Genomic DNA, 72,089 nt, shown 5'->3' on the forward strand with positions numbered 1-72,089 from the left:
CCACTGTGAAAGCTGTGTTGTACATGTAGCACAGCATATATGCGGAGCCCAAGGCTTGTCTTGGTCACCAACCTTGCTTCCGAAGTAAAGATGATATGCCTTCTTCACTTGAGAATTGATACTTTTCTTCTGGTTGGCAAATGTCACTTCCCCACAAATATAGCAAAAATTGTCCGCGGTATTAACACACTTTCGAGGCATTACTGTTCTTTATTGTACGTAAATGGATAAAATAATAAGTTTTATGTAACAGTAGCTTGAACTGTCTCGCACAACGTCTAAAATATTTTAAATGCTGAACCTATCTGATTGGGCTTTATATAGTACACTGCTTACGTCAGCTTCAGCAGCCGCCTGGCATTAGTATAATAGGCCTACACATGTATAGTACACTGCTGACGTCAACTTACTTCAGCAGCCGCATGGCATTAGTATTGCATTGCATCAGAAAATGATGCAATCAACTGTGGATGATGTGAGCATGATGGTATTATGCAATGTTACATCATTATTCCGGATGTTGCTGCAGTCCTACTGGAGAAATTTACACAGTGAAACATAGAAAATGAGGTATATGAATATCTTCAAAACGAGAGCCAATACAAATTTTTCACGGTTATATTCGTGTTCGGCACACCAAAATACTACAGATTAGGGCCTTTTCAAGTCAGTAATGATTTCACTGTTGACCAGTGTAATAATAATAATATTGAGGACTTTCTAAAGCGCCTAATCTTTAGAAGCTCTCAGCGCTTTACAACATTAGACATCACCTATAAGATTAAAAAAAACATATAATGATATGATTACAAAAACAAACACCATGAAATTAAAAAACATTAAAAAGAACATGCTGAGAATATTTAAGGTAGAAAACATTATTAGGTCATTAAGTTTGTTCTTGCAGTCGAAATAAGTGGGTTTTGAGAGCCCTCTTGAATGTGATCACTGTGTCTTTGTGTCTAAGTTCAGTGGGCAATTCATTCCACGTTGCTGCTGGGCCCTGGTATGCAAAAGAACGCTGTCCTTTGTTTTCATACTGGGAATAACGAGTATACGATTGTCAGAAGAGGAGCGTAAGTATCTTGCTGGTGTATACACATGGGTGAGGTCGGATAGGTATGTTGGACTAGAGTCCGACAGTGAAACGTAGCACAGAGAACAAATTTTGTGTTTGATTCTGGATCGAACGGATAACTAGTATAGGGTACAGAGTAGCGGGGAGGTGTGCTCTGATCGTGGTACACTAAGTATGATCCGAGCGGCTGTGTTTTGAACTTTTTGAAGTTTGTGGAGCAGATATTGAGATCAACCAGACAGAATTGAGTTACAATAGTCCAGTCTTGAATGTACTAATGAACACACAAGTGTTTTAGTGGCATCAACTGAAAAATATTTGCGAATTGATCTGATGCGTCTCAACTCTAGATATGCAGCCTTGCATATGTTCATGACATTTTGGTGCAATGAGAGAGTACTGTCCAGAGTAACACCTAGATTTCGTACGGATTGTGTGAATTTAATGTTGGTGTTGCTGATATTTATTGTTTGAGGTAAAGGATGTGAATGAGAAAGTTTCTGTCTTGTGATCAGAATGGCCTCGGTTTTATCATCATTCATCTGCGGCTTCTTACATGCCATCCATGAATTCACATCAGAAATGCGCCTCTCTACACCTTGGATGGTAGCATCAACTTCAGTTGGGTGGCTAGGTTTGTATATTTGGGTGTCATCAGCGTACAATTGGTGAGACACTGGATGATGATCTATGACACTTGAGAGCGACTGAGTGTACAAAATGAAGGGAACAGGTCCAAGAACAGACCCCTGTGGAACACCACAACATAGATCAACTGGGCTGGAGTGTATTCCATTTGCATATACAATTTGTGTCATGTTGACCAAGTACGACTTGAACCACAGTAAGGCTGTATTATGAATGCCAAATACATGCTAGAGACGGTGAAGTAATATATCATGGTCTATTGTGTCAAATGCTGCAGATAAATCAAGAAGGGTGAGGATTGTAATCTTTCCGCTATCCAACGCAGAGAGAATGTCATTAACTACTTTTAGAAGATTAGTTTCAGTACTGTAGCAAGGGCGATATGCAGATTGTACATTGCTAAAAAGACTGTTTGAATTTAGATGAGATACAAGCTGGGATAGAACAACCTTTTCTAAGTTTTTTTTTATATGAATGGGAGATTAGAAACTGGGCGGTAGTTTTTTAAATCGTTATGGTCTAGTGTTGGTTTCTTCAGCAGAGACTTTACAATGGCAGTTTAGAAAATGATGGAAATTTTCGGGATGAGAGATAGGTATTAATAACATCAGTTAATGAAGGCAATACTGGATCTAAGCACTAAAGCAGCAGTGATGTTGGAATTGGATCAAGTTCACATGACTTTGGTGCACTCTTCATCACGATTGTACGTACGAAATCTATAGAGACAGGTTCAAATGCTGCTAATGGTTGCCGCTCAAATTCTGTATCCCAACTGCATGGTGACGAAGAGTCAATTGAAATTGTGGTGTCAAGCTTATCTCTAATGGTTTGTGCTTTGTCACGGAAGAAATTTGCAAACATGTCCGGAAGGTCGACTGAAGAGAAGGCAATTGGAAGTGGTGAAGATTTGTTCCTTGACATTAGCTTGTTAGTAATCTCGAAGAGCTCTTTGCAGCTGTAACTTTCCATGATCTTAGTAGTGTAGTGGGCTGATATCGCTGCATGGACTATATTTGTGACATTCTTCTTAGCGGCTTCATAGATTTGCTTATGAATAGCGAGTCTGGTGGAAAGCCAAAGCCTCTCAGCTTTACGGCGGGCTCTTTTAGCAGTGTGAAGCTGGTCCTTAACACTGCTATACCATGGAGAACACTTTTGAATTGATAATCTGCACTCGGTAGCTGGTGCATCTTTGTCAAGCAATGAACGCAGGCAGTTATCGAGTTGTTCTGCGGTTGGATGTAAGCAAGTTGTTAGGTTAGCTTGGATGTCGTGCATTAGTTTGGTTCTATTTATCATACGGAGGTTTCTCTTAGTAGCAGATAAAGGTGGATGATTAGGGACTGATACGTCAAGATTACATATAATGCAGAGGTGATCTGATGCAAGGTCATGAGATACCAGGGTGGACCGTAGAATGTTATCATCAGGTCTATGAAGAATCCAGTCTAAAATGTGACCATGTTTATGGGTGGGTTGTTTAACTGACTGTTTGAGGTTGAAAACATTAATGGAATCTATGAGTTTTGATGTATTTGGGTTTCCGGGACAGTCAAAGTGAAAGTTGAAATCTCCAAGAATAATCAGGTTGCCACCTATTGAATTTCCATAGTCCAAGAGATTCGGAAACTGCTCCAAAAAGATAGAGTCATCCAGCTTGTTTTTTTTTCTACTAGGAGGACGGCGGTATAGGCAGAAAAAAAATGGACTGGGCTTTGCTCCAGTGTGAGTGTGGTTTGGACTAGTTCAAACGATGTGTGGTCGAAATTGAATGTTGTGGTGTGGTTTAGACGTTTTATCATGGAGTTCTCTGTGATGACAGCAATTCCACCTCCGCGAGAATTACGGGGTAACGACATGATGGAATAACCAGTGGGTGTCAGATCCGCACACTTGGGCTCATCGCCTGATTTTATAGCAATGTTTCTGTCAGGAAAAAGATGTCAATATTCTGGTCGTTGATAAAATTAACTATTTCTGTGTGCTTTCCGATGTTCCTACTGACTGGGCATTGAATAATGCAATACGAAGAGGTATCTCCTGGATAGTTGATACAAAGGTTGACGAATTAATAGGGATTTGAATTAGGTTATCTAAATTAACGGTCGAAATTTTTTATTGTTGAGCCGAAATAAGGGAGATAACTGAAATTGTTCTTCCTGTTCTACGCCGGCCAGCTTTGAAACAACGTTTCTTCTTTCGCTTCAGTTTACATTTATGCAATGATGAATGTAGTCCCAGTTCGTATTGTGGAGAGCGAAGGAGTGATCATTTAATGCCATTAATGAGGGTCCATCGTAGCATAAACGGCTTGGCTGGTGAATATCACGTGATGGCGGTTTTTTCCAAAACAGTGTAGCAAGACAGCTGAGAAAAAGTCTAGTTGTTCTCATTTCCAAAACAAAGAGATGAAGAAATACATACGAATTTCACAGCCAATACATAATGAACACAATAACGTAGATGAAAACAGGCAACAAGGACAAACATCGTGAAAGCGTTAGCGGCCATCTTGTATCTTATCCAGTACTTGGAACATTTTCGTTTCTTTCAAATGTCAATATGAAATACTGTAACGAAATGTTGCCATCCGTATCATTTTGTACATCTAATTGCCCCGTTTATTTAAGCAGCTAAATTGCAATTCTTTAGGATGTCTGTGAGGAATAGATGGCCAAACCATATATATATATATATATATATATATATATATATATATATATATATATATATATATATATATATATATATATATATATATATATATATATATATACTTTATGGTGCCAAGCCAGTAGTTGAAACTTAGCACCAAAGGGACAATGTAGAAGAAGGAGATCAAACAGATCAATCCAACAAGGAAGTATTTCCTCCTTGATGTAATCATGTGCATCAAATGAGAGACAACACAAATCATTTGAAAAGTTGGGTACCAAAATTGCCCTGACAATACAGGAAAGAGGATGTTTCAAATGCAAAAAATTAGTAATAGGTACAACAGGAACAATGACATTTAAACGATTAAACTAAGGCGGTGAAATCTGAAAAGAAAAATATGAAAGGGAAATATATCAAATCAGTATGAATTGTCTCAGTTTCTGCAGTGTAAATGAATGATAAAAGTCACGTGATTCTGGTCTGCAACGGATAGTTGAACTATAAGCTCCGGCTCAAAAGCTGTCGTGAAAATGGCGGATCCAGTAGCATTAGCAATAGATTAATTGGGAAATATTTTTGACAATATTTCTAAAACTCTCAAGGCTGAGAGCCATATTTTGTCTGAAAGCTCAAATCACTACACACAAGGATATATTCAGGAAATTATTAATTTTAATGACGAGAATCATTTCAATTTGCAGCACGTTGCTGGCGATCTATAAGGAAGAACCAACATCCTGATAAACTTCAAAAAGACATTTTGCTAGATGAGGACGTAAATTGATCATGATTATTAAAGTTATCATAAATTAATAAACAATTATACAAAGTTGAATGAGTGAATGACGGGAATGACAAGCTTCAAGAAGACACAATGCTAGACGATGACAAAATAACAGAAGCTTTCCATTCTTGCAAAGTCAGGCATACCTACTATTTGTCAGAATTTTAAGTATGGCTTCATTATTTTTACAAACATTTAAAATAACTCTTTTATTGTGTATTTGCATCCGTTAAATTTATATATATATATATATATATATATATATATATATATATATATATATATATATATATATATATATATATATATATTTATTTATTTATTTATTTATTTACGATATAAATTTAACGGATGCAAAAACACAATAAATGAGTTATTTTAAATGTTTGTAAAAATAATGAGGCCATATTTAAAATTATATAAAAATATTTAATTAGACATTATGTGAATTATGATAAATTGAACATTTACGCTGATTATCACATGCAATTTACCACTGATACTAGTGTTGTCATTTTAACATGTTTTATCAAACATATGTTCCGCATATATGCAAATATTATGTTTCACCATTTGGCGCACTAAATTTTGTGAGAAAATAAATACAAGCCTGGACGTCATGTGTTAACTATTATAGTTGTTTTGTTTTGTGCTTTTATAATCTAAACAAGAACTTTTGTGGCGAAGACACCATTTCTTGACACTAAAATACACTGGAGAGATCTTGTGACTGAAAAAGGCGTGAGCTGTCCATCTATTCCATTTTATTTGGCCTGGACCCTTCACATGTTACAATATAAGGGCAAGATATGTTTCCTAACTAGGAAAATAAAGTAGTTCCAATAGTGATATCACCACTGGATCAATAAAAGTCATATAGCTGTATCCATTTTCTCACAGATAATATTAGTTATACTGTCTTTTGACAGGGTGCATGGGATTCTATAATCCTCAGTGCGTCATTCAAAGTAAATAGAAAAGTTACCAGAGCGGTAAAAATCTCATTCACCCTGTAAAACGACATCGTATCGAGTGTAGTATTCCTTAGATCTTCCTTTTTAACCTACCACAACGAAGCAGTAAATAAAAACATTTCCTATACTAAATGGGAGGCAAATCGTTTCGTCATATTGACCACGCAGTATAGTTAATTCCCGTAGACGTAACATCGCTGTTACGAATCCATAGAATAGTTATGCTTGCTTAATTTAGGCTGAACATATTAGAACATACAAATATTTCAAAAAGTATGACTGATAATAATTTTAAAAATCTGAATCTAGAGAATGGATACGGTCCCGTTCTTGGTATTTACATCGTTGATGATATTCGTACACCTCGGGAACATGTCGAGTGAATTTTGTACATCACGTGCTAAATTTTGTTCACCCTCTCAGAAGTGCAAATACCGTATCATATGCATTGGTTATTAACCAACCAAAATATAACTAGAATTTTTCATTCATTTCAGCTTATATAATGAATGTAGTTTCTTGAATTTCTCAACGAGAATTACGCGAGGCCCAACCTGAATTTCAAGATCACGAACATAACATCTGATCAGGAATAGAAGTATTGTAATAATTCATTGAAAATGTTCATGCAGCTATATATAGGAATTAAAAGGACATTGGAGAAGAACTCAGTCTTGAATGCCACACTGAAATTTACTCTAAGATGAGGTATTTCAAGACCAACCCACTATCAAGTAAATTTATAAGATAATTTTAGAAAATCCATGCATCTCGTACAACATCGATTTGCCTTTCGATTCGGAACCTTTTCCCTTGTAGTGATTTACAATTTCGACTGTAAACTACAATACGCCTTTTAAAAAGGTTTACAATGAATGCTATTAAGTAAAATTCCGTTGTTTTTTATTTTTGTTTTTTTTTTTTGTTTTTTTTTTTCTATTTCGCACCTAGAGCCATCTTTGGTTTATTGTATCTGGCTTCTTTTTATTTGTCTTATTATTTTTAAGCACTTCACATCTAAATTAATTTTCACGTAAGTAACATTGTAACTGAGCATGCAACTAACCTTTTTAACATCTCATAAACATGATGTTTTATCTTTAGATATTTCGTTGTAACCTAAATTAAATATAGCGAAGACAAAATTAAAATTGAAATCAATATTACAAAGAAATGAACAAAATTACGTGACAAACGAGAAGAAATCTGCATGGCAGTGAATTTGGTTGACAACTTGGAGAACCTTCGCACTAACTAAAGCATTCAAAGCTTGGCGCTAAAACAAACTTCAGCAGGAGTTTCAATAGTCAAAAGATAATGAAATGATACTACATGATAGCGACGATACAAGTTCAACAGAAATAGTTGTTATTCGAAAAGTGGCGGTGTAGCTGGTTTAGGTATATTGTTCATTGAAAACATTGTATAATATAATCATACAGACTCCATAATCATACAGACTCAATCTTAGTCATTTGACAGTGGACTACCTGATAGCAAACTGAGTTTTAACCAAACAAACCTGTTAGTCAAGATATGTGTTACAACAGTAAATTAGTATTATGGGTCTTACCTTGTGTAAACTCGGACGTACTTGTCAATTGGAATCAGTGTAGAACGAAAAACCCAATAGCCATATGTCATGCATTTGTTATTAATGTTGATTTGTAATGTTTATTCATCATTACGTTACGTTTTATTTATGTAGTCATCTCCGGAGAAGAGGCAGAAGAAGGTGGGTCTATTTGTGTGCTCATCACAGCGAAAATGCAAAATTTTAATCACCGCATTCAAATATGATTATCATGTCAGCATCTCTTTGTTTCTCTTTCTCGGTTACTCCAGCTAACTTAAAATGATAATCTTTTTCAAACATGGTCTATTTCATTAACATCTTGAAATCTTTATTCTTTTTATCAGTACAGTCTGTGCCGTGTGCTAATTCTGTTAAACGAATATCTTAGTCTCTCAAAGACCGTTCTGTTTAAATTCTGTACATTCAGACGATTAAGCTCTTTTCTGGCAAATGATGCCAGTTTTCATTCTGAGTATTTAACTAAGACTTTTAACACTATTGATTTATATTTAGCCATATATATATATATATATATATATATATATATATATATATATATATATATATATATATCCATTTTAACTTTTGACTTTTACTGTTTTGATCAGATTCCTAGTCTAGTGAGTAAAATAATTATGCGGGTGATATATCGTAGCATTTGATAATGTAACACTCAATGAATGGTTGTTATGAGGAATTCAGTATTTTTGTAAGTGGTAAATCGGTCACATAATTTAAACAGCATCATACATCATGGGAGATCAATCTACTTCATCAAGGAAGGTCTTTCAAATGCAGTTATCTCCCAGGAACTTTTGATAGCAATAGAGTAAGAACACGTTAGCGTCATAAAAAAAAAAAAAAAAAAAAAAATTTTCTTCAGAAACTCGCGTTATCATCATGAGGTGAACAACTTTGCTGATGAAATGTAAAAGAATTACATTAAGCATGGTATTATTTGCTTTTATAAATTAGCATAATCGCAAAGGCGAATGTACCACACACACACACACACACACACCTCCAGATTTGGGGGGACTCACAACAGTATAACGGGACAAGCGAAAATTCTAGTCGATAATATACTAGTTGCGGTAGACAAAAATTGATAATTGTATTTGCTTCGACAGTTCTGCCACCTTAACTCTCTCGTCTGCTTTATCCTATCATATTTTCCTTAGACACATTATTGAAATAAATATCTCTTTATGTTCTTAAGTAACACATGCAAACATTAACATGGCTTCATATCTGGTTGAACACTCTAGTGATCTAATTGGTAAAAGCGTTGACCTTGGATGAAGGAGGTCGCTGGCTTGAACCCTGTCCGAATCATACCAAAGGCTTATAAAAATGGCACTAGCAGCTGCCTCGCTTGGCGATCAGCATTAAGAGGTTAGTGTTAGGACACTTGTCGGCCTGTGGTCGGCCTGGTGTCAGGATAATGTGACTATGTGGGAAATAATGCCACATGTCTGCGGCATGATGCACCCGTATCACACACCCACCCATACACCCACACATATACACAGACACATGGTTAACCTGACATGAGCTGTACCGTGGAATGTTTTGCTCTGGGGATTGCTCTCATATAACTTAATTTTCGTTTATATATCTAACAGTATGTAATATTATAAAATTCCCTAGCTTTGTTAATTACTTTTCTTTTCATATTAATAAATATATCAGTAAATGACAAGTTGTGTATTTGAATAAATTGTATAGATTACTTTTTTCTGTTTATTCCTGATGAAAAAATTCTCTCAGGTTAACGTAAAGACCTTTTGGGGACATAACATATATAAAACACACTTCCAGTCGACTCCATCTCTGGCCGATCATACACGGGGCCAGCATTAACGGTCGCATACCGGTGGAACAGGCAAGAAGAGCTGTTATTTGAGTAATATGGCTTTGAATTAGGTCAGATGATGTTTTTTAACATATTCATTTTTAAACGATTTAACAATTTGTAAATATTAAAACATCATTCGGTTCACCTCGGCTATTTCTGCGAGAGAAAATATGCCTCAATTATACGTTCGCGAACGATAATTTGACTGACAGTTCCAATAGCTGTACGTATCAATAAACTTGTTATCCTATATTGCTTCTCGTAATATAATCAAACTATACCACGTGATCTAGGAAGAAAAAGTAGATTTATCTCTGATGTTATTGATTCTTGATATGTACGAAGATGTATACATATTTATTTTAATTAATATCCATCTTGCTACCATTGTGTAAAACTTTAGTACATGCAGTCTGAAGATGGTAGACTCGTATCAAAACATGTACCCACCCATTCTCATGACGACATGTGGCAAAATAGTGTCATATGAAGAGAAATTCAGTTAATTTACTTTTTCACAGAATACCTGGGTACAACCAACATGACGCGGTCCTGTGATAATTTAATTTCAGTCCATATCTTGATTGTCTGATAAGGAAAATCTTAGCAAATTGATACCACATCTTATAATTAAAAGTGATTAATTAATATAGTGATAACAAGTTTTACGGTTTGAATTGTCATTTTGGAAAGGTAAGAAGACACGAAAGCAGTCTTCCTGACCACAAACTGAGCAGATACTTTCATGATTTCGCTAATAAACATTGCGTCTTCCACGACAATTAATAATGAAAATATAAATACCTCTTGCTATGTTTTTATTTTTGTTTTCCGGGGAAAAATCACACATATATAATGAATATAAATGCAGAATTTAAAAGTAAATAGCTACTTATTAAATTTCAAATCGTCTCAGGAAATGTGGAATTCAGGAAGGCAGTACCATCCAGTATATCCTGCCAAAAGACCATGCTAATTAATTGTATTCGCTATCACAAAGACTCGTGTTTGCATGAAGCCATGTACGTCCTTCAGAGCTCTTTAACGTGTCATCGCTGTCATTAAATATGCAGTCTGCAAAACTCGAACCAGAAGATCCTGTCCCTAAAATGAAGGAACACACGTGATTGTTAAATCGTCTATGTCAGTTATTTGTCCTTTTTGAAGAATAACGAAAGTACTTCATTCAAATCGAAAAACAGATTAGACTGCAATTTAGGCCACTTGATGATATATTCCGTTGTAAAGAGAAAATCATGTAGATATCATGAATTGAACTGGTTCAACGCTAAAGACAATACGTGCAATCCATGCCTTTAATTGAAATGCATTGCAAAGATATAGTCAGTCGGTTATATGGATCCGAACAGGTTTGATTGATAATTTATTGCTCAAAGTACCGAATCCTCACTTGTATGATAGTATTACAAATTTCCGTGTTTATGGTTTGTTACATTTTTTCATCATTTTTCTGGCACTTGTCATTACATATAAGTTGAAAAGTTAAATAGTACTTTTAATATTCCTCCAACACAAAATCAGTGCGTTATTTATACAACGTGACACAATGTTCTTTGGGAACACCTTTGATCATATTGTATTTGATACGCTAGTCATTTGCGTTCATATGTATCTTTAAAGATTATCAACTTGTATGATCCTTGATTGTTGGTTTTAACTCTAAATATTAACGTATTTAATCCAGGTTACAATAATTATATATGTGACAAGAGGTGTAACAATCATTCTGCCAATAAATATAAATTAATTTACCTCATGAACGAGGCATATATGCCAAATGACAGACAGACATATGGATGGATATAGACTATTCACTGAATACTTACTCTTTCCTATCGTCATGAATACTGACTACCCCAGTCAGAACGTCTTCAGGTCGAACCGTTACTCGAAGAGTCTGATCCCATTGATTGAGCTGATTTGTGAAGTAGCAGTCGGTTAATTTGTATTCTAGATCGTACAGGAAAAAATGCAAGTCATATATAGCGAAATAAAGGTCTTTGACTGATGAAAGTGGCCTTGCGTGTCAAAGTGATAAATGAAATCTCCTTATGTCATGTTTGATTAGTAATGCACAAAAAGAGTCCATGACTCCACTTCCGTTGTGTATTATTTGTATTAGTAACTCACATTCTTGATAGCAAATGCTGCAGTATTCAGCCAGTCTCTGTCGTTTGTTTCATCTCTGCAGTTGCCATTATTACAACGTTTATGCTAAGATGGGACTAACAGAACTGTAGTTTCTCCAGTCATCGACCTTACAATAGAATTGACATTATGTGGCACGAGACATTCATAATCAAACCCAGTAGCAGCTACTAATAAAATTGTAGAAATAGAGTAAGAAATTCACAAAAATACTGTAAAATCAGAAATATTCGTGGGGAAAGAGTTTTATGACCTAGGAGGCAATGCGCGCTTTCACGGGGATAACGTTTCGTGGGGTCAAAATGGTTACTTATATAGAAAGTACAATATGCCTGTTGTCTTCGTGGATTTAATTTCGTTGATATTTGTTTTGTGGAAAAAATTCCAGTATTTCTGATTTTACGGTAAAAAGATAAAAATAAGAATATAAAAGGTGAAAGCTGGAGAAAATAAACAACCAAACAACATGTTTAAGACGGAGAGGCTTTAAGGAAAACTGGATAATTGTGCATATTGCATGTTTCGGTAACACACATGTCATGGTGCAAAATTTAAAGAGACAATGTTGCTGTTAATTATTGTCGGGGTCAGCATGACATTTAACCATTAAATTTAACGTATGTTTAGACTCGCCATATATTGTTGACTACGAGGGATGGAATCTGTTCTGTCTGGAGCATGAATTGAATTTTAATTATGACTCGCTCTGGTAACGGTTACAACCACATAAGAGTGCAATGTTAACTCAAGGTCAATAGTGGTGACAAACCAGGGAATATTTGAGAAAGCTGTGGGTCATTTTAAACATGTGTCATTAAATTATATTTTTCAGAATAGCTATTAATAACAGCAGCGGTTAAAGAAGTGATCCTGATTGGCAAAGCTACGGGGGAGTCCTAGACGGGATTTGCAAGCTTTTAAAGTAGTCTCCCTTGCGATATTAGTCAGTCCGTGTTTTTTCTGCTGAGAGGAGAAACTGGCTCCGAGATCTGTAGAAAGTACTCTTCGCGTCAAATAAATCGTCCAAGGGACAAAGGAGTCAAATAATTTGGGAGACCCATAGCCGGAGAATAGACAGAGGGTTCCTCTCATGATAAACGAGCGAAGGCTCGGGAAGGCAAACAGGTATTGTCTCGATTGCATATTATATATGTTCTTTAATGTGCGTCTGCAATTAATTGGCCGACAATATTCATTTTAAATTCACACTTCAATTTGTTTTCCTTGAGTTCATATTATATTGCATGCATGCCGTTTGTCTTAAAACGCTAAATGACCCATGTATGATATGAATAAGTTCTGATATTATCTTTTTTATGTAATATAAATCACCGAGTTATATTGGAATAGTCTGACTTTATTGTTACTGACAATTCAGACAATATCAATACAAATTTCATATGGTCTTTTATCCGTACACGAATGTCTAGCTAACGTTTGTGGCAACCATACACACCAATAATCTTACCCTAAATTTGATAACTGAAAAAGATATCCTTCACACACTAACATCACAAGGTTGAATGAGGGTCTGAATAGACGTTTTTACTTCTTAAATAGTTGTAATCGTCGGTGGCGCTCATTTAATAGTATCTCTTCTAACAGGGTAGTTGTACAAAAGAATAGCAAGGCAAAACGAAAAAGAGAGTTGTTGTTGTTGTTGTTGTAGGGTTTAACGCCATTTTTCAGCACACGATAGGCTATACATGGCGGCCAGTAGCAATGGTGAAGGAAGAACCAGGGAAAAAGCCCGGAAAGAACCCCGACCCACGAGAAGCTACTGGGAAGCTGTCTGACATACTCACGAAAAGAGAGATGTATGTATGTATGTATGTATGTGTATGTATGTATGTATGTATGTATGTATGTATGTATGCATGTATGTATGTATGGCTCATTGGATGGATTGATGGATGGATAGGTGCTCTTTTGGTTGGTAAGTTTTGTGATCTGTTTCAATCAAATATAATGACATTTACTTACGATAAGACGAACAACAGTAATAGCTCCATCGTCTGTCCTCGTAATAGTTGTCGTGAACACTCTCGATCCCTTGTATAAAGCCATTTCCACTACATCTGAATACAACAGGTTCGTCGTAGTTATTGACATAACCTGTTTAGAAATTACCTTAAGTTACTATTGTTTCTTCGTCAGATGCATTTTCAAACATAAATAACATTAAAATGTGCCAAATATGAAGTTGGATTTGTTTCCAACGTTAAACTCGCTATCTCTTTTAACGTTAAAGAAACAACGGTCTCGTCGATATAATTTATTTTCTCAAAATAAATATGAATGACGACTTTACATAAAATATCGCTAAAACTACAAATAACAAATAATAATAATAATAATAATAATAATAAATAACGTCCTCATCCACGTAAAGCAAAACTAACATAATAAGAAACGGATATAACATGTAGTCTATTGTATATATTCTTCAGTGATGTCAAGAATATATGAGAATAAAGGTCCATTTATACAAGAGTTTGTTCATGTCAGGGCTATTAGCATGAAAACAGAGGTGTCCCTTTCTATTATATAATCCCTGTACATCTGTACATAAAAGTATTCATATCATTTAGAACTGTGGATCATTGGTTTTTTATTTTTTTTGTTTCTTTGTTTGTTTGTTTTTTTTTTTGTTTTTTTTTTGTTTTTTTGTTTTTTTTGTTTTATGTTGTTTTGGGGTTTTCTTCTTGTGGGGGGGATATATTAAAATCTGTCAACATATCGTGATTATAAAGACCTTTGACTGGACATAAATATCCAAGGTTAATTAAAGGCTACAGGGCCCAAAAATAGAACAGCCAAACACTACTGAAACAGAATAATCGTTTGGTTTGGTGTTTCCTGGCACGTCAGCACATGTACGTTAATGCAATTGGAGTAAAGTGCCGTGCCCAATGATACGACGCCGTAACCGACTTGGGTTGATCTGCACGTAGGATCGCTAGTGTGTTATGTCATTCACTCAGCCACAGCTGCATCTCAGATGGAATAAGAAGTGGCAACGTTTGCGCGTATGAATATCTTATTCAGGTAGCATCCATCCATCCATATATATAACTAAATTAGTTTTCCATGCCATCTTCGCCACCCTTTCAATATTTTATCTTTACTTTACATAACTCCACACGTTATGAGAATAATAAACTTCTGTTCTGTATACCATATGCAGATTACGTTCTGTTGTTTTCGGTTGTACAAAATATGTATTTACAACGAAAGCAATTAATCTGCTGGACAGAAAATTAAGCCAAACACTGAGGTGTAGACAAAACCTGTCATCAGTCATATTATTTGCATAATTTACGCGCTTGCCTGCACAGCTTTGGGCATATAGATATAAAGGTATAAACAGGCATACATACGCCAAGAAAAGTTAGTAATTAATGACGTCATTAAAGAATACAAAAGGTATTAAATTACGCAAAATTCCTAAAACATGATGCTTCATTTTGCCCAATGATCTTACCACTCCAATAACACGTTCGTGGTATGGTGGCAAGAGAAAGGCGGCTGTCATCACATCGAAACTCCCATGTTCTATCCTCGTAATAGTCACTGTGGTCACTCCTCAAATAGGACAGCAGCTTGTAGCCTATGCAGTAAAATCGAAAGTACTCGTCATACGTATAAATCTCCCGCTGATATGGTATGCATATCCCGATCAGGGCCAAAAGAATAACTGCGAAACTTATAGTCTTCATTCCCTGGAAAGATGAGACAGGTTTGACTCTCTCTCTCTCTCTCTCTCTCTATATATATATATATATATATATATATATATATATATATATATATATATATATATATATATATATATATATATATATACACACACACACATGATCAACTCAAGGTAAAATCTATATTAGTTTAATTAATATAAATAATAAAAGAACAATTCAAGCAATTTCTGGATATAAATCTTTCAATTACACTCCTTTCATAAATTAATTTGGCATGATAACCTATGCCAATACACAGGAGCTAAATGAATAAATATGCAGTTTGTTTTATGTTTTGTTTTATTCTTGTTTTGTGTTGTGTTGGCTTTACATGTAAAAAATGTTTGTTTTTCAAGGTTTTTATTTTGTTCATGGTTTTCGTTAAATCATGAGAATATGATTCCTTATGTCAATGGAATAATGTCATGCTGAAATCATGAGAATATGATTCCTTGTGTCAATGGAATAATGTCATGCTGAAGTCATGAGAATATGATTCCTTGTGTCAATGGAATAATGTCATGCTGAAATCATGAGAATATGATTCCTTGTGTCAATGGAATAATGTCATGCTGAAATCATGAGAATATGATTCCTTGTGTCAATGGAATAATGTCATGCTGAAATCATGAGAATATGATTCCTTGTGTCAATGGAATAATGTCATGCTGAAATCATGAGAATATGATTCCTTATGTCAATGGAATAATGTCATGCTGAAATAATAGAGAGGAGATGCAATGTGCACTGTAACATGCTTAATTGTGTAAGTCTGTTTTTTATATTTAGTTTGTTATACTGGGGACCCGTATGATACAGAATAAAAAGTAGTGCCTGTTCACTCTTCGTCTTGTTATTAAAACTAATATCATCAGTGGGTGCAGTAATAAAACCATTCTACATATGTTGCAAAAGTCAGTCTCTCTCTCTCTCTCTCCCTCCCTCCCTCTCCACCAGGAAATAAAAATTACGAATTCTTTGGCATTTCTTTAGACGGTTGCACCAATACATTATGTTTAAGGGTGTTTATCACGGTGGATTAATAGTTGGCTCTAAATTGAAATATGACAGTCGAATTGTGTCACACTTTATACAAAATGAACCATAACAAAAATGTTGTGAGGATTAGTATCTGCAGGAATTTTGACTTAGAGTTATTTTTTTTAAACAGTTTTAAATATTTAACATACAAAGTTTAGACATTTGGGTATATAGCTCCTAGGAAATTGAACTTGAGAATGTGTAATGTGCTTACCATTTCCAGCATCAAACTGTTTCAGTTATTTTCTTTGTGTATCCGTCTTTGATATTTACCCAGATAAGTAATAATTGCATTCACAATTGATAAATTCCACGCGTTACTCAACTACAATTGCCGATAGTAAAGTATCATCATCAGCACGCTGATTTCATTTTATCGATATGAATCAAATTGTGTTTAATGGTAGAACACATTCTGGGAACGAAATGTACCGCTATATTCTTATACAGAAAATGATTTCAGACAATATAAGCTTCAATAAATTCAAAAATATATATAGTTTGCAAAAGAGTCAAACAAATAAAAAGCTTATGGTCTCGTTGCGAAAAGATTCCTCTGGATGTGAAATGATGATTTCTTAACATGAATCGTATCAACTATTTACCTTGAATTGTATGTGATGAAACTTAATCGAGAACTAAATTAATATGATTAAGGACGGGAAAACCTGTTCACCTTTCTACATACCCTATATTTCTGTCTCTAACTATAATTTTAGACAGATTTATTGCTTTGATTTATTGCTTTGACTTATATCATACATCTTCATATGTTTATCTTATCAGATAACAAAGGCTATCGACATTGGCTGGCTGATCAGGAAGATTTTATTCCAAAATACATGTGTGTATGATAGTAACGTTAATGAAGTCAGGGCTTGTTATTTGCATGTAGTAGCAAACATTTTGGATTCTTACTAAAGGAGGCATACAGGTTCTGCACATTAACTTATATTGTAAGTTTTACACATATGAAAACTTGCCTGGCCTGATGTATTAAGCCATATCATCAAAACCAAGCTATTACTTATACAAGGAATCACAATATTTTATAATGGTATAACTTTAAAAATGTCGCAAACTTCTGATCTTCATACACAAAGACGATTCATCAATTATATAATAATCGGATCTCACAAAATTAAAACTGCATATTTCACTTATGCCATTATTAATTTCTACAGGAATAAAGATGCATACAATTTCATTCATTTTAAGAGGATACAAATTATGAATGATTATTGACACTTCTATAAAAAGGCTTTCATCCAGATTGCTCTAGGATAAAAAAGAACATATAGTTTCTGTTTAGACGGTCACATGGTTACAAAGATACATTATAATCGTTGGTAATCAAGAATTAACTAGCACTTAGATCTAACCTGATTATAAATAGGAATGAAACTGCCACATCAGCTTTGCTTCCGATTTTGTACAGCAGGAGATTATGTCATTCAAACCTTTCAATAAATTATAACTTCCCTAGTGAAAAGACACATAACATTTCCTTGAGTAAATAAAGCTGATATAAATCGTGTACTAGATGTAAATGTGTGTCGAGAGCATAATGCGAAGGGACTAGTTATGGTTACTGATAAATTTATTGCCTCTATGTAACTGCTCCAAATGTATTTATATATTTGTACTCAGCGATTACAGCCTTGTTTTCATTCTGTTCAGCATATGACTATCATTTATAGTAAGAGGAGGATTAATTATAATAATGGTTCCTTCACCTAATCATAGTGTAACAATTTTAACTATGCTATACTCAGTATTGTAGGGTTTATACAATATAATTATCTGCTCTTTAAAGCGCCTTCATTTGAGCAAGTGCGTATAAGGCATTATTAATGTAAGTTCTTATAAATGTCTTTCATTATTCAGCATCATCTCTTTGTTGAAATCTTACTTATATTATTGCTAAATTGGACACATGTACATGCACAATTGGACACATTATGTACATGTTAAAGTGGACACACTATGTACATGCTAAATTGGACACATTATATACATGTTAAATTGGACGCATTATGTACAAAATCGGTATAGGCTATTTTGCATATTTGGGAAAATGATTGCATTTAAATGAAAGGACTAAATGTTTAGTATAAATGACCTCTTGTGGACGGTCTGACCTTGGTACGCTAGTTTATGCATTTGCATAGAATGTTAGTCAAACCCTTCATAGCATATGTTTCAACTCTCAAACGTTGATGCTATAAATATATAATGCATGATCGACTCAAGACATGTTAAATTGACAGTAATATTTCATTAGGCCTACATTTTAACCGTGGAATTTGAGGACATCCCCCATACAGACCATAGTTATATATCTAAAAATGAAGGAATGACAATGCAAGATATTGTACATACGAACAGATACCGATATCTAAAGATACACTAAATTGTATTGATGTAATACACTTGATAAACATATTGAGTTTATGTAAGTTGCACACGTTAAAAGAATGATGCACATGATATCTGAACTTAAGTTTATAAACCATGGAATTAGAATGGTAAGTGCATCCAAATATTCACTTATAAATAGTAAAATGGTACTCATGAAAATAGGTGACATGGAAAGCAAGGCAATAAATGACACCTTTAATAAATGGTAACGTTAAGAAATATGAACCTCACTCTATCTTCATTGCGAAAGGATGAACATAAATAAAATATAAAAGATTATAATCTAGTATAGGAAATGTGGAACAAGATAAATGGTTATGCCATAAATATTAATGCAATCATAACGACTTCTCTCGGATTTCTTGCAAAAGTCATAAAACTACAAGATATATGCACCATTCATGGATACCACTTTACCATGTAAACTCAAAATACAATAGTCTTAAAGTTAATAGTGTCTACATTATACAGATGATGAAAAATGTACATCTTTCACATTGTGTATACATGTCGCTTTTGAAGATGCATTATTTGCAGCAGTTTCATTTATCATCTCGTCGTAATTGAAATTAAGCTACCTTTAAAAAATTGGACGAACTGTCATGAAATGCTATAATTGCATGAACTCTGCATCTTTTGCAAGTTAGTGCAGGTATCAATTTTAGGACAGCAATGTCGTGACTGAGATATAAACATCATGGTCATCATACTCAAATGTTAACTTTAGCTGTGCTATTGGTGGAGCTGCATCTCTCTTATTAGTATTAATGAGATTGTTCTGATAATTTAGTAGCATCGTTGGATCCTATGACATGAGACACGGGGAAGGTTTCAAGTGAAATATGATAAGCTAAAGAGCAGACAAAGTCATGTTTTGAAGCAAAATACAAAAATCGATATGAAATAGTCTTTGATACTAATAGTTACAAGAGCTTTATTTCTTACTAACCTCTAATTCCGCTAAATTCTTATTTTTACTTCTAGGATCAAGAACGCAAATAACACATAGTAATGTATAAACAACAAGCATAACACGCTCATTCAGAAAAGAAACACTCTGACCAACATTCATAAATAGCCCACTAATCACATTACCAATAACATCATATAGTGATGATTCAAGCCTTTCTTTGTTTTTTTCAATGAACGTATCATCCTTAAATTCTAACGGCTCAACTCCTCTTTCACCACCACATTCTAAACGTTTTATCAAATTTTCACTTTAAACAGAGCAGCTGTTTTGTTTAAAACAATGCCTAATGATGTGGCAGAAATACAATTGCTACATAATTGTCTTCTCTGCATTCCAGTCAAGTGCGATTATATTAATCCCTTCAATATTTTCTCTAACACATCTTTCTAGTTCTCCTATATGTCCAACTAATTGCGCTCCTTTATTTTCGACATTCTTTAATTGTTCTTGTGATAAAGGGTTTTGTCCTCTCTTTCTTCTATACAGGGGTTCTTTTCTGTTGTACTGAATTGCCGAAGAACGTTTTTGCTCATGTGTTTCATCACGCTGACAAATGTGATCGATCGATCGATAGCAAAAATATATAACATGATATGTCGTAGTAGAAGGAAAAAAAATGGCGTTAGTCTAAACGATGGCTAACGGAGAACCCAGCAGGTGTTTGACAAGTATGAAAGTGACGATGATGTTAATGTGAGGCATAAAGCGCGAAGAATGGTATTATCCCAGACTATTAATAATTGTGGATAGTTTATTATCTTAGTCTTGGTAGCACAAATAAAACAAGCGTGAAACAGATGGATCATCCCTCGTGGTTATGCCAGCGACCATGTCAATAGAGACATGTTGGATAATCTACTAGACAGTTTCGAACTTGTGAACAAATCTGAAAATGGGATATGAGGCCGTGGCGCTGCAAGAATATTTTGCGGCTCGTTCGGTGCCAGCGATAAATATCCAATTTCAAAATCCAAAAAGTTTCCATTCATGTTTCGTTATAAGATTTACTCAGAATCTTTCCAGTCATATAATTGCTTATGTTCTGATAAGTAATATAAGCATATGTTGTGGTATTATTGCTTTTGTTTTGTAATTTAGGTTCTAACCATTTTAAAGCGGATTGTAAAACCACACCGGCTCCTGAAATAATGAGCATGAACGGAATTGCCGTAGCTCGCGTGGATAAAATCCCCGTGTTGGTTCTCGAGATCGCCGATATCGTCATCACAGCCAGCGTCCTTTTATAATATCTGCAAGTTTTCTGAAACACGTACCGTTTGTTACGATAATATTTGTACAGCTGTATGAGTTCCTGTTTGATCTCATGGTAGAGTTGTCGGCTGACAAAGTTAAGGCCTTGATCAGCTTCATCCTCTACTACTACATCGATTAAACTTTAGAATATTACTTCAATTCCAATAAATGTTACGTCAAAAATTGTATTTGCTTCTCTACGCCAAAAGTTCGCCATATAAATTCACTGAGGTTGTCAGGTATGCAACCTGGCATATGATTCGAAAGAAAAGTTAATCCCGTTTTTATTTTAATCATCAGGTAAATTTTGACAAGATCCTCCAATGTATGGGGATTCGCATGAAGGTTGATAAATTCTAAATAATCACAATCTAATTTAGCCTGGCCTGGCCTGGCCTGGCCTGAAATCTGAACATTTATACAGGATTTTACGGAAATATTGGTCGACGTAAAAAAGAACCAGAGGCACAATATTTTGCCTTAAAGATTACTTTTTCGTATGATAATATTTCAGAGTAAATGGTTTCGTGATTTCAGCATGCTTTATAAGCTTAGTTTACATTCTGATGTCGAGTTTTCTTTAATAATATCGAAAACCTCATCCGGTTCATCGTCTTCAGGGATATTATTGGGTTTCATCTTCTTATCGGGTGACGCCATGATTTGCACGATGATGGGTACATCCTGGTAATAAATCCCGGTCTCCTCGCTTGGAGATTCGATTTCTCAGCGATACGATTTTTACAATCCTTTTTCTGATTGTTTCATACATTCGTGCTCATCCTTGTGCTTTTTATCCTTGCATACCACACCGTATTACCTTTTTAGTTGCCGAGATGGCTTCTATGAATGCATGATCTAATTCTGACACGATTAGGTCTAGGATATCCTCGATTTCCCTGGTCAACACGGTTGATTCTCTATCGTTAAAAATGTCGCCTTAGCGCTCCATTTATCAATAGCATCCTGTAATTGTTGCAATCTCATTGCAGCCAAGGACACAAAAAGTTGACAACTTCACTGTCATCAGGATCAATACATTTTCTTGGATTGGTTTTGATGTCCACACGCGTTCCTTATTATTTCCTGTTTTTGTTATAAGCTGTTTTAGCCTTTGCGTCGTCGGCCGCATCAAAGTGCTCAGGCGCAAATAACATCTTACCTGAACCCGAGTGAAAGCAACGATTCCTGTCATCTTGCTATAAACGATGCGGATAAAAGTTTAAATGAGGTCATTCACCGTAAAAAGCTGAAAACAACTAAGTCCCTGGTTAGTGGGTTCTCCCGATGTGGTGTTTAACCCCAAAACACTGTCCTGCAGCGATGCGATGCGCTGATAAGAAAAACGCCTACAGCGTTTATCTGAGTATGACCATACTAGTGCATAATGTTGTTCACATACATTCCGAAATTCTCTCGTGGCGATACTTCAGCTGGTGATCCTGGAAATGTTACAAAAACGTTCCACATATTAAATTTCCAAATGCTGATCTCTGTCGAACATTGAATCTCAATACATCACCCTCATCCCAACCCCACCCGCAACCCGATGTACTGAGTCAAAGTTGCTCATTCGCTAGGCGATGATAACTGAGTAAACGCATAACATGAGGCAAACGATGTAGAATATTTCGACGATGCCTTAGCGATAAATCTGATATAATTGAAGCCTTGGACTTAAGCGATGGTATAACGCCAACATTATGTTTAATTCGACACGCATCCACGGATAATTTGTAAATAACATCGAAAACGTTAGTGACGTAGACCACGAACAATCTTTATTGTATTCCATGTTGAGATTACCTGTCATCAAACCGCTCACCCATGACAGCGTATGATTGGACATTTGCTTGTAACTCAGCGTATAATCATCCTGAAGTACCGATGTGATGTTTAATCCGGTGATTAAATGTCTATTCATGCTGAGGTTACCCGTCATGTGTCACCAATTTTTCAGCGGGTATTCGGTAACAAAGTTGTGACTTGGGACTTGATTGTCGACTCGGACTATCAAATGCCCTTCGATGTCATCTCCAGATTTAGTTAGCATGTAATCTTTGACCTGATTGTAACTCGTCCGCCGATAATACTCAAGGGAAAGAGTTCTAGTATATTTCTGTTTTGCATGTGCGGGATATAAGCCGCGGTGATCGTAGTCTTTTCAGTTTTAAATATTTCACCTGCTTCGAGTATGTTCCATCGAAATCCTTCTGGAGCATTCATGATCTAAATATAAATTAACTTAATCTCACAGTATCCAAGTAACACAACATTTCAAAGTATGACATAAACTACAACTATTACATAATACAAGTTTTCGTTCTTTATTCCTGAATATAATGTTCCCTACACCTTTGGGTCCACCCATCCCCAACCGGACTTGCGAAATTGGTACCGTTGTACCAACTGTGACTGTTTATATTGATTTCTATATCAGGAGTAAATGTACATTAGGTGACAGTTAATGGGTTGCCATACGAGTGTTTCTGTTACAGAGGAATACCTCTACCCACAAAGGAGGGCATGATGGTTGGTGCGTGCAGGTTCTAATATCAGCAGGGGAAGAGTTTCAAATTATCTAACTTGTATCGTCATATTCTTTCTTTATTGATAATTTCACTTGACCTTATGTAAGATAACGGGTTAGCACATTGCGATATGTCTGGTGTATATTTATAACAATCTATATTTATTTTTATATACCTGGATTTATGTCAGGGGACACGGAGTGGCTGCATATTATATGGGAGATCATTAATAGGTCGTCATGCGAGTGTGTCAGCTACGTAAGAATGCCTATACTGACGAAGGAGGGTATGGACTCTGATACCAGAAGATTAAGTTCTTAGTGCAGAACATTTTTCGAATGATGTCAGTATATATATATATATATATATATATATATATATATATATATATATATATATATATATATATGTGTGTGTGTGTGTGTGTGAATGAATGAATTTTGCACGCTAGTGTTAATTTCCTTAAAATTACTCACAACTATCATTATATCCATAAATACAATGTATCATTCAAATCCTTCTAGACGGACGTACATACGCACGGACTCTGACTATTAGTGGGAAAATATATCATCTTAATCTCACTATGTGACAAAGATTTTTAAAAAGTATATTTTAGTACCTTTATTTTTTTTGTACATGTATTATTAAAGATAAACAAGAAAGAAGGAATAGAAAATCATAAACATATAAATGATGTTATGTGCGCGTCAGCAAAGAGTGTTGATCTAGAAGGAAAATAATTTATAGTAGGTTTCAATCACGATTTCTTTGCCATACGGCTTGCTTACCTAAACAAAACACAAAATAGGTTTGTGCCTCTCTGATGCACACTAATAATTTCAGTGTTCCAGCTAGGATTTCAAATGACAGGAGTGCTGACCACGGCATTTTGAATGCATTCGGACAATGTTTCAAGATCAGGGCACTTCATGTGTGAATGGATGTCATATAGTAACAAAAAAAAAGGAGTCAAAATAAGTAACTTCGAATCAACATCATTTACTTCTCAAACTGTAAACTATTTCAAACAATATGTAACTAAACGCTAGGATTCTTCTTTATTATAGGTTATAGGTTTTGGGTCTGTTGCCATTTCATCTGATCTGGTTTCCTTGGTAGGTTCATTTTGAGAGAATCTAAAACAAATACAAATGGTCATTTTACACTTCATGCTCCAATAATATTTATGTATTTCGAAGATTCCAATTTGTGATGAAAATAATAATAAAAACAGCTTCCGATTTCACTTGAGCTTATCCATTTAATCAAATCAGGCCTCTTCTATGGGCTAAAATCTCTTAACCCAAAGTAGCAAAGGCACATACTGATAATCTTTGACCAGTATCTGGCCTATAACTATTCAACAGCTTTACTGTCTGTAGGAGGAGCTAGGAAGGTTTTAAACAAGCCAGAATTTGGCTAAGGATTCCTGTTGCCATACTCAGTGAGGCTGGTAGAAACCAAATTGTGGATAAATGTACTCTTAGCCAAAATTTGGCTAGTGTCTGCAATGCCTCTTAGTATAACTCACATGTGTGGCTGTACAAAACCAAATTCTAGGTAACTATGATTAGCCCAAATTTGGCTATCTGCAACATTGTCCCTTTCCATAATGTACATGTATGACTTTTAGACAGAAACCAAATCTTGGATAAATCTATGCTTGGCCAAAATTTGGCTAGTGTCAGCAACAGCTTTTAGTAAAAGTTGCATGTGTGGCTGTTAGAATTAAAAAGTTTAAAAGCTGTATAATTCGCCTAATGCGAAAGAACACATGTGATCCTTATGTTAGACTACCCATTGTTGCATGCCATTTTAAAATGTATATAATAGATTACAGAACTTAAGTGTAACATTAAAATGTAATGAATGACAAAATACGAAACCATCCCAGTGATTTATATAAGATATTTTTTATACATAAAGTCATGATGTAAATTATTTATTTTACCTCCACCCACCACCATCCCATTCTAATGTGTGCCAACCCTACCATTCATAAATGTGTAATCAGAATACCGTCTAGTGAATACACATTTTCTGAGCTGTAATCCATAGGAAATGAGTAGATTCAAAAAAATAATACCACACTGCTAGTAAATACCCACATTTTTAACAATACTAACATATGGCCTTTAAATATCCTTATTTTAACTGTAAATTTAGAACTTTCTGAAATTGTTTTATTTCAGGAATGCTTTTATAAGTTTTGCTATAAAATGATGTGATGACTTAACCTGTGCACATTTAAAATTCAGTACACTTGACCAGTATGTTCCTGTATATAAATCTTTGTAAGGAATGACTTAATTGGCTTTAACCTTTAGTAAGCCATAAACCTTTGCAGCACTGACATAAAGTACAGTACAGCTAACATGTATAATCTATTCAACCAACAAATTGTCTATGCAATAAGAATGTAAATGAATGAAGGAAAAAACGTTCAACTGATATTATGTCTTTATTTGAATATTTCATAAACAAGGGATAGGCGGCACATATTGGATGATATTATATAGGTCAGATAGAGTAATAAGGAGGAAGCATATTATCAAGTATGTAATCCATTTTATTTTTAAACCTGACATCACATAAGAAATGTGACTCCAGCTTTAAATATAATAGGAAACAAACATAATGATATTTTTGTTTCAAGTTCAAATGTACATGTTCATAATTATGTAAAAATTTTGCTTCTAAATTGTGATATTTTGTAACATACTTAAATCTTAACACAGTTTTATCAGGATATATTCCATATATTATCAGCATTAAAAATTTCTTTTCAAAGATTGCCTGAGGTTCAACTTTTGTGATTTAAAGTCAAGTGGTTAAATACTGAAATTTTTACACACTCTAAAGACATATCTTCTATTACAATTAAAAAATAATTAATGTGACCTAGTGACTATACAGAGATGCTGTTTTACCCATTAATAACGATTCAGTTCTAGAATAATATGTTTCTTCGATAATAATCACCCAATCATGATACTTAGGAGAACTATTACTACCAGTCAAATCCAATGCTCCCAAATTAAAACTCTTTAGCTAAAAGGAGAGAGGATGCAGTAAGGAGGCAGGTCTTACCTAAGAGATCCAACCAATGAAGCTCTTGAGAGTGGTTCAATAATTCATACCTATGTTAAAGTTTTAATGTATATTGCAACTGCTTCCTTTATACGTTAATGTTCTTTTTCCAAAACACATATTTGGTTGTTTGCTACCTCTAGTTCAAACTTGTTTATTAAATAAATTTTGTTGATTTTCTGGATATCTTTCATATTTAATGTTGCTTCTAAACCATCAGCAAATTGAAATTCAAAACTTCCATTCTCAAGTTTCTCAAATGGCTTTTTGTAGTACACGTATGTCCTTTCTTTACCCTCCAGCAGTCCCATGTAAATTGCACCAGCATTGTACTCCACCAGCCCAATAGCTTTTGGAGAGAATAACTACAAAGAAAATCATAATTGACAAATCATTTTGTTCTTTATCGTTGGGACTGGAAAATAAATTATTTACTAACAAATTAACCTTTTGTACATTATGCCTTGTGGATTAATGTTACTTTAAAGATACAACTGTTTTCATAAAAGAAAGTCTATTGACTTTTATGTCCAAATTTCTTAAATATGATGTTGGTACCTGAAATGAATTGTCTTGCGCTGATGACAGTGAAGGAATCAATATAGAGTATAGGATCACATCATGCCATCAGTATTATTCAAGTTTTGTCATACCCGTAGCACTAAATAATCTTTTATTATTGGTATTGGGTATTGATAAACTGTATTTGACATACAACTAGTGATAGAAGAAAAACTCTTATTTTCATTTGCAATTACAGAATGATAAGAAAGCATGTAAATCACAATTAATAAGCACACATGCTTATGAAAACAATTGTGTTGCCAAACGACATTGCATTTTTTAAATGAAGTCAGTCACTTCTAAATCATAATGGTACCTCCACCAGAAAACCCAAGGCAACCAATGTGACGTCTTAAGGCTGCACATACAATATGAATACATTATGACATCTTTGCAGTAAAGCTCTGGACCCATAATCCATGCCAGACAATTATAAGCATGTGAAAATATCATGACAAAGAAAGCATGACAGAAAGTTTTAGCTTGAATGATGCATGCGCTGTTTTGTTTGCTACCATTTTCAAATATTAGAGGAATACAAATTTATTTTGAGAAATGTTATATATAACTGTTTTTTCTCATCACAATATTTACTCAGTTTTATGCCATAGCCTATAACAAACTTCAACACAAAAGCTAGAACTTAAAGTTAATAAAATGAGTTATATCATCCAGACATGTAAAGGTAAATTCAGTCATAAATGAATTTCCCTTACAAAACAAAATCAAAAACAGATTAGCCATACACTGCTTCTCTGCATAATGAGTTTACCTCTCTTAAGCAGGATCTTATAAGACACAGGGCATTTTTGTTTCCTTGTAATTGTGGATGCAGCAAATTAACTATTAGACTATAGTGGTGAGGATCAGATGGTTAGTACACTGGACTCAGGTACCAGAGGATGCAGACATGAACTGCCATGAGCATCACAGGAAGAGACCATGATAATGGTGTACAGTCAGTTCATTTGAGATGTCAAATGGTGGTCTTCAGTTTAGGAACTGTTAAATCCAATGAAAGTCAAAAGTTCCCCAAGCCTTCCATTGGTATTTGAAAATGGGAGCTACTTATATGGCTGACCATGGAAAATCCCAGTGCTTTTATATGACATTACTGAAACCTCCTGACCCCTACCTTATAGGACTATGACCAGTGAGTTCTAACTTGTAGTGTGTTAAATACTAAAATATGTCATTGTAAATGAAATATTTGTATATTATAACTTTGATCCCCTCCTAAGGTAGGTCCCCAATAATAGGACAGTCTCAAAGACCATCATGGTTATTCAACATGTGGGTAGTGGTCACTCAGTACATACACTGGCGCATTAACTTCACTTAGGTTTGCAGGTTTATTAGTACAGACATGATCAATGATAGTTGCACTTTTATCTGTTACTCTAGTTGGGGTGTTAATTAATTGATTAAAGTCGTAGGTGTCAAAGTTACTTATCCAACTTCAAAGGTAACCAAGCTCACACAGTATTTGGAGGGTGTGTTTGACTATCATTATAGGTGTCACAAACTAAGACTGTTATAACCTGATTCTTTGGGAACTGTACCTGAAGTTACAGTCAGCAAGTTAATGGCAACTTGATTCTGTAGTAAAGAGTGGTGCAATTGATATCATAGAATTGGCTTCTCAGTCAAGATATTTGCTTGCTACTCACCCTGAATAAATTTGCATGCTGAATTTTTCTGGCTTACAAATTTGCATATTAACATAAAAATGTATGATATATGAGATTTGGTCAAAACTTAATATGATTTGAAAATGTTTTCAGCAGATATTAGAACAGCTGCAGATGTAATTTGTCAATAAAGCACATAATATAATTCTGTCATTATTGCATGTAAGGATACACATTGCCATTTTGAATATTTTCTGCCAAGGTAAAATGTAATCCCTATTCCAGTATATCTGAATTTTTAACTGCAATACATATCCATAGAAAAACATATTTTGTTCTACAAAAGTCATCACCTTTGCACAACATTTTGCTATCTCCCTAACTAGAATCTGGAGAAGAAAAAAACACTAGTTGATAAGACTGTCTGGTCAAATATAAAAATATACTTACATTTCACTTTTACATAGGTATCAATATCTATGCCATCAAGATTTATGCAAATCTTTTCTTTCCACTGAGTCAAAGACCATCTGTTGAGGAGAGAAATTCCTTACCCTACAAAAATTATAAATGTTTCAGCATCTATTAATAACAGCTTTAGCAATGTTCCTTTCTCTTTACAACACAATTATTATTATTATCATTATTATTATTATTATTATTATTAAGAAATAAAGAAAAAACAAACTTAATACATAACCCTGTCATTTCCATGGAAGAAACCTTCTAATTTTGCTAACATAGTGTGGATCTAGTGTCAGTTAGAAATGTATTTATGGAGCTGAAATGGCCCTCTACAGTGCACAAAAATCTGGTAGGTTGTCTGATTATTGTGTTGTTACATTATGTATCTATCATGGAATAATGGTTCTCATTTGCAGACAATTAAACTTTTCACTGAAATTGCAAAATGAAAGGTCACAAGTTCTTTAATTTGCATGTTTATTTGACACATAAGTATATATACAAATTATTTCAAAATTGTTTCAAGTAGAAATATAGAAATTAGTTTAGTAATTTCCATTTTCTATGTAAAGGGTTTAATCATAAAGTGTTTCACTTGATTCATTTTGAGCAATTCTACTGCCTATAGCATTCATTTAAACAATATAAATTGTACTTACTGTCTCCTGTCACACCAGCCACTACTGTCTCATAATCATTCTCCATTTCATCTTCTTCATGAAAAGCATAAACCGATAACATTCTTAAACTGTATTTCTTCCTGGCTCAAGTGTGAATTACTAAGCTGGCGTTTGCTAGATGGGCATACAATATTCAACCTCTCAAAGCCAATGTGCCTTAGTCCAATAAAAGTCTGTACAGTCCTATAGAACTTCTGACCTTTTGATCTTGGAGTTGGATCACATGGCCTATTACTCTGGCTTTTGATACTAATGGTGATGATGTGGAGCTGTTGAAACTATGCTGATTGGATAATCAGTGTTGATTTGTTGGATGATGCATAGCTTGTTACAATATACTGAGTATTATAAAATAAATTATATAATACTGAAGTTCCCAAGGTCAAAGTGCTGATCTCACAATGTGCAGGCATTATAACCACATACAAATCATTTCTAAATTGTTAGCTTTCCTTTTCTTAGTTTAAGAGCCAATTTTTCCACCCCATCCCCCTTAATTATTTATTGCCCCCTCCCTTACAACCCATTAGTTCCCTCTCTAGTTAGTCACCCCTCCCTTCAACTCATTAGTTTCTTTTCATAATGGACTCTTTGGTAATAAGCTAACTGCCACATGTAAAATATATCTGTAATGAATCAATTAACAAATAGAGAAGGGGGAAGAGTCAGCTATCTCATTCTTTTCCACCTTCAACCAAATAATTTCTTTTCATTAATGGGTCCTTTGGTAATACACTTAAGGCATACAAGTGAAATATCAAAATATAATGGTTCCCTTAACAAATGGGGGCAGGCAGAATCAGCTAGCTGATTCTTTCCCCACTACTACCAGTTAGTTCCGTATTAGGAATTGTCTCTTTGGTATTAAACATAAGGAAATACCATACATGTAACAGGTCATAAAATAAATTCGGGGTACAGTGACAGAATCAGCTAGCTGATTATTTCTCCTTACAGCAATGTGTCTTTTTTATGACTGGACTCTTTCCTAATCTGCTTAATGCCCACATTTGAAATATAATGCAGGTAGTGGTTCATTTTACATAATCTCACATATGGTTTATTTCAAATGAACCTTTACAATTAATAGAGGTTACAATTTTGAACTAATAAAATTTTCAAAAGTCGACACTTACATGGTATAACTGGGTTCATATGGTCTTTGACAGTTTGTGAAAAATGAGGCAGCATTTTCAAGGCCTTGAAAGTTTGACAAAAGTTAGCAGATGACCCTAAGGTCTTTAAAAATATTTGAAAATTGAAATAAACCCAAGCATTTTAATTACTTTCCATAATCACATATAAAATTGTCTAAGGTTGTTAGATTCAAATGTAGTAAAGTAAAATGATAACCCATTCAGTTTCATTTCATCATTAAACAATATTGTAGTATTTTGTATTCATTATGTTCTCATATAACTTGTATACAAAATGTTAGCAGAAATAGGTCTTGGAAATCTATGTTTATGGTCTTTGAAAATCTTTGAATTTATCATTCAGAATTCTGTATAAACCCTGGCATAAGACACAACTTTTAAATAATCTTCCTGGTTCTTCTCAGCAAGCTAACACTACATTAAAAATGGGGACCACTCCAATGGCCTAAGTGGTTAGAGTATTGTTATGCGTTATACTCGAATAAACAGTAACACAGAAAGAGTGAAAACAACAAGCTTTTTAAAATTTAACAAATAATTTATTTTCCTGGAAAAATTCTGTAAAAATGAAAAAAGGAGAAGAACTTATGGTTTCAAGAATCAAATCCAAAAATAATCTAAGAATAATCCACAAATTAAATTGCAAAAGTCCTAGTAACAAATGTTCTAATAATTTCAAGTTCGAATCCTGATGGAAAATCCAAGATGGATGATGATGATGTATGCTGTAGTCAGTAATATGCTTATCTACAGTTCCTTGTAAAAATACAAATAATGGCACTCCAGTGTTGGAAATCCAAATTAAATTTGTAAGAAATGTCTTTCCAAAATGTCTGTGTGAGCACTCCTCAAAATATTTCCGGAATAAAAAGAATTAATCTTTTTGAAATCTAAATAATTTGAAAAAATTATAACTTAAAATCTGGCTACAGCAAAATAACTTGACATCAGTATAAAAAGCCGAAAACTGAAAAATCTCTCTCAAAGCATCTCTATTAAAACTAACAAATATGCGTAATGGAAAAACCGGAATTGTGAAATCAAAAAGGGGGGGGTCACGTGACCGTGTTTGTGCCACGTACACTAAAAATGATCCTGATGACAACCAATCATTTTACTCCAAGAATTAAAAAATAAAAAATTGTTTACATCTTAAATCATGTAGTCCCATCATGACCTTGGAAACAACCAATCCTTTTAAAGGAAAATAGAACTTGTTTATGAAAGTAGATACAAGTTCTCAAACAAGGTCAGAATTTAGATCACCACCTGGTCAAGGTCAAACAATTTTCTGAAAAAGTATCATCTCTAGGGAATAAATTTACATTATAATAGCCTATAATAGAATAAAAAAATTTAATACTGAGAAACAATTAAATTAAAATAAATAGGAATTAAATCAGATATACATAACAGTATCCACCTGTGATGTGAGAGGTTGTGAGTCGAACCCCAGGCTGAGTCTTAGCAAAAAATTATAAAAATGGTGCTAGCATCTGCCTCTGCGTGGGTTCGAGTCTCGGATTCAGCCAATATGGGTATGTGAGAAAGCGTGCCAGTAGCTTCTCGTGGGTCGATGGTTCTTTCCGGGTCTTTTCCCGGGTTCTTCCTCCACCATTAATACTGGCCGCCGTGTATAACCTATCATGTGCTGAAAAAGTCAGAGATAGAGACAGGGAAGGAAAGACAGCAGAAGAGAGAGACAGAGAGAGAAGAGAGTGAAAGACAGATTATTTAACTTTACACACGATAAAAATAATTTGGTACAATCATATTTCTTCCAAGTGAGAACTTAGAATAGTTATATTTCCTCATTTTATATTCTAATTATATATAAAAAATTCCAAGCAAAGTAAAAAAAAAAAAAACAACATATAAGCCCACTTGATGACAAATGGGCATTAATATTTTATTTGGTTAATATGGTGTTTCTAACATTAATATTTAATTTAATATGGCTGGTTTTGAAAACAAATATATTCATTTGCAAGGGGGAATAAGTTATGTGTATGTAATCAATATGATGTGTCCTGTTAGTCTGCTTCATTGTCATTCACTTGATATTAGGGAAAAATTTGTTGCTATTGGCTTACCAACAGATACGCCTAGTCAACCTCCATTGAATGTATTAAGACTGGTTTTTGTTTTACATGTTGTACATCATAGAAGTGGATTTTATGTGCTCTCCAATCAAGAAGTAAGACTTTAAATGATTTTGATTTATAAAAGCAGGCTGGTTTTATATTGTTTTTGTAAGTAAGTGACCTAGAACTCAAGATGTACAAAGTAATTATTGCTAAAAATAGGTATGTTGGGGAGATCCTGTATATTTTTGCATGGTTAACAAGCATTATCTCGTTCTCACTAGAATGAAAGATTAATGGTAAATACATTATTTTACAAACAATTTAAAAGTTAAATATCAACACTTCTATATATGACTTTTTATTTAAAAAACTTACTACAATAGTTTCTATAGAAAAAATCCTTGAAACGTCAGCTTATTTAAAAGATTTTGCAAACTAAATATTTTATTGAAAGAATTAACATTTTTATTAGATATTGTTTATGCTAAATAAGGAAGTAAATAATCACCTTTATAATTGCTAATTAAACATTAATTTGGTTGAAAATGAGAGAAAGGATTTAAACAATGTCTTTTGACAGTAAAATTCTTTTGTAAAGTAATTCTAAGTTAATAATTATTCATTAATAAGTGTGCTTATCATCATATATAATTCAGTTATGTGATATTCTCAGAAAAATGTACGAGAATATGTGAACGAAAAAATATATGAATGAAGGTGAACATATGAAAACTCTTATTTTAGTTGGTGTGTTTTGGTAAGGACCAAATAATATAAATAAGAATCTTTTTAACACAATTGGATGAAATAATTCAAACAACAAAAATCTGAAATAAATAACTGATGAAATTAAGAATATATCATGAATGAATTAATTGTACAAAATTACACAGGAAAAGTTCACAAGTAAAACAACAATGAAACTTTATGGCAATCAATTTGCCAAATACTATTTTTTAAGGGATGCGTTGTGAATCTAAATGCTTATGGAAATATTTACAGTAAATGTACCTTTATAGGTTACATAGTACAGAGTGCTGGGTGACCAGTATCATAATGGAAAAAATGTCATGTGATATACACCTTGCTGCACCCATTAAAGCCATAAAGTAAAGGCTTATACTGCTCTACTTACTATAGATTACGATGCATTAAGACAGCATGGTCTCATCCCGGTAGACACTGTAAAGTCTAAACATTAAAAGTAGACTACTTAGTTGTAATATGGCTGTAGACACAAAGCGTTTAACAACAGATGTTGAAAAGACAAATGTCAGCAAACTTTTGAAGATACAAATTTCATTCACACTTGAAAACGAAGCCGTAGTGACCTGTTTTCATATGACAGAATTACTCGGGGCCCCGAGTGGCCGAGTGGTCTAAAGCGCTCTTCGTTACGGATCACCTCTGTCTGCGGCGGTTCGAGTCTAAGATTCAGCCAATGTGGGTATGTGAGAAAGCTTGCCAGTAGCTTCTCGTGGGTCGGTGGTTCTTTCTGGGGTTTTCCCGGGTTCTTCCTCCACCATTAATACTGGCCGCCATGTATAGCCTATCGTGTGCTGAAAAATGGCGTTAAACCCCACAACAACCACAACCACAACAACAGAATTACTCACTCTGTGATATACCCATATTTTGAATTTCATAAATGTTACAGTTCATAAATGGGGCCCCGAGTGGCCGAGTGGTCTAAAGCGCTCACCATTCCGGATCACTGTCATCTCATCTCTGTCTGCGTGGGTTCGAGCCCAAGGCTCGGCTAGCGTGGGTACGTGGGAAAGCCTGCCAGTAGCTTCTCGTGGGTCGGTGGTTCTTCCCTGGGTTTTCCAGGGTTCTTCCTCCACCAGTTATACTGGCCGCCATGTATAGCCTATCTTGTGCTGAAAAATGGCGTTAAACCCTAGAACAACAACAACAACAGTTGATAATTATATCAAGTGTGACACAAATGTAGAGTTCAAAATACTCTGATGTGTGAAAGTTACAAAGACCTATCCTTTGTGTGGTTGAGTAACTCTCCCTGAGATGCATATATATATGCTACTTTTCAGGAGTATAGGTAAAGTAAGGCCTAACATATTCACCAGATAGAAAGACAAACAATTCCAAAGCATGCAAAGTGTGGAGTTATCATCTGTATTACTGATGCTCATGACAATGTGTGAGTGCAGGTGCAATAGGGTCCATGGCATTGAAGGTGTAATAAACAGATAGCTGAAAATCCATATCTCTGAAGTATTAAATTTGGGTCAAACTGATTAACTTTTTAGACAACACTGAAACATTTTCATTGTGGTATATCCATATGCCATAACAATTCTATAAACAACTCACATACCAAATTTCATGAGTGAGTGTGAAATAGAGTTTAACATAGCAAGGGTGTAATAATCACACAGCTGAAGCAACTAATGACATTAAATCATGCAAATTAAGTCACACTGACCTAATTTTAACTTTGGAATTGCTGAACTGCTTGGATTCTCCCTCGGATGCCTCAATATACCAATTCTCATGAGACTAGATGATAATGGGTCAAAGATATTGAGGGCATAATGAACCAATAACAAGAAATCACTTGTTGAGTTATTTCAATATTTTACTTCCCACGATTTGCTAAAGACAGAATTCAGACTCACATAATTTCATTAATTGTACTTAAATGCACCAAAATCCACTTGGTAAATCAGCTGTATTCTGCATGTGAGACATTAAACTTATTTTGATTTAATCTCCCCACCTGCCTACCTATCTATCTTTGAAATAAGTAAAGAATGAAGGTTATGATGTATATTTTAACAGTACAATACACCACCATTTATTACCTAAATTTTAATCCACCGTGGCTCTTCAATAACTATTTTGAAGAGACTCTAAAAGCTCTTGGAACACAACAAATTGATAGAAGAAATATATATAATGCACTCTATTGGAACATGGTGGAGGGTAAAATTTTACTGTTACTCAGTTCAAGTTACATTTTCATGTTCTTCCTTTCATATAGCCCAATGGTAACAGTTTGACATCTAACAATGGTCATCCTGATTAGCACCATCTCTAAAATTTCACAGCCTACTTCCCTTGGGAGAACATGGTTAATTACACATTTGTGTAATCTAATCATGACGGCAAGACTTTATAGCCAACCAGGCCTTGATGATGCCCTATGGGCTATTTGTTTGCTACTAACAGTCTTTTACCAATGGTATGGTTCCTGGATGATTAGGATTTTGTTCAGCTGAAAATTTATAGAATTTTTTTTATGTAACTTTATATGCATGTCACAACAAACTCGAGATGTTATTAAATAGGATTTCATATATCAATATGATCAGACAAAGCAGTACAATGACATAATCTTTAAATAGTCATTAGATTGGAGCACAAGGGAAAATATTACATTATGTTGTTTGTAGCACAGTTCTGTGTGCACATAAAATTCACTATAATTTTCACTGGCTAATTTTTTGGTCATACTGAATGAGTAATTAAACAAACTAATTGAATCTTGACTGAACAATATTTAAAAGGACTGTTAAATTATTTTAATAACAATGTAAATTTAAAATGGGTCTGACAAAGCTATGATCTATATTTTAATAATCTACTTAATAAATGCATCATAGACTAAATCTAAAATTTACATCATAACAAATGAAAGTATCCTGTAGGCTAATTAGGCATTATGAAATTAAAAGTAGAAGCATGTGTAGCTTTTGGAGAAATTGGTTTAAGGAATACTTGAAAAGCATGCACAATCTGTATGTTATCTTCACCATCTGTTAGAGAAATACATATTATTATGTTTACACCCATGGTTGAATATCCATTGCACTACTCTCTTCCAAGGCAATCTGCTGATAAATGTTGGTTGCAGATAAATTATAAAATGAATTACTTTCATGAATACATCTGTGACTTTATTTTTTCTCAACTGCACCTGGTATCACAATGCGAACACCAAAATTTATGTTGAGAAATAATTTGGTTGAACTGTTCATATCATATAAGCACCAGAACTTTATTACAGTGCACCTTACAAGTATATAAACAATACAAAGCCCAAAGCTTCTTCGCATCTGGGAAGATATGCTGATTTCCCTCCAGGTCAAAGTTCACAATTTAATAACATAATTAAAAAGTACTTTTAAACAGTCAAGAGAGACATATACTTGTATCTGCTTTGCAACTGAAAAAAGGAAAGACAGTGTTTTGAAAATACAGCTGAAAGATATCACATTGCTTACCACATTCACTCTATGAATGGTAAATAGTATAAACTCTATACACCTGATTGAACAGATATTAACCAGTGTGCAAAACACTCCAACTAGCAGTCAAAAATACCCACTTGTTAAGATCAACCTCCTCCCTCATTCATGCAGTAATTGCCATATTTGAAAGTATGCGTAATACCCTACTGAAAGTCACTTTGAGGTATACAAACGGTATTCATTTTGGGTTTTTTTACCCACAAATAGAACCATAATTTTGCATTTATGTTAAGTTAATTGCTTATGAATGTGTTGAATTACTGTAGGGCTGCTGTTCTATATAGAGGGTTTCACAGTTTCAACAGAGTTACTGATTGTAGCACTTAAAATTACCTCCCTTAGCTCCAATGCGCATCCCCACAAAATAAAAATCCAATTTGGATAGTTCAGAATTTTGTACCGTTTTACGCTTGGTTAGTGAAACATAAAGTCAACAATACGGAATCTTAGGTGTACTAAAGATCATTATGGTCAATCCACTGAATAAATTATGTCTAACATCTTTTGTTCATACTAGGACAATAATTATAGACATTACATCAGATAATTAGATTCGGTGTCCATTTTTACATTTTATCAGATAATTAAATAATATGTACTGTCCATACTTAAATGATATCAAAAGATGTAATTAAATACAATGTCCATATTTATTTAATACCAGCTAGATTCATCCATAATTTCAGATACATTTGTAGGAACATTTCACTTTGCTCTCCGATTTTAAACATTTATTGCACATTCTTGGCTGCATAACTTTAACGAAAACCATCTCAACAATTTGCATTTTTCATACATTGTTATATCCTTCTTTCTCAATATTTTCTCAAGGCTACCTGTTCATTTATAACACGAGTTAAGATAGTTATAAAACGAGTTTGTTACGAAAATTATAACACGAGTTCGACATGTCAGCTGATATGTCAGCTGATCTATAATGCAGTAACATTCAACATGATTTTTCTTTGCTTATGGTGCTCTCTGTCACCAATCACTGCCATCTCACCTCTGTCTGCGTGGGTTCGAGTCTCGGGCTCTGCCAATGTGGATGTGTGAGAAAGCTTGCTGGCAGCTTCTCGTGGGTTGGTGGTTCTTTCTGGGGTTTTCCCTGGTTCTTCCTCCACCATTAATACTGGGCGCCATGTATAGCTTATCTTGTGCTGAAAAATGGCGTTAAACCCTATAACAGCAACAACAATTCTTTGCTTATCTGACACATTGTAATAAATCTCAAATTTGCTGGGGTCTTAAGTCAACATCTCTGAGGGGCCCCGAGTGTCCGAATGGTTTAAAGCGCTTTCCGTCACGGATCACTGCCATCTCACCTCTATCTGCGTGGGTTCGAGTCTCGGGCTCGGTCAATGTGGATAAGTGAGAAAGCTTGACAGTAGCTTCTCGTGGGTCGGTGGTTCTTTCCAGGGTTTTCCCGGGTTCTTCCTCCTCCATTAATACTGGCCGCCATGTACAGCCTATCTTGGGCTGAAAAATGGCGTTAAACCCTACAACAACAACATCTCTGATTGCCACCAGCAAATTATTGTGGAACAACCTTCGTAAAATTAATTTAATTCTGTTTTACATTCCTTGCATTGAATATGTAAGTTTAAAAGATCCAATTATTTCACAGATTCCCTCCTATTACTTTGGTTTGCCCTTTAAATCAATATTGATCCACTTTTGACTTGATGTAAAATTGCAGACAGTATGATTTAAAACAGAGACCGTTTGTAAGAACATGCTTTTCAAGTCAATAATAAATGGATACTCACAAATATTTATATTTGTTATCTTTATCTATCAGTCACTCTTTCTATCTTAACACCATTATAAACTCCTTTTTAACCGGAAGTATGTTTGTGTAATATACATATGCCAACACATTCATTCAAGCATATACATACCTAGTAGTGAGACAACAGACAGACACTGAATGCCACAAATGTTCTATACATGCATAGTGATCTCCACATTGTATACTTTAAAAATTCCAACTGTTCATGGAATTTTTTTTTAAAAATGATCAAGGAGACGTACGTGTGCTTGTCAGTTTAGGCATGGGTGACATTTGTGCATTTTTAAAAGATATATCATTCCTTGATATAACTGAAGTCATTTCATGAAAAATATAAAGAACATTAATAGAAATGCAACAGTCAAAATCAATAATAGAAGACCCTTAAAAAGTTATAGCTTTTCTCGTTGTCGTCCAACCTCCACTAGCTGAAATGATTAAAGCTGTACAAATATTTTCATTATTCTTCCAGCAAGATAAATTGCAGTAACAATATTTTTATGCAGTGATACAATTTCACACAATCAAATAATAGAAACTAGAGCATGAGGTAGTACATGTAAAGATAATGAAGTTCTGAACAGAGAACATTTATTTTAAAACTGGGAACACCACAAGTTAGTGGAAGAAAATAAAATGTGTAAAAACAATTGATCAAATATTGATAGAATTTCTTTTTAAGATATTGATCTTGCTTGCGGAATGTGAGCGGTCTGTCACATTTTCTTGATCTACGTCGGTCATTATTTACTGAATGAACTATCGGTGAGTTGCACCAAGATGCCCTCTAGTGTTTTCAAGGGGAGATAATATTCATGATATGGTCTATAGGACTGCAGACACTAATTCAACTCCCATATTAAACCCATGCAAGCACCATATTAAAAATTTAATAACTTTAAATTTCTGAATGTATATCAGCACAAATGCATCATTAGTTCCAGCTTATATGTCGAGAAAAACCATACAGGTTTAAAGCATTTTATGCCTCGAAATGTGCTTGAAATGTGTTTTCAATTCAACACCAGTTAGTCAGGAGCTTCAGAAAGGAGTTTTCCAGTCACTTTCATCTGTAAAAGAATTGAAATTCAATCAGTTAAATATTGTCTACTTTTTCAGTTACAACTAAGATAACCACTCAGAAGATTCCTTTGACTTAGTTTACTTTATCAGACAATCATGGCCAGCCAAAATCATGAATACTATAAAGTACATGTTTTGTTAATTAATTCCTAGACTGGTTCCAATTCTTATATATCAAAAGTACATCGAGTCATGATACTTACTATAATGGAAGAATGGGAACCAATTTAAAAATGGATGAAGATTACATAGGGTATATTAGTCTGGCCAGGATTGGTTGATAATAAAAATATTTTTTTAAAAAAAGAATTGTTTGGAAGCTTATCCTATTTGTAGCAGAAAAAAGAGACTGTCTGTTGCTAATGGAATTTCAGTCCATTAAATATTTGACTTTAGAAAATTCATTACTGAAATTAGCACCCAATTATTTAGTGCAGAATTGCGTTTCAAAATCATGTAGATCCAAAATATGCTGTGAGTAATTTGGTTTTCTCAACACATAAGCTGGAATTAAGGCTATGTCTATATTGATTGATTTGATCATGAGCATTCAGATAGTTATACAATTTTTTTTTTTTTTTTTTTTTTGTATTATAGTGCTTCCATAGGTTTACTATGGGACCTGGATTAGTACTGTGAGTCCAGCAACATTTTTATTAAGACCACTATCATGGTGTAAATCTTCCTTCTGTCCAGTGATCACTTCATTGGCCTAGTGGCTAGTGTCCACCTCTGATGCGGGAGGTTGTGGGTTTGAACCGTGGCCAAGTCATACCAAAAACTTATGAAAATGGTACTAACAGCTGCCTTACTAGGCACTCAGCATTAAGAGGTTAGTGTTAGGACTGGTTGGCCTGTTGTCAGGATAATGGAACTGGGTGGGACATGATCAACATGTCTGCGGCACGATGCCCCAGCGCTAGATTATCACTATAAACTGACATGCTGCAGATATCATAGTGATACGACAGCAAAATTGTTTAAAATCCAAACCAGTCACACACACACACATCCTTCTGTCCAGCAATACCAGGGTCAATACAGCCCATTACACATGCTCAGTGTTAGGCTAATTTTAGCTCATGTTTGCAAGCCACTTTCATCATCCGTAAGACTGCTTTTGGGAAACATAAGTATAATGTGGGCATGGTGGATTTTATTCTGAGAGGCATAGACCATTAGAGATATATCAACGTATGTTGCAACATTGTGTTGCAGTTTTTGCCTACTCTTTACATGATCCAAAGAATGACCATTTTCTTTCCTGATCTAGAAAGCCATTATACCAGATATGAATAACCTTCATAACCATATACTGCTTTCTTACAAAAGGACCTATAATGCCACTTCAACAGTGGAATTTTATTCCTTTCACTGTCTTAGAACTGTGTTTTGTAATCATTAATTAAAGATGGAATTTTCATATATTCAAGTTATAGCTTGTTAATTGTTTCCTCTGTTGTGTATATTTAATATATATTGGTGTTTGATCTTTTGTCTATGACTTAGAGTTTAGGCATACATGTCTTTTCTCATAGTTTAACAAAACAGTTTACTTTGATTTGAGTTTAATACCTGGGGTTTTCCATGGGAAACTCTGCTGTGTCTTGGGTCAAATGAAATAGTATATATAGGTTTTGCAAACAAAGTTCTTGGTCCTGATTTTATATCAGTCTTAGGGAATCTATGATCAGAGTTTATAGTTGTGTTCAAACATCATTTGGATGGAATTATTTGTTGGAAATACAAAGTGCCTAGTGACTTTTTAGACTTTGGATTATTGAGAATTTATGAGAAAGACATTAAAAATATTGGTACATTTGCACATTGAAAATTATTTGAATTAATTGGGAACATTCTCTGTGTTTGCACTTGTGATAAAATGTTTAGGATTATTGGAGATTTAATTCGTAATACTTAAAGTTCTTCTTAAATTTTCACTTTGTAGCTTAGAGAAATACATTCCCTCATTTAAGACCACAGAGTCATGACATTTCATAAGATACCAAACAATGCTAATTTTGCATACAGGTATGATGCTGATTTGTGTGAAATGATATATGATACAGACTATGTTGTTTAAAGGGCTCATCAAATAGAACTTTACAAATCTGGAAGTCATTGTAGTGATGAAATATATATCTAAAGAATTTAGACAACAACTGAGCCAATCATGTCTCTATAATTCTCGTAAAATAATTTCCATCACAATTTTGTTCTTGTCATATATCAAATAATTAGATTAAGGAGCTTTACACATTCGTCTATGGCTTTGACAGGTCCATCCTTATTTTTATTGAGATATAGAGACTTCAGAAAATAGTATGCAAAGAAAACCTGTTGAATATTGATATTATTTAACAACCTGACAAATAATTCAATCCAATCTACATTCATATAGAATATGAAGTCAGTATAATGGTACCATATTTTACATATATGGATGATAAAAGATTGGTAAATGATATAATGATAAACTACAAAATAAATAATTTGCCCATTATCCCAGTTGCATCAATCTGTGGTGTGAATGAGTGAATGAAGTTTTTTTTTGCACAAAGCATGTGACATCTTGATCAAAAGTTTTCATTTCAAAATATATATTCTAATGACCATAGTTTTATATCAATGTTACTTCTTAGATACATTTAGTCACATACGGTATTACCATTTATTGATCATGCACTTTTAATATACTAAAAAAACAATATCATGCCTTAAGTATGTCTTTGTTTGTATGCTTTTGACCAAGAAATGACCAACATATGACAAAATAAAACAATATGTACCATGTTAATTTTTTAATTTGAGGATGCATACAAAACATAGGGTTTAATATTTGGAGAGGATTCTGTTGTTCATTGATCTTAAACTAAGTCAGCATTGAATAGTTAGACATTACTGTGATATAAAACTGTGTGTGCGTGTGTGTGTGTCTATATATATATATATATATATATATATATATATATATATATATATATATATATATATATATATATATATATATTGTATAAATAATGAGCTAATCATGTTGCAAAGTACTGAATACAAATAATACAGTATTTTTACTACTTCTTTATTCTGAAATTATTATGTCACCGTACTACATTTTCTGAAAACTGACTCTATATACTTTTGCAAACTGTTCAGTCCTTGTTGTTGGAGTGATTGTCAAAAACATCACAACAACAGTCATTGAGTCTCATTTGGTACACAGTATAGAGCTACAATGTAGTAAACCCAATACAGTATAGAAATCCAAAAGGCTATCTTGCATACACAGGGAACTCAAATAAAGGCTTTATAGCTGGACAGTTAGATGGGGGGTCTAAAAGCAATTAAATTTGACTGGGCTGAAAATCCCACTTACTGATAACAAGACTGACAGATCAAACAGACATTGGCAGTCAAGAGGCAGAATCAGAGATACAGAGCTGTGGCTAGTCCTAGGAGAAGAATGGCATAAACCAAGGCTATACAAATCCCATTTAACAGTTTGTATGGAACGCCAGAGCTGTCTTAAGATGAGAATATTTATTATATGATGTGCTTTTGTACTTATGTGATGTGCAAACTTCTTTATATGCTGTGCTTTTGTACTTATATGATGTGCAAACTTCTTTATATGCTGTGCTTTTGTACTTATATGATGTGCAAACTTCATTATATGCTGTGCTTTTGTACTTATATGATGTGCAAACTTCATTATATGCTGTGCATTTGTACTTATATGATGTGCAAACTTCATTATATGCTGTGCATTTGTACTTATATGATGTGCAAACTTCTTTATATGCTGTGCAAACTTCATTATATGCTGTGCTTTTGTACTTGTATAATTTTTTCAAACTTCTTTATATGCTTTGCTTTCTTCCTTATATGACTTGCAAACTTATTTATACGAAACTTCATTATAATGAGATGGCCGATAGCTGCCGCCAGAATACAACATCAAAGAAACGCGAATCTGTCATCAACTTGTTACACTGGACAACAAATTTTTACAAAAGTCATGTTACTGAAATAAAATTAGTCAATTCTTATCAATTTTTATGTGCTGAACACGAATATGACAGTCAAATTGCAAAATTGGCTCTAGTTTTTTTGTAATCTGCAAGAAATTAATGTTTACATAACGAAATGCATTCCAATAGTAAAAGGTCAACTGTAATAGCCTACCTATAAAAAATCAAGTCATTGACTACATCTTAGATTTCTTCGCCTGTCTCTTGTACAGCTGTTCGGGAGCATCTCTGAGGAGTGTCCAGCAGTAGTCAGCCAGCATTGTAGTGGACCATTTTCCCTGGTATCTTTGTTCCATTGTTGCGATATCTTGATGAAAACGTTCGCCGTGTTCATCACTAATAATACCACAGTTGCTAGGAAAGAAATCCAAATGGGAATGAAGGAAGTGAATCTTTAGAGACATATTGCAGCCAAGTTTCTTATACTTCATCAACATGTCTTCTACTAGTTCCTTATAGTTTTCTGCCCTAACATTTCCGATTAAGTTTGTAGAAACTAGGCGAAAAGCATTCCATGCTTGTTTCGCGTCACCTTCCAGCAAGTTGTTGAACCGGTCATCTTTGAAAAGCTCTCGAATCTGAGGACCCACAAAAACCCCTCTTTAATCTTTGCTTCGCTGAGTCGAGGGAATTTTTCATGCAGGTATCGGAATGCTGGCAAAGTCCGGTCAATGGCTTTCACGAAGTTCTTCATCAAACCTAGTTTGATGTGAAGGGGTGGTAGCAAGATTTTCTGAGCCTCAACCAGAGCTGGGTGTTGGATATTCTTCTCTCCAATGGCTACATTCTGCCTGTGAGTCCATTCCTTCCTCATGTAGTGCATTTCCTTTGCTCGGCTATCCCACTCGCATAAGAAACACATGTATTTTGTATATCCTTGCTGCAGTCCCATTAAAAGGGCAACTACCTTCAAATCGTATGTCTCTTTCATGTGGACAGCATACGCTACTGGAATAGATGGAAGAATGTTTCCATTGTGCAAAAGCACAGCCTTGAGACTCAGTTTCGAAGAGTCCACAAATAGTCTCCATTCTTGTGGGTCATGAGTGATTTTTAAAGCATTCATGAGGCCCTCAATATCGGAACAGAATATCAGATTACTTTCCTTTCTGAAGAAAGGCTCCAATTGCTGGTGGCGCTTTCGATATGCAGTAATTGTGACATCTTCTTCTAGAAGATTCCATTGTTGGAGTCTTGATCCTAGCAATTCTGCCTTGTTCTTTGATAAGTCCAAATCACGAATCAGGTCATTTAGTTCTTCCTGTGTTATTCTGTGTGGGGTTGATGATGCACCACAGTGAAAATCTGGATCACTGCATGCTGATGGACCAGGAGAAGAACAGGTCGACTCACCTTTGTCTTCGTCAGATGAATCAAGAGAATATTCTGCTGGAGGTTCTGGAATAGGAAGTCCCTCACCATGTGGAACTGGTCTCAATGCAGACGGAATGTTTGGGTAGACTATTCTCGACTTCTTTCGCTTCGTTATTCCGCCGGAAAGAGGAGGAACCAAGCAGAAGTAACAGTCATTTAGGTGGTTGCTTAACTCTCTCCACACCATTGGGACTGCAAACGGCATTGATGACCTTTTGCAATTCAACCACTGTGAAAGCTGTGTTGTACATGTAGCACAGCATATATGCGGAGCCCAAGGCTTGTCTTGGTCACCAACCTTGCATCCGAAGTAAAGATGATATGCCTTCTTCACTTGAGAATTGATACTTTTCTTCTGGTTGGCAAATGTCACTTCCCCACAAATATAGCAAAAATTGTCCGCGGTATTAACACACTTTCGAGGCATTACTGTTCTTTATTGTACGTAAATGGATAAAATAATAAGTTTTATGTAACAGTAGCTTGAACTGTCTCGCACAACGTCTAAAATATTTTAAATGCTGAACCTATCTGATTGGGCTTTATATAGTACACTGCTTACGTCAGCTTCAGCAGCCGCCTGGCATTAGTATAATAGGCCTACACATGTATAGTACACTGCTGACGTCAACTTACTTCAGCAGCCGCATGGCATTAGTATTGCATTGCATCAGAAAATGATGCAATCAACTGTGGATGATGTGAGCATGATGGTATTATGCAATGTTACATCATTATTCCGGATGTTGCTGCAGTCCTACTGGAGAAATTTACACAGTGAAACATAGAAAATGAGGTATATGAATATCTTCAAAACGAGAGCCAATACAAATTTTTCACGGTTATATTCGTGTTCGGCACACCAAAATACTACAGATTAGGGCCTTTTCAAGTCAGTAATGATTTCACTGTTGACCAGTGTTATTAGCAAGTGTGAATTTCATTCATGTCAAAATTAATTGCTTTTAGACTCCCAGCTAACTGTCCAGCTAGAATGCCCGTATTTCAGTTCCCTGTGTTTGAAAGCTAGCTTTAAATATGGGATTTAATAATAATAATAATAATAATAATAATAAACTATCTTTAACGAGGATAACACAGTTGGTCATGGCTGACCCATCTGCCATTTGGTCCTCAGTTTTTGTAATAAAATAATAAAAATAGAAGTTCATGCACATAACCATGTATCGTCGCACACTCATTCGTACATATTTGACATGAATGACTGTGTGACTATACTCGGAAACATACAAATATATATCAATTATGGATATGATTTTAAAGTTTTCTATTCAGAGCTTTTAATATATCATTCCAGCTGGTCTAGAAAGAATTTCTTTAATGATAATTTAAAAGAAGCAAGGGATGTTGAATTACGTATCATCATTGGTAAGGAATTCCATACAGTAGGTGCTGATACAAAAAGTGAGCTTTTTTAATGATTGGTTTTCGACCAAGGAATCTGGAGATCTTTGTTTGTCGTCGATCGGAGATTACGCTCAGTATTTCATGATCTTAGTTCAATTATGTTAGAGATATAATCTGGAGAAAGACCGTTTAAAGACTTGTATGTAATGATTCCTTTAAAATAAAGAATACGTTTTTTTATAGGTAGCCGTTTCAGACGTGGAAACAAAACATTTGAGGGAGTCATAACAGGAAGTTTCAGTATTATTCGGGCTGCCCTTTTCTGGAGTCTAACAATTCTGGACAGGTTATAATTTGATGTGTTTCCCCATATGGTACAGCCGCAATCTATCAGTGGTAGTATATAACCCGAAAAATAAATTTCAAATGATTGTGGAGGTAGAAATTTTGAAAGCAATTTTAATAGAGTTATTCTTTTGACTACCATTGCACATAAGTGATCGATATGCGCATTCCAGCGGAGGTGTTGATCAATGTAGATACCAAGAAGTTTTTGATTTTTGACAATAGATACGTCTAAGCCGTTTCGAGTTAGAAGTAAATCCATGTTAGTAGACAGACGCTGCCTTGTTCCAATTGTCATACATTTCGTTTTAGAGATGTTAATATGCATTTTGTTTTGATGACACCAAACTGATATATTGTTGAGGTCGGTTTGAAGTTTATTTTTAATGGAGTCTAGAGATTTATCAGATAAATGCAATGTCGAATCGTCAGAGAAAAGATCTGTGTTAGCGTGCGCGGGATACAAGGCTAAGTCATTGATAAATAGTAGAAAAAGAAGAGGCCTTAATATTAATATAGATCTTTGAGGAACACCACTTAAGATATGACTTGGTTCGGATATATGTTTACCCGTGCAAACAACCTGGTGTCTGTTTGTGAGATACGACGTGAACCAGGTAACTGAGTTTGGAGAAAACTTGTAGGCTGGAAGTTTTTTAATGAGCACCGAATGGTCAACCAAATCGAATGCTTTTTAAAATCAATGAAGATTGCACCAGTACGTTCACCTGATTCTACTGCTAGTAGCCATTGGTCTATCAGTTTTGTCACTGCAGTCTGACATGAATGATTCTTTCGAAAACCTGATTGTGATCTATGGAGGAGTCGATAATAGTCAAGATATCTGAAAATATGCTTGCTGACATGTTTTTCCATAATTTCTTGAAAGTACTGATAGAACAGATATGGGTTGATAGTTGGATGGGTCATTCTTTTCATTTCTTTTATAAATTGCGAATACTTTGCTAACTTCAATGACTGCGGGAATTTATTGGAAGTGATACTACAGTTAATTATTTCTTTCAACGACTCTGAGATTGATAAAGCCGACATTTTCAGAGTTTTGGGGTGAATTCCATCTAGACCAGCTGATTTGTTTGTGTCAAGTTTATTTAAAATATCAAAAGTGTCATTTATTGTTATTAAGGGAATGTTGAAACTAACATGATCGGGTACCCTTTCATTCACGAATTTAGTAAGTTTGTCTAAATTAGGCTCTGTATTCTTAGACCTTTCAAGCGTTTGGGTGATATTAGTAAGATAAAATCGTTCAGCTGGTTTGCAATATCGAGCTCTTCAGTATATTTAGTGCCATCGACTATAATTTCACATGGAACTAGAGGCACAGGTTTCGTTGAAGTTAGATTTCGTAAGTGATTCCAGATGGATCTGTTATCGGACTTTGATGTGATGACTTCTTTGAAAACGGAGCGTTTGTGTTTTACAATGATTGATTTGACTTTGTTTCGCCATAAACGATAGTTTGTGAAGTGTTTATGTTTATGGTAGTAGTTTCGTTTGCGTTGTGCCTGTGCGATTTCATTAGAATACCATTCTGCTTGTTTTGATCCTATGGTGGCATGCTTATTTAGGATAGTAAGAAAACAGTGATTCCAGTTAGACAAGTCATAATTTGGGTCTTTGTTAGGGAAATATATTGCGTTAATGTTTTGTGATAGTTCGGAGAGAAATTTATTTTCAGAAAAGTTTTGGAAACATCTGTATTGCATGTAGGAGTGTAAGTTGTTTTTCTTTGCGCTCTGTTGCTTACGAGTTGCACATATAGGATAGTGATCACTAATAGGGAAACATGGTACGTTTATCTCGTAGAGATTGGTTGGATGGGTAGTATAGATGTGGTCAATCAGAGTAGAAATACAGGCTGTTACTCTTGTTGGAGCATATATTACCTGTGTAAGGTCGTGCAGTTGTATTATATGTAACCATTTAGTGTTAGTATCAGAGATGAGGTCAATATTAAAGTCTCCCATGATAATTACTTCATTGTTGGAAAATAAAGCAGCCTCTAACTCGTGTTCAAATTGGTCAGTCCATGAGGAGAGGGAGTTTGGGGTCGGTATGCTGAGCAGATATAGAGTGATTTGCTATGGAGGAAACTTACCTCGATCCATATTGATTCGATAGTAGAATTTTCAAAATCTGTTCTTCTCTTGTATGTTATTTCTATATTGTATTGTGCATAATATATTGTAGGTGATATTTTCTACCAAAATAAGATTAGCTGACTGTTATTGTGATGTGTTTGATTGACATGCACTCCAAATACATTGTCTAAATAGTGTTGTGATTTTTTTTTACAAGAATACTTAGCTTTATCTTCAAGACACGGAGAATGTGATATAATCAAGAATTCCAAGAGGAAGAAATGATAAGAATTCTATATTATTTGTATTCAGCATTTTGTAATATCACATATTCAGTGTATCACATACCTACACATACTAATGTGAGCCTCAGTTTGATATATAAGTAGTGAAGTGGGACGGTCTAGCGACAATGGGAATTAGCATTACAAACCCCCCTGGGACGATCTGGCGACAATGGGAAATTTAACATGACGAAAACCCCTGGGACTGTTTAGCGACAGTGGGAAAATAACATGGGAAATAAATCGTGGGCCTGTTTAGCAATGAAAGTCAATATCTTTTCGAGACCTATGAAGTGGCCCTGAAATGGGCCTTTGGTTTTATGTTAATATACCCTTAATATTAACATAAAGGGCATCTGTGAGATCTTCTTCTTCTCAAGCTGCGCCTGACTGCAGGGCCATATACTAAGACTCTCTTTAGGCATCCTTGCCTATCCACATAGATTCTTCTTATCCACAGGCTGGTGTCTGTCCTGTGGACAACTGTCCACTTGGATCGGACATTCATCGGTATGTCCGTCCGGAACATCATGGAAGATACAAGAGTTGATGATTCGACTGTGGTCCATATGTTGGGGGTGCCGATAACAGGTGAAGGAATGCAGCAAACGTCGCTTATATATAGGGAAAGGAAGGATTGAAACAGATTGAGTTGGTTAACCAATCCAAACACGAGTTACAAAATTCAGTCAGCCCACGTCCAGTCAGAAGAGAGCAGTCCGTAACGTCACATGTCTTATATAGATTCGTTAGCGCTGTGCTCAGTCAATCCATGCGGCAGTTTTTCAACATGACGGAAACTCAGAAAACGATAAATTGGGGTGCACCAGCCGTGGAGACTACCCAAGGGAACCCGGACTTACTTTCAGAAGAGGTGAATTGGGATTTTGTGGATTTTCTTACTTCGCAAGAATTTGTTCCGGAAGCTTTGTCACCTTCTCCTTCTTTACCACACGTGGAAAATTTTAGACAGAGACAGAAAGAAGAATTGGAGAAATTTATACAACAGCAAAAGGAAGCGGAACAAGCTTTTCTCCTACAGCAGCAAGAAGACCAGGTAAAAAAAAAACAACAAGAAGAAGAATCAGCAGCAAAGAAACAAGGGTGTGAAAGTCAAACGGTCACGGTACTGTTAGACATTTTAGCGGAGTTAAGAAGTCTGAAACAAATGTATCAGACTTCTTTATTACGACCGAAGAGAATACGATCTTCCCGAGCTAAACACTCCAACTCTGTGACTAAGCCTACCGTACCACCCTTAGTGATTTCAACCAAATCATCATCAACAGTACGCAGTCCAGAAGTAGGCCTTGGCAGTGGCAAAGGCTTAAGGCAGTTAAAGTTGATTGTTTAAACTCACCCCCTACCCCAAAGGCCCTTTTCAGGGCCACCCATGTCTCTCGAAAAGAGATAGACTTTCAATTGCCAATAACTCAACAAAAAAAAACATTTTACCCCTATAGTACGTGTCTGTGTATGAGTGCGTGAGTATAGCTTCTTATTTTAAAATCAAAACCCAAAGACACTTACCTTTATATCTAATTTATTCTTTGATAAATATTTACAATTCTATTCACAATTCACAACATAACACTTTAAAAAGTTCATAGACTTTTTCTGTCTCATTGTTCACTCTCTCTGTTTTTTTAATTGGCCTCAAGAGAATTTTCGGATGACCCCTCGTAATGCTCTGATGAAACGTTCGATTTGTGTAGTCTCTTCCATCGTTGTGCTCGGTTTGAGAGTGAAATGAATAGTGAAAGGACAAGACACATACCCTTTATATACGTTGGTCTGCCATGACCATAAAATAACCCATGCTGTTTAAATTTTAGTCATTTGACGTTTTGCTATCAAGATGAAACGACCCAGTTCATTCAAGAAGAAAGAAGAAGAAAGTAAGAGGTAGAAACATAATCTATCGCCTCGTACCGGGGCTGAAGTCTTGGCACAAATTCATGCCAGTGATTTTGAAGAGGACATGAGTGAACCAGAATCCAAACCCAGAGAGTTTTCCTCTAAACAAAGTTCACCACCCTTAGTCAACCCTGAAAAATACTATTCCATTCGAGAGACGGAAAAGCGTCCCTCTAGAAAATTTAGAACCACAGCTTACAAATACACGGTGAAGTTTAAAGATTTCAAGTCCGAAGTACCGTTAGAGAAAGCAGAAGGGTTCATCACCGAGATGTGGGATTCTTTGCTCACCACACTCAAGCGACAATGTCAACCCAAAGAAGACGATCGCTTGAGACTTTCCATACAACACGACGGCTTGAAATCCCCTATTTGGATCGAGTTTAGCAGCCCTGCAGAAATGACTGCTTCCAAAGTCATGGACAAGATTCAACACGTACAACAATCTAATGACCAGTTTGACATCACCGATGGAAAAGCCACACTGGACTTGACCCACGTTTCTCCTCCTCAAGGGACCGGACAGCGCAAAAAAGTCTTATTGGTGAACGGCCTTCGTAACACCAAAGCAAGTCTCGTCCGAATTAATAACCCTCAAGACCAGATGTGTTTAGCCCGTGCCATCGTGGTGGGACGAACCTATGCCAACAAGAACGACACGGTAGAATGGAAAAGAGCCTGGAAAACTATTCAAAAATCGGACTGAGCCAAACAACGAAATGAAGCAGACCTCCTGTTACAACAAGCTGGTCTGTCCAAAGACACACCTTGTGGCATTCCTGAGATGCAAAAATTGCTAGATATTCTAGCTCCACTCTACACCTTGAAAGTGCACCCTCAAGAAGTGCTCGGGCCTCTGTTTCGAATGACAGAAATGGCTAAAGGGTATTTTCCTCACTTTTTCAATACGGAATCCAATCAACACGCCGTTCTACCCCATTTGTGTGTGTGTGTGTGTGTGTGTGTGTGTGTGTGTGTGTGTGTGGGTGTGTGAATAGTAGATTATAGTTATGTTTATTTGTCTAGTCATTACTGTGTGAATAGTAGATAATATAAGAATAGAAAAGTAGGGGATGTTTTCCTTCACGTTCGTGCGTTGTTTGGTCATGATCTAGGTAATATAAGTTTTGTCTTAGGGGATGTTTTCCTTCACGTCCGCACGTTTTAAGTGATGATCTAGGTAGTATAAGATTTGGGTTTTAGTGGATGTTTTCCTTCACGTCCGCGCTTTTTATATAAGAACCTACAAGGTTCGTCGTTCGCACCATTCTACAAGGAATAAAAAAAGAAGATGGCTTCGAACCACCTTGACAAAATGAAAAAATTGCAAGACGTTTTGGACAATTTAGGAATACTGGAACAAATGTTAGTAAGACTGGACGAGGATCGCTATTCTTACAGTCCACATAGAATAAAGATGGAGATCAAGAATTTAAGAAAACTAAAGGAAATCATCAGTGCTCTGCTGAAAGAAATAAAGGAGGAGAAGGAGGATGAATAGGAAAGGATAAGGATGAGAGATTGGAATGAAAAAATTGAAAAGGAAGAAGAAAATGAGAAGAGCAAGAAAGAAGAGGAGGAAAAGCAGAAAGAGGAGAAAAAGAAGAAAAAGGAGGAAGAAAAAAAGAAAAGAAGAGAAAAAGTGTAGGAGAGAAAATAAGAAGCTGGTGGAAGAATAGAAGAAATTAGAAGAAGAAGAAAACAAAAGGCCCTTTTCAGGGCCCCTTCCTATGTCTCGAAAAGATCTTGACTTTCATTGCCTACCCCATTTTTTTTTTTATAAAAAAATAGAGACCTCTTCCTGTTTCAATTTTCCCATGTTCCATTTCCATAGACCCATCAGGTCGGGGCCTTATTAAAATAGGGTCCCGACCCTGTTCCATTTCCCCTTGTCGCTAAACAGTCCTACGATTTATTTCCCATGTTAATTTCCCATTGTCGCTAAACAGTCCCAGGGGTTTTCGTCATGTTAAATTTCCCATTGTCGCCAGATCGTCCCAGGGGTTTTCGTAATGTTAAATTTCTCATTGTAGCCAGATCGTCCCAGGGGGGTTTGTAATACTAATCCCCATTGTCGCTAGACCGTCCCACTTCACTACTCTCTTCAAAATCAATTTTGACAAATTGTTTTATTTACATATCATCAATAGGATAATAAATATCAAGTTCCTTAAGCCAAGTCGGCAGCTCATTTGCAGACCAAGTTACGCATTTGATCTCCAATGCTCATCTAACTGTGACAGGTAGTCACCAACATGCCAACCTGTTTTCAAGCCGAACTCAAAGTAAATCTAAACCACATTATAGATTTAGCTTATGTATGAATTTATAAATGCTAGGCTTGTGATAATTAGGTTCATGTTTTCTACCTTAAAAATTGGGGGGGGGGGGGTGAAAATAAGAAACCATCCAGTGAGACCTTGAGCTAACTCAAACATACTAACTATGTAAGGCTGCATCTGATTGGAGGTTGAATTCTTTGGCTGGATTTGCAACTTGCAAGGTTCGATATATTAACTCAAATTTGATTGGTAGTTTAATACTCTTGTAGAAATTTAACTTGTAATATGCAACCACGATTGAATAAATGTAATTGAGGGCTGAATTCACAATAACTTAATTATTTTAGCTCGGAATATTTGGTGTTAACTATTACTGGAAATGCTAATTGAATTTAATAAAACGCTCTTATTAGTTGGCAGATTGGAAATTGTTTGTTTGGTGTTGAGGGTCTATCCTAAATTTCTTTCCACTTTTGTCTCGTCCAGACAGACCAATTAAGAAGTGTGACACTCAAACATAAACACGGAACTGTAGTGGTACCATTCATACAGTTCAGAATCTCGACATTCGAGACTTAACCAGTCGCAAAAGCACCCGATGCATAGGCGACTTTAATTTATTTTTATCATTCATTCAATTCCATTAACTAGCAGTAATAACAAGATTTCAAGATGCCTGCTTTGGTAACCATATTAAATGTCGGAGTAACACCATTTTCGTTTACAACCGAGTAGACCATAGAATGAACATGTGTGCATAAAGTGTCATGATAATCCTCCAAATTAGATTACGATAGTTGGTAATAAGAAATATACTAATGGACAGACAACATGCCATCCCAAAAGCTCATCTTTTCTTTAATAACTTGAAGATAAGAAAAGAAAGTATGCACATATAATAAACCTTTTGAAGACAAAAAAAATCATTGCTCTCAATTAAAGGTTATGAAAATATGCATAAGTAGTATTCATTTACTAGTTTGATTGCAATTCAGCAACAATATGACATTACACACATATATATATATATATATATATATATATATATATATATATATATATATATTTCACAGGCTCGAAATCACTGGTAGTCGTCTAGTCCAAGACTAGTACATTTTCTGTCCGACTAGCAATTTACATAACTTCAATAGTTCAATGGCTAGTTCTTTTGATACCTGTCTGTCAGTATGTTGTGTGAAGGACTAGTGAAGTACTGAAAGATCAGCAGGACAAGTAAATTTCTCACTCTACTAGTCCTTATGGCTACAAAGAAATTTGTTTCCAATTCTAAGCATGTATGTTGCTCATTTCAAATGAACTTCATGAATCAAATAATTTGAAATGATGAGACTTCTTAAAATGTATTTTCTGATTTTTATTTCCAAGTGAGCAGACGTAACATTCTGTTTCAGATGTGTAAACAATCATTGCTTTATTTAAAATTGAAGCTAAAATAATGATGACCAGTAGGTGAATAGAAGAGAAAGGAGAACCCTGTCAGTGTTCTCAGCTAAATTCTCATAAATGCCTAAGAAATGAGAACAGGTTGAAATATAAAGTATAGCATTCTACCATCCATGTAATAACTATTTTATGCTACTGCAATATACATGGGTGCATAATCAGTATCTGTTATTTTGTATTGTAATTTATATATACCGGACCGGATTAAGGCCTTTGGGGACCCTGGGCACAGCTAACATAGGGGCCCATAGCTATCCTGCCTTGTCCATATATATGGTTACAGTGCTATTAACTATACTGCCTGTGAAATCAGACGATAATATACAGGGTCCCTTGAGCACGGGGCCCTGCCTGTGAAATCAGATAATACTATATCAGATAATGCCTGTGAAATCAGACGATACTATACAGGGCCCCTTGAGCCTCGAGGGCCCTGGCCATGTTGCCCATTTTGCAAGATGGATAATCCGGTCCTCTGTGTGTGTGTGTGTGTGTGTGTGTGTGTGTGTGATATATAATGATTTGTGTGTACGCATGACAAGTAAAAAAGTATGCTGTCGAAATAAATTTTGTTTGAAACATTATTTCCTTCTGTAATGCAAATAAAAATAAATATGCTGTACATTAGTAGTATTTCCGGTTTGATAGAATTCCCTCTCGCTCTTACCCCATTTATGATTATACAAATATTACATTTGTGGATTTGCCTATACCGTAACACATCTCTCTTCACGCAATAAGGCAACACAATTATATTCTAAACTCTAAAATTCTTACCTATTCATATCACTCCCTGGATATCACAAATACCAAGAAACATTGTACTTATACGTTGACAATAAAGAAACTTTAAATGATTATACCAGTAAAAATTTACAAACATTCAGTACTTAAGGCTGGGACATCGAAACCAGGGAACACGAGAGACCTAGTAGTCTAAAACGATTGCCATACTAGCCTATTGTGTGCTGACAACTTGTGATAAATTCACAAAAAAATCGTCCAAACCAATAACCATGATGTGACTGGCTGCCTGATTTATGAACTATAGTCCCTAATACAAATGCGTAACATAATATACCACGGTGATATTAAATGTTACCTCCCCATCCAATTAACGAACTTGATATTTATGTTCCTATTGATGATATGTAAATAAAACAAATTGTCAAAAATGATTTTAATATATATATATATATATATATATATATATATATATATATATATATATATATATCAAACTGAGGCTCACATTAGTATGTGTAGGTATGTGATACACTGAAAATGTGATATTACAAAATACTGAATACAAATAATATAGAATTCTTATCATTTCTTCCTCTTGGAATTCTTGGAATTCTTGATTATATTTCAAGATAAAGCTAAGTATTCTTGTAATAAAAAAAATCACAACACTATTCAGACAATGTATTTGGAGTGCCTGTCAATCAAACACATCACAATAACAGTCAGCTAATCTTATTTTGGTACAAAATATCACCTATAATCTATTATGCACAATACAAAATAGAACCCCCATATTTAAAGCTAGCTTTCAATTACAGGGAACTGAAATAGGGGCATTCTAGCTGGACAGTTAGCTGGGAGTCTAAAAGCAATTAATTTTGACATGAATGAAATTCACACTTGCTAATAACAAGTTGATGATAGATTCATGTTACTTTGATGTTGTATTCTGGCGGCAGCTATCGGCCATCTCATTATAATGAAGTTTCATATAAAGAAGTTTGCACATCATATAAGGAAGAAAGCACAGCATATAATGAAGTTTGCACAGCATATAAGTACAAATGCACAGCATATAATGAAGTTTGCACATCATATAAGTACAAATGCACAGCATATAATGAAGTTTGCACATCATATAAGTACAAATGCACAGCATATAATGAAGTTTGCACATCATATAAGTACAAAAGCACAGCATATAATGAAGTTTGCACATCATATAAGTACAAAAGCACAGCATATAATGAAGTTTGCACATCATATAAGTACAAAAGCACAGCATATAATGACGTTTGCACATCATATAAGTACAAAAGCACAGCATATAATGAAGTTTGCACATCATATAAGTACAAAAGCACAGCATATAATAAATATTCTCATCTGGCGTTCCATAAGTTTGAGCCTATCATATAGTCCACTTCTCCTTGAAACTGAACAGGAATGATGAAAGTGTGAGCAGATGCAAGGGACAAGGAATTGCCAAGAAAACTTGCTGGAAATTACATCAGTCAATGTGAGTATCCATATAGCTTTCATTTTCAACTAATTTTTCAATGAATCATTATGTTTAAAAGATACACAATATTTTAAAAATGGAAATACATGTAGTTGTATTACAGTAAAGTATTTACTACATGTACCATATTTATTTCTGTGGAAGCATTCCCTAGCAAAGAAAGTAAAAATAAATTCTTCAATAAATTCTGCACACACGTAATCACACATTATGCTCAGTTTGGTTTCATGGTAAATATCATATAGCTTTGTACATTTGTTTTGTGGAATTGACCCTATGGTCACTTATTAGATTTGATCATATGGTATTTAAAATGCAAAATCTGCTTGAAGATATGTGTTGCAGTTTCTTTGTTCTCTTTCACTTTCTCTCTCACTTCTTTTTAAATTTAACATCTGAAATATGTTGTATCAGCTGTGTTAATATTAACAAATAAATACAAATATGTTGATTGAAACAAACATTGAGTGTAAAATCAGATATAATGAGAAGTTGTAAGAAATAAGAACACTTTATCCATTGAACCAGTTATGTGTTATCATCAACTGCAAACTAAACACATGGAGACAAGTCTGTTTAAATTCTAAAATGAACACACACATACATCTTAGTTTTAATCTAACACAGAAAAGGTGACATTGATATATGCAGACCAATAAAGAGTTTTTTTTTCCACCTACAGATATGAATTCAAATGCCTAATTCTGAGAGTTTCACCTACAACATTCATGATGGGAAAGAGCCACTAATTAAGAACTGACATATATGGAAGAAAAATGCCATTCATGTTGAAAACGGCTAGAGGTAATGTGAGAATACATAATTTATCAATCTGATTTAACATTATTATTGCTTATATTTTATCTCAACTGGCCAAAAGGCTATGTGGGTTTATGTAATGGTCCAGTCTGGGTTATTTATTTCGCATCCCCTTCTGTCTTTCAACAGTAAGAAATTAGCTACTTTGGAGTCCATAGTTCTGATCAATTTGTTTATATAAAACTTGGTTTGGGGCTTAAATCAACACTTGGATAAATCTAATAATGAACAAAATCCAATTATATACATGAGGTGATCATACATCAGGTTAGTTGAGTTTATTAACCAGCATAAAAGCAATACTTTCACAATATAGGCTAAAATCATTAAGTTGTCCTAGAAGTTTGATGAGTGTTATCCATTAATAATAATAATAATAATAATAAGGTGATCTTTCATCTGACTGAGCATGTTACCACCTCATGCAATATTTAAACATATAGTGCAGTTTTTACAAAACTTAGAATACAGGCTTATATAAATGAAATCTAGATTGAAGAAGCAAACATGCACACAAATACATGAGGTTCTAAGCACATGAAACTACTGCTGATTCAAGTTTGATCAAACTTGGCCATTGGGCTTATATAATCAAGCTTCACAATGATGCTTATTATGAGTGTGATAAAGAGGTATGGTAATGAAGTGACCTTGCATCTGATTGGCAGAGTTTCTTATGACTTGCACGACAGTGTTTATGATCGAATTTAGAACTGACTTGTTTAATTATATGCTTGTATGTCTGAGGCTGTAAGCAAAATTTATGCATATAATGTGGTGGTCCTACATCTCACTAGTCATGCTTGCTTTAACTGCTCTTAAAACTATTATTCATTAATTTTATCAGACTTGGTAAATAGATTTATCTCATCAAGACATAGCAAAAGAACAATTTTGTAAAATATTTTCATGCATATTAATCTCAAATTTTGCGTCTGATTGGCTGACCTTGCAAATACTATAAGGGCTCTATTTCTAACAAAAAGGTTATTTATGGTACAGCAACACTAGTTGTTTACTGAGTACTGAGGGAATTGGAGTAAGGCAAGGGTACATTGCAGTAGACCACACCCAGGCTGATTTGATAACAGGATTTGAACACAAACATTTTTATCAGGAGTCTAGCCCACTAACCATCGATTCGCTGCAGATCCTGCCCCCCTTAGTTACCTTATAATACATAAAGCATTTGATCTTTTTATATACAAAAAATCCTATAGAGATTAAAATTAACATCATAAAATACAATAATAAAAAAAATAAATTTATTCTAGAAAGAATTATTGCATGCAACTCTGTGACACAAATGAAATTAATGAGAAAACACTTAAACAAATGGCTAAAATTACTCATATGGCTTACATAACATAACAGTTGGCCATTTCACTATGGAGTAGTCAGGTATATCTAGTATTGTAAGAACAGAACCTAAACAATGATCTCCAAACTTTTAATTAAATCAGTTACATACTTAGGTTTGGGAAGTATTACATGAGAATTTCTAAAGATCAAAATGTACCTGCATGTTTTGACCATAACAGAACCAATCTAAAGCTCAAATTTGTGCAGCTGCTTTTGCTCATCAGACACATAATTGGGAGTTTCTTTACATCGGTCAATAATTAGTCACATGCGATGACACTTATAACTAATCAAACCACAGCCACTGAGAGCAGACTAAGCACTGATATTTATATGGTACAGTGGCAATATACAGTTTGTCTGCTGCACAGTTAACGTGCCCATTAAAATGAAAACATATAAAACAAACTGGACAATTCTGAAAGCCTTGCATTTGACTTTATTTATGTGTATGGTAGAATGTTGAAAAGCTTTTAATGAAAACGTTGACATCAAACCTAATAATAACTGCAGGACTTATATTATGGATACTTAACCATTCTCTCAGTTTCAAACTGGGCATTCCATCCCATGGGGTTCTAAATGTAAACCAAGTGTAACTGATATCCTGATGACCTGTAAAGACCATAGCAGCACAACAGCAGGGGACCAGATATGTCTAGATCCAGGAATCATAGACCAGTTTTAAACTAATAATGAGCCACATAACAATTACACATCTGTTAGAGTTAAGTGATGAAGATAACTGCATTAGTATTAATCCTCCTCCTCCACATCATCATCATTATTGAGATGCATCATATATGTTTTATTGTAAAATAGTTTATGCAACATCATTCACTGAAGACCTTTACTGCCAATTTACCAGTGAACCATTTGTTTCACTGAGCATATTTTATGTAGTAACAAGGAGCATCATTTAAACATTATGATATACTTATGCCTGTATATGAAATCGTAATACTTACACTTATACTGGCAATACTACTACTAATAAAAACACCTGCATCGATAATTTGATTATGTTCAATTGGACTTGTATCTAAATGATCACCAGCTGTATGAAAAGACATATTTTAATATATAGATATTGGATGGAATACTAGTTACCACAATTGAATAGTCATATGATAAATGATCTATTTTTTAACCAATTTATATTTGCAGTGAAACATACTTTTACATTATCTTCCTTTAAATTTCATTTATAGAGCGGTATACTCTGCATTCATTAAATTACTGAAATGGTTAATAATACAACAACAAATACTGCAACTTCCAGAACCACAAAGATCAAAAGCTATACTTCAAGTGCCTTGGCACTAAATACCTTACTTGTGTTGCTTTACCATAAAAGGAAAAAACCAATCACTTTGAAATGTGAGTTTTGTCACTACTAAGTAAAGGAAAATCTATGCTGCAGAAAATATTTTTGTTAATACAGTTTAATGGATCTAAAAATTTCTTTTTTCTGCAGGAGTTTAAAAAATTAAATAAAATGGTCGTGGTACACATTGCTTTGCTCGCACACATCAGGCTCCATAACACACATCCAGTTAAGATTTTCAGTAGAGTCTGAATAAAAACTATTTTAATCTGGATGATAATATTCTTTCTCCATTCATATATTACAACACCAAGATTGATCCAAATAAGATTACATTGGACTATAACACTGAGGTTGAGTATGCCTCTTAACAACTGACTAATGTGGAAAGAATGGAGTTAAATTGAACTTTGATTTCTTTTCAACCATAACACAAGATGATCATTTATTATGAAAAATCCTGAATAAAGTTGGAGTTCATAACTATGCCAGTCTTGATATAATACAAAGTCAGTATATTATTGTTGTCTTGTGGTACAGTTCTGTTTTTACAATCTCACACAAGATCATGGTATATTTTAGTACCATACAGTTAATTCATGATTGTAATAATTATTAATACCTCTTTTGGTGAATCATAATTGAATAAGCTTTAATATTTTGGAATCAGTTGCAATAAAGTTTACTACAGAAGAGAAAATATGACTTGACTGTAATATCAAATATGTAAAATCTGCAAAGGGAACACTTGCTTGACTTTACACTTCAACTATATCATAATACTTATTTGAAATGAATTTATATAAATGGCATTAAATTGGGTTTCAGGCTGGTAGGGACAATGGTCACACCGACTTAGACCCTTTGTGGGCAACCATGTCACCAATTGCGACAAGTGGCAAATTGGCCATGTAAGTTTGGCTCAATTTTGGCATGGTATGATGTGTTTCATTTCTCATTCACCACGCTTTTGTGTTGTAGTTTGTTATAGTCTATGGCATAAAACTGAGTAAATATTGTGATGAGAAGAAATAGTTATACATAATATTTCTCAAAATAAATTTGTATTCCTCTAATATTTGAAATTGTTAGCAAACAAAACAGACCATGTGTCATTCAAGCTAAAACTTTCTGTCATGCTTTCTTTGTCATATTTTCACATGCTTATAATTGTTAGGCATGGTTTATGGGTCCAGAGCTTTACTGCAAAGATGTCAAAATATATTCATATTGTATGTGCAGCCTTAACGCGTCACATTGGTTGCCTTGGGTTTTCTGGTGGAGCTACCAATGATTTAGAAGTGACTGACTTTGTCTAAAAAATGCAATGTCGTTCGGCAACACAATTGTTTTCATAAGCTTGTGTGGTTATTAATTGTGATTTACATGCTTTCTTATCATTCTGTGATTGCAAATGAAAATAAGACAGTATTTCTTCTATCATTAGTTGCTTATCGAATACAGTTTATTAATACCCAATACCAATAATAAAAGTTTAGTGCTAAGGGTATGACAAAACTTGAATAATACTGATGGTATGATGTGAGCCTATACTCTATATTGATTCCTTCACTGTCATCAGTACAAGACAATTCATTTCAGGTACCAACATCATATTTAAGAAATTTGGACATAAAAGTCAATAGACTTTCTTTTATGAAAACAGTTGTATCTTTAAAGTAACGTTAATCCACAAGGCATAATGTACAAAAGGTTCATTTGTTAGTAAATAATTTATTTTCCAGTCCCAACGATAAAGAACAAAATGATTTGTCAATTATGATTTTCTTTGTAGGTAATCTCTCCAAAAGCTATTGGGCTGGTGGAGTACAATGCTGGTGCAATCTACATGGGACTACTGGAGGGTAAAGAAAGGACATACTGCAAAAAAGCCATTTGAGAAACTTGAGAATGGAAATTTTGAATTTCAATTTGCTGATGGTTTAGAAGCAACATTAAATATGAAAGATATCCAGAAAATCAACAAAATTTATTTAATGAACAAGTTTGAACTAGACGTAGCTAACAAACAAACATGTGTTATGGAAAAGGAACATGAATAAATAAAGGAAGTAGTTGCAATGTACATTAAAAGTTAAACACAGGTATGAATTATTGAACCACTCTCAAGAGTTGGATATCTTAGGTAAGACCTGCCTCCTTACTGCATCCTCTCTCCTTTTAGCTAAAGAGTTTTAATTTGGGAGCATTGGATTTGACTGGTAGTAATAGTTCTCCTAAGTATTATGATTGGGTGTTTATCATCGAAGAACTGAATCGTTATTGATGGGTAAACAGCATCTCTGTATAGTCACTAGGTCACATCAATTATTTTTTAATTGTAATAGAGGACATGTTTTTAGAGTGTGTAAAAAATTCAATATTTAACCACTTGACTTTAAATCACAAAAGTTGAACCTCGGACAATCTTTGAAATGGAATTTTTGATGCTGATAATATATGGAATATATCCTGATAAAACTGTGTTAAGATTTAAATATGTTACAAAATATCACAATTTAGAAGCAAAAGTTTTTACATAATTATGAACATGTACATTTTGACTTGAAACAAAAATATCATTATGTTTGTGTTTCCTGTTTACAGCTGGAGTCACATTTCTTATGTTATGTCAGGTTTAAAAATAAAATGGATTACATACTTGATAATATGCTTCCTTCATATTACTCTATCTGACCTATATAATATCATCCAATATGCATCGCCTATCCCTTTTTATGAAATATTCAAATAAAGACATAATATCAGTTGAACGTTTTTTCCTTCATTCATTTACATTCTTATTGCATAGACAACTTGTTGGCTGAATAGATTATACATATTAGCTGTACTGTACTTTATTTCTGTGCTGCAAAGGTTTATGGCTTACTGAAGGTTAAAGCCAATTAAGTCATTCCTTACAAAGACTTATATATAGGAACATGGTCAAGTGTACTGAATTTTAAATGTGCACAGGTTAAGTCATCTCATCATTTTGTAGCAAAACTTATAAAAGCATTCCTGAAATAAAACAGTTTAAGAAAATGCTAAATTTACAGTTAAAATAAGGATATTTAAAGGCCATATGTTAGTATTGTTAAAAATGTGGGTATTTAATAGCAATGTGGTATTATTTTTTTGAATCTACTCATTTCCTATGGATTACAGCTCAGAAAATGTGTATTCACTAGACAGTATTCTGATTACACATTTATGAATGGTAGGGTTGGCACACATTAGAATGGGATGGTGGTGGGTGGAGGTAAAATAAATAATTTACCTCATGACTTTATGTATAAAAAATATCTTATATAAATCACTGGGATGGTTTCGTATTTTGCAATTCATTACATTTTAATGTTACACATAAGTTCTGTAATCTATTATATACATTTTAAAATGGCATGCAACAATGGGTAGTCTAACATAAGGATCACATATGTTCTTTATAGGTGGCCTTATATACTAATCAGTGTAATGTGCAAGGATTTAAGAGAAAGGCATGATACAACAGAATGAGAGAGAGAAAGTAAATGAGAAAGGCAGCAGATAGAGAGAAAGTAAAAAAAAATGGTTCGCCAAGTACATATAAGTAGATGGATAGGTAGATGAATAGATAAAAGATTAGTAAGACATAGCACATTGCAAGATTACAATAAATTTAACTGTATATGCAATAAATGTAATAAAAGGCAGTTGTTAAAATCAGTCAGGCAGTTGAGATTACAAGCAAGTCTTATTAAGTGTGATTGAAGAGTTTAGGGATGGGAAAAGAATCATGGTCACAGTACACAAGGATCCGTGGAAGCAAAAACACTTGCAGGCAAACTTGATAGAAAATTGAAAGGGAAAAGGATGACTTTTTTGTAAGCAGATGGCAACTAAACCAGATTTTGACTACTTATTACCAAACTCGACTTGCAATTGAAAGGGTGCCCTATAGCACGAGTCTACTGCATAAACACTTGTTAAGAAATACAGTACCATTATTTTTATTTATCATTCCAAGCTTTTATTTCAATCCTTCCAAACAATGGCTAATCATCCACTTATTCAAAAATGTATTTTATTTCTTTGATCCATACCTTATGACAATAGTTTTTGTGGTTATTAAACAAATATTTGCTAAACATATATTATGGTACGAGACACCCAAGTGGATAGCTACATTTGGCGAATTATACAGCTTTTAAACTTTTCAATTCGAACAGCCACACATGCAACTTTTACTAAAAGCTGTTGCTGACACTAGCCAAATTTTGACCAAGCATAGGTTTATCCAAGATTTGGTTTCTGTCTAAAAGTCACACATGTACATTATGGAAAGGGACAATGTTGCAGATATCCAAATTTGGGTTAATCATAGTTACCTAGATTTTGGTTTTGTACAGCCACATATGTGAGTTATATTAAGAGGCATTGCAGACACTAGCCAAATTTTGGCTAAGAGTACATGTATCCACAATTTGGTTTCTACCAGCCTCAGTGAGTATGGCAACAGGAATCCTTAGCCAAATTCTGGCTTATTTAAAACCTGCCTAGCTCCTCCAACATACAGTAAAGCTATTGAATAGTTATAGGCCAGGTACTGGTCAAAGATTCTCAGTATGTGCCTTTGCTACTTTGGGTTAAGAGATTTTAGCCCACAGAAGAGGCCTGATTTGATTAAATGGAAAAGCTCAAGTGAAATCGGAAGCTGTTTAAAACAACAACACAACAATAATAAATGATCCACAAAATATACGATAATTAGACAATTAAAATAGAAATTAAAACCATAAAACGTAAAGTATAATTTCTTTCTTTCTCTCTCTGTATAATGTAAAAGTATATTGTAAAAAATATAGTTACTTTCTTGTTGAAACATCATGCTCGTAATTGGCAGATAGATTTCATAACAAAGGCAAATCAATGTTTGTATTCCATGTCATCATGTACTGACTTCGAGAAAGAAACATGTCTGTCTACATACCGTGCATTCTGAATAAATCAGAGTCACTTGTACACTTATTCGACGATGAGTATAAATGAAGAAAAAATAAATTAAATTAAACTGAGGACTATTTCCTTATACACACAAAAGTAAGGGTATATGGACAAAAAAGCCTGCGGTTTTATGTGTTCATATGCTTTAAAGCAACACATAACCAACAAAAATAGTTTTAGTTTACCACGACAACGACTCTTGATGACGATGCAATGATAGAGGTATCAAATAGGAATAAAATAAATATTTTGACCTCATGAAGAAATTGAAAATAAAATGCATTTACCGAAAATATTCTGTCACTTTTCCCTTTTGCTTAGATCCCGTCTTTGCGAGAGAACTCTGTGGCAGGCATTCTCTGTGGTAATTACGCGCGCATGGATAATGAGCCTTAACGATAAAAGCCGAAGTTAACCAATGGTACGGCTATGGCAAAACCGGCCACGAGCATGCTGCCAGAACCTAATTAAATTTCGGAAGTGAATGATCGCGCCTTTTTAAATGTAATAAGGATGCCCAATGGTATCATAAATTTGACAGGCGCGCTGACGAGTTAGGAATGGCTTAGCGTCCCTCTTTTTACGCCTAACTGGAACAATTATTTCTTTTAGCAAAGAACAAAAATAAATAATGATAGTTTCTACAATGAACAGCTATGCAAGACCTAATCTAATGTGTACTTGTGTAATAGACGTAAATGACCCCAAATTATTAATGACTTACAATGGCAGGAATTACTTTTTAATCATTAAGATGCATCTCGACATTTTTTATTCTTCTAACAGATATGCAGCAGCTATGATTTTGCTGTTGGTTTTGTTTCAAGAAAAAGTTTTATGTTATTCTTTACAAATGTTCTGAAGGTTTTGGAGCATGCTGAGAGTTCGGAATGTTTAGAATAAACTTGTTTGATTTGCAACTCTAACAATTCTAAACTTGGGAGCATATCTTTAAATCTGAGATTGGAACATTTACTTACTTACTCTTCTCTTTTTCCACAATATGCATTATGTATGTGGAAAACATTCCAGCCCAGTTCATCTTATTTTTGCTATTCTATATGGTTCCATCCTTAGACAAGATCTTTTCATTCTGTACTCTAAGCATCCCTCAAGTGCCATAGACCGCCATCTGGTGTCTCGTCAATTATACACTGATGAAACATAAATTAATGATAAATATACAAAAAGGTCACCCAACTGATGTTGATGCCATTCAAGTCGCTGTCGTGGATGACATGTAACAAACTGCAGTTGAAGGATAAACTGAAGTCATTCTGATCATAGCATAAAGACTTTCTCATTCATATTCTTTAACGCAATACAAAAACTCAATACAATCCAAAATTAATGGCGAATCTTGGTATCATTCAGCAAGGTTGCATATATGAAGTAGAGACGCATCAGATCAATTCGCAGGTTTCTTCCTGTTGATGCCTCTAAAACACCTGTGTATTCTTTTGTACTTTTTTAACTTGACCATAGCAATTATCTTCTTTCTTTTTCGTCTCAATATATACTATCAAAACTTCTAAAGGTTCAATTTGTAACTGCGCGGATCGTCTATATAAGAGAAAAAACCGAGCACTCATTCCTCCTTCCCGCTCTATGCCTTCCACTGGTTACCCGTTCGCTGCAGAAACAAATCCAACTAGATTCTGTATTTCATTGACTGCCTGCAGTCCAAAACACCCATGTAACCTCATCCATGTGTACAACCCGACTAGATACTAAGAATCTTCTCCTGACAGTTGTATTCTCATTATTCCAACTATCAGAAGCAGGTCCTATGACAAACGTTGTTTTGGGTACACCCACACAAACTTTGTTCGTGTGTAGCTAACTTATGGGGAAAGGTACGAAAAGTCAGGTTATCATGATTAATTACACCAGTGTTAAAATAAATTAACAATTCACGTTAACTCAAGGCCTCAATAAACCTAACCAGTTCAATCACTGTTCAAACAGAAACAGTAGAGTTTATCAATGACATTGCAGGAATAACTGTAACTAGTTTCATGTCCTAGCCTTTAAGAATTGTATGGATTACTCTTTTTGAGAGATTGCATAATCATAGTGCGAATTGCTCGTTTCCACCATTGTATGGTCCTGAAGAAGACAGACTTGCTTGAGATCTTGGTACTAATTGATATATATTCCAAAAGGAGATGATTGGGATTTAACTTTTGTCATCTTTAAAACCGAACATAAATCATAACAATATTAACACCTGATTTGTCGTTAAAGGTCGCATCTGGTGATTTTGGTACACCGTTGAACGCAAGCTATTACATGACTAAATTTGCTTTACAACTCTAACAAAGTAGAGAGCAGTGGTTAATTTCGTAAATTTTCAATCCCGTCATTCCTTTGCAAAATGGCTAAACTTCGGAGCGGAATCGAAAGACTGGTTGATGCAAGTATGCTTTAAGTGTAGTGTGAAAACTGCAGAAGTGAGTTCGTAAAATTAATAGAAGTGTGGTATCAAAGTATGTAAAATATAGTCTAAAACCGTAACTTTGTACATTATTTACCGGTTAACCATAACAAAACATTGCATAATTTATGTGGACTCTTGCCTTGAATCAGGTGTCACTCAACAGTTTCGCATTCTGTATGAGAAACGGCCAATACTGCTGTTTAAAGAAGAACGCGTTAATGCTTATAATGAAATGATTTAGTTTTATCTCACCATTAATATGTAACCCATCACTCAGATATTTTGACTGGGTCACTGTGAGGCTCAAATGTAAAACCATGGCGTCAGAAGGAAAGCCCAGTTTCAAATGTGAGTGGCATTTAAAGGTGAAATTAAAAAATGTTTACAGCTAAGATTTACCCACATTTCGTCTGTAGAATGTACAATGTGTTTATATCTTCATTTAAATACCAGTCTGCCTAAATATTCCAACATAAAACTATTCATGAAGCTATCAGTTAAACTGACGCAGAAATCTTATTTTGATGGCAAACAACAAATAGTTCCATTATTCGTCAGCTTTGACTGCAGAAACTGAACATCAAGTACACGACATGCGTGTTAGGAAGAGCATAACCGTAAAGACAGAGATTATCAACAGATATATAAGGGTGGCCATTTTGAGGTAGGTCTAGTAAATCTTCTGGACAGTATATATGGAGTACAGGACCCAGCGTTTTGGGCTCAAAAGATTGGAGCGAGTCCATCCAAATGTCCTATTTGCGTCTTTGGATTCGAATTTCTGCTTGATTCTGGGAGTTGGAAAAAAAGAGATATAAACTGGAAGCGAAGCCAAAGTATATTATCCCGTCAGGGTTCAATCTGTGATCATCTTCGTGACTATTCTGAACACAACCCTCTAACCAGAAAGGTACTGGTCAGCTAGGCATGATAGTAATTAGCTTCATAGATATGGACTGTTAAATTAAATTATCATTTTATATTAAATTCGTAAATTTCCAGATTTATGCACTCTTATTTGGATAATTCTAGATCTACCACAAAGAATGATAAAACCAAATAATAAATATACCATTAAAGAAATCATTGAAGTGCAATTCTCGTGTTACAATATGTATGCAATGTCAATTACGAAACAATTCATTGTTCCATTTATTAATATTTTTTAAGTTTATTTAGTTTAGTTTAATTGTATGCATTTATTTGAAATCGACTAAGATGAATAAGTATTCTTACTGTTTCCAATGTGAGCACCTGGCTGTCATTATCCGTTGTTTGTCAACAGTATATTGTTACATTAGCACGTAAAATAATGCCTGCATAACAACACTTCTGTCATGTATGTTTCCTCATCTTCCTCACTCAGTTACATTAACTTCTTTATCAGTTTGCCTCTGTAATTGAATCACATGATAAAGATTCAAATCCACACTGAATCTCTTCACATGGTAACAAACATCTCGATATTTTCTTCAATGGATATGACTTAAATATCCGCACGGTCTAGATACTAAGAGATTTTTTTTTTTTTGGGGGGGTATATTGGGGCGGGTATTGGGGTGTGCAACATATTTCTTGAGATAAAAAGAAACTAAGATTCCAAACTGAAGTCGCACTTACTCTGTTGGCACCATATCCATGAGTTGTTCTGAATGTACACACTTCCTGAAGATTTTACATAGAAATACATTAAACTTATGTGCTTTTAGATATAAAGGAAAGTAAACGGACACAGAAATATTAAAGGCGAAAGAAGAAGAAGAAGAAAACAAAATGAAAATGAAAAAGGTAAGAAGGTGACTTGCAAAATGCCACTATCACAAATATCAACTGCGGAAGGAAGATGTCACTTGACTGCCAGCACACTTCTAAATAATTTTGAAACTTCTGGTCTTAACCATGTCGTATTTGCTTAAGAACAGTTATTTTATCGTAGAAATCATGAACAATGCCCATGGCATAGCACTGCGAAGTTGAAGAAGAAGAAGCAATTATATTCACACAGTAGGATGGTATTCGAATTGTCGATTGGAGTAAAGCCCTTTACCGAAGAGGTATCATGACGGCCGACCTGAACTGTTTTGACAGGATTCGAGCCCGCACCCGTATTGGTTACGAATATCGCTCACTATCACATACCACTGGTTTACCTCAAGCTCCCAGAGACATTCAATTCTGGTATATTTTGATCCTATAAAAATCTGGTATAAAGAAAGCCGTGGATGGGTGAGAGGAGATAGATAGATAGATAGATGGAATTTTAGTCGTGGAACAATTAAAAAATAACCAATGCCTCAGATGTAATAATTACACTACGCTATTCACACAATTCATTCTGGCCAGTCAACAGAGGGCGCTGTATACAATCTCCTCCAGGGAATTCATCAACCTGTTAAAGTACAGAACATAAACAGTCATTTCTTTTTTGTTCGGCAATATTTTTTATCTCGCTATCTCTCTTGTACAAAATTTCTCACTTCTGCTTACCATATAAGTCTTTATACACACTACATGTCTATGTGAATTGTCCAACAATGCTACAATAACGCCATCTTAGAAAGTATACATGCAACCGAACAAGACAGCAGCTTTATATAATGGAATACATTACAATCATTAAATAACTAAACACTTTTATTGTCAGTATTTATGGTTATAGCAATTTCGTTATTATGTTCATCAACTTCGGGAAATAGAATTCTTCAAAATGTATCATCTACGGGTTGAACCATCAGAGCTGAAAATGAATGAGTTGTAATGCGGTGATTGGACACATACATAAGGATATATTACAACGATTGTAATCGAGAAAACCTTACTTCGCAGTTTGTTGGCTAAATAAAGTTAATTTCCTAATAACAAGCTAATTTTGTAAATATCAGACATAAACAATTTCTCTTTCTGTTTCCACGCATACCACCTATATCGGAAAGTATTCTGCTTTTGATTATGTCAAGATTAATTACATACCTTAGGAAGCTGAGTCTTATATGTCCATGACGTCACTTCCACCAATCCTCGACTTAACCCGAGGTATCCACATTGATAATACCGCAATGATACATTTTTTTAAAAATCCTGATAATTACCGTGTGTGTGTATGAATATATATATATATATATATATATATATATATATATATATATATATATATATATATATATATATATATATATATATATATA

At 34.5% G+C, this 72,089-nt stretch overlaps 1 protein-coding gene and 1 long non-coding RNA gene across 5 annotated transcripts; one reads left to right on the forward strand and one right to left on the reverse strand.

Annotated features, from left to right (window-relative positions):
- Positions 1 to 10,380: 10,380 nt before the first annotated feature.
- On the reverse strand, positions 10,381 to 33,512 carry LOC149773043 (dermatopontin-like). Of its 3 annotated transcripts, none has more exons than XM_089946867.1 (5): positions 33,392 to 33,512; positions 15,233 to 15,470; positions 13,732 to 13,863; positions 11,427 to 11,550; positions 10,381 to 10,683 (listed from the first exon to the last, which is right to left on the reverse strand). In XM_089946867.1, the coding sequence occupies exons 2-5, from the start codon at positions 15,465 to 15,467 to the stop codon at positions 10,641 to 10,643; spliced, it is 534 nt and encodes a 177-aa protein (XP_089802993.1). In that variant the 5' UTR covers positions 15,468 to 15,470; positions 33,392 to 33,512; the 3' UTR covers positions 10,381 to 10,640. The 3 variants fall into 3 exon arrangements, with proteins under 3 accessions (XP_089802993.1, XP_089802994.1, XP_089802995.1); XM_089946868.1 differs by lacking the exon at positions 33,392 to 33,512 and adding an exon at positions 17,912 to 18,052; XM_089946869.1 differs by lacking the exon at positions 11,427 to 11,550.
- A 24,321-nt stretch (positions 33,513 to 57,833) lies between these two features.
- Positions 57,834 to 64,229, forward strand: LOC149773044 (uncharacterized). Of its 2 annotated transcripts, XR_016417487.1 has the most exons (4): positions 57,834 to 57,967; positions 58,653 to 58,774; positions 62,307 to 62,389; positions 63,274 to 64,229. It is a non-coding gene; the product is annotated as an uncharacterized LOC149773044 (long non-coding RNA). The 2 variants fall into 2 exon arrangements; XR_016417488.1 differs by lacking the exon at positions 62,307 to 62,389.
- Positions 64,230 to 72,089: the final 7,860 nt, after the last annotated feature.

The sequence above is a fragment of the Sinohyriopsis cumingii genome, unplaced genomic scaffold (assembly GCF_028554795.1).
Source record: "Sinohyriopsis cumingii isolate HCF-2022 unplaced genomic scaffold, ASM2855479v2 utg000913l, whole genome shotgun sequence".
Lineage (NCBI taxonomy): Eukaryota > Metazoa > Mollusca > Bivalvia > Unionida > Unionidae > Sinohyriopsis > Sinohyriopsis cumingii.

Coding starts and splice junctions, on each gene's coding strand:
- LOC149773043 (XM_089946867.1), bottom strand. CDS start 15,467: ATGAAGACTATAAGTTTCGCAGTTATTCTTTTGGCCCTGATCGGGATA. Junction 11,551..13,731: donor TTACTGTTGTTCGTCTTATC/GTAAGTAAATGT, acceptor TGTACGATCTAG/AATACAAATTAACCGACTGC. Junction 10,684..11,426: donor ATTCATGACGATAGGAAAGA/GTAAGTATTCAG, acceptor CCTTCATTTTAG/GGACAGGATCTTCTGGTTCG.